The sequence below is a fragment of the Callorhinchus milii genome, unplaced genomic scaffold (assembly GCF_018977255.1).
Source record: "Callorhinchus milii isolate IMCB2004 unplaced genomic scaffold, IMCB_Cmil_1.0 Scaffold477, whole genome shotgun sequence".
Classification (NCBI taxonomy): domain Eukaryota; kingdom Metazoa; phylum Chordata; class Chondrichthyes; order Chimaeriformes; family Callorhinchidae; genus Callorhinchus; species Callorhinchus milii.
Window position 1 is genome coordinate 1 of NW_024705218.1, and position 61,676 is coordinate 61,676.

Below are 61,676 nucleotides of genomic sequence, written 5' to 3' on the forward strand. Positions count from 1 at the left end.
CTCAGTGCGATGGTTTCAATGGCTTCAGTTCTGTGTAGTTGAAGCTAACTCAAGCCTTTCCGTTTAAAGACTGTAAGTCTACTATGAATACATGTTCAACATTTCAGCCGCTCAATACCAACCGACAGATTTTACAATAAAGGTGTGCAGTGCATGTAGAAGAGCTCTCAGCCTTATCCAGACCACTTACTGAACAAAACTGAATGTGTGGCCACTTTGTCGTTGAACTACGAACTCAAAGAGTTGAAAAATTGTGGTCACCTCCGCCATAGGCAGTGACACAAAGAAACAACCCTAGCTGGTTTCATCCTCGTTATGACTCACCAGTACAGCACAGTCAGATAACTTAACACTTTGGGACCCCATTAACACTTACCTAAAAAGGCAACAATTCAAATCTGTAAATGAAAAAAAAAGACTCCATCCCAACTCTTTCAACTGCCATTTATGATTCTTTAAGAATGGATTATACCTTCACAGACAGCTTGTACATTGCCTAAAACTATGAAAAATGATACACGCAGAAAAGTTAAATGCACACGTTCAGCTTACTTTAATGTCAAACAGAGGAATGTAGATTAACGGCAATTACCATTTAAAAATCAAGACATATTTGGTATTTCTTTAGAAGAAACAAAGCATCTGAATGGTGACATCGGCTTAAGCGATGTATAAACCTTACGGCACGTGTGACGTTAATTCTAAAATAAAAGCTTCCACCAATAAGAACACATTGATAACCATCAAATCACATAAGAGTACTCACAATGACATGCTCCAGACATTGCCAATAGCACAATCGGCTACCAGGAGGTTTAAAATCAATTCAGACACATGAAGAGATTAACAACATATTTACTTTCCACGTACCTTTTCTACATTGTAGAGGCATAGTTGAATACAGACACTAATTGCATCCTTGAGAAAAGCATTCTGTACGGTACTTACAGTCAGTAGTGTGGAGTGCTTGGCTTGACCCCTGGTGCAAGGAATGAAACGGGGGGGGGCTGCCTGTCTTTCTTAACGTGGCCCTGTACCAGAGCCCCATCCAGCCCATGGGCCCCAGTGAACTTGCACCACCTGCACACTCGATAGCTATCCCACTGCAAACATTGTCAACCCCTAGGAGCCAAAAACATCTGCAGACCTCTCCACAAAGATCCAGTGTACGTAAGTCTTGCACCGCAAGCAGCTCCCTGGCACACACAATAGTTATCTGCGCAAGCGCTTATTATTAACACAGCAGTTCAGTCCGCAGTGGTACAATAGCGTGCGGAGACAGTAATTAGGAAGGTACCAACATTGCGAACACCTGATAGTGTTTTTAATAATCAAATCGTAAAATAATTTGTACATTTGATATGTGTGCCATTATTATAGCGCAAGGCTATCACGAAGGCGTTATCTTTCACAGTCCGCAGACATTTTGCAATACGAGGCGTTGTTGTTCTGCCTAATGCCAATTGAGTACTTTTGGGGTAAACTTTAGAAGCAGATCTTAGAAGCAGTTCCGTAATATCTGCTTCCGTGGGTCATTCTCTCGAATAACATTTAACGCTTTTGCTGAGATGCAAATGGATTCTTCACATCATGACGATGAATCTCATCACCGAAAGCATGATTGGGATGAAATTTGACGGGAAAAAAAACTTCATCGAATTCAGAAATGGCAGACCAATAAAAAAAATTGTTACAATCACCCTACATAGCATGCTCAACTGGCAGAACGTTGGTGGCAGGGTGCAGGAAAGCGTTCAATTGCAGCGGGCTGCCACTGCTGCCCTTGCCGAACTGGCACATCACAGTGGGTAGAACTGCGACGCCGCCTCAGACGACTGCATTTCCACCTGTGCCATCTTGAACTGCGTGCATCGGAGCCACTGTTGGAGGTGGGGAGGCCCGCGTTCGGCCGACATGCAACCAAATGCGTTGGAGAAGGGCGCGGAGGCCGGCTGGCAGGGCGACGGGCCGGCCAGCCCCACACCCGGAGAGCGTACACGGCTCTGGACGGCTTGCAGCCTCAGCCGGAGGCCTCCCGACAGGTGCTGCAGCGCAAACAGGACGAGTCGCGGTTATTATTATTATTGATACTCTTGTTTACCCAGAAAAGCCTTCAGTAGGGTCCTGCCTATCTGTTTGTGGTGATATTGCCGTGTCTAATCCTAATTTAGTCATTTGTACGTAATTTTTCAGCATTGGATGTTTGGCAAATATCAGTTACTGGAGAACATGGAGAACAAAAAATTCCATGCAAAAAGGTGCCCGAGCCGGGAATCAAACCCAGGCCCCTTCTTTCTGTGAAACACAAGTGTTACCACTGCGTCACCCTGCCGGTAAACGTTCATTTACGATACAATTTACCAAGTGATTTGGATTTATAGAGAATATCTAAATGTGACCGCATCTCCATCATACCGACAAACGAGCTGATGTCATGCATTCTATGATGAGCGCAGCCCAACATCAGATGTGTATAAAACTTCAACATATCTTGACCATACCTAATGCAAAAATACGGTTGATATTTTTTTTATTTTTTCTCATTACAAAATGTTGTTTGTAAAACCACATTGCATTCGTTTACATCGGAGCTGTTTCTCAGTAGCAGCCCCTGCCATCTGCCAACGCCATCAACTTCACATTTGCAGCAGCAGCAGCGCTCACTCTCCTCCAACTTTCAAGAGACACTTCAAGGCCCCACCTCTCTCGCCTGGGTTTCGATTGGCACAAAGCTTGGCTCGATGCCTCAGAATTACGGTGATGTATGTCTGTGACATATTGCGTGTGTTACAAATTGCATTATTAATGGAACGACAGTTCGTTTTTCGTGTCAAAAAGCATCAATTTGCTTTATAAACTTTTTTGAGGGTGAAAATAAATTATATTAGAATACTTTTTATGGTCGATTACACGGGCCCCTTTAAATTGGTGGCCACCAAGACATCCTGCTTGATGAAGGCTGGAAACCCCCGACGAACCTAACCGTAACCCATAATGTCTCAGCCAGAGGCACACCTGGCACAATGGTTACTTTTTCACAATAATTTTTGTGTTATCTAGTTAGTCGAGTAATGAAATCGATAATCTGTATAGTTTTAAATTATTTAAATAATCGGAGAGCCCAGCATGAGAAAATATATATTTAATGACACATTAGAGCACACACAATTCCTTACCTTAGAGTTGGAGTTGATCATCGGTAACCACATGGGCAGAAGCTGCATGTGGAAATGACGGGAGAGAAAAGGTGAAGTAATAAAGGTTTCGCGTTCATTTGTCTTATATTAAATGGTGCTGAAAATAAACGAATGACATGTCACGTAATCCATTTGTGAGCAAGTGTGCTGAACAACAACTGCCTGGTACTGGCAGAGTTTGACTGGCCCAGTGAGCAATGAGGCATTGGCCTGGAAATCCAGGCCTGGAGTTGAGTAATCATCTCAGCCCAACTTATATCTAATCTACAATGATCGGTCAAAAGAGGCCACTCTCTAACACATCCAGTTGTACTGCTCTCTGTGATTGTTCAGATAGGGAATGTCCTCATATTGTGACATAACACCAATGAGCACAATTGGAATATAATTAATTAATAAACAATTAGTAATACATACAAATACATGATAAATAAGAATGCATAGCACTCTAGATCCTGGCCCAGTTCGAGTCTAGTTAAAGGGTGAGTACCTTGACTAAAATGCTGGAGTTGCAGCCCTGCAAGGCCTCCATGAGGCTGATGACGTGCAGGCTTACCATCTCCACCAGCTGGAACAGACACAGTCATCACCATCGAGCACACAACGTGAGAACGTTATAAATCCTATAGAAGACAAATGCCGTTACACACCGTATTTATGGTCCTGTGCAGCTTCCATGGCTCTTACGACTGGTACGTGAAACCCATCAATATTTAACAAGTCTCCAAACTGGTCATTATCTGCAATGTGACATTTCCTTTGGGTCACGTTACATCACAGCTACATTTTCTCCATTCAATTCCCAATTGTTCTCTCCACTGTCTTTTCTATTCCTCACATTCTTGGCCGTAATCCCATTTGCTATTTGGCACATCCAGCAGTGATCGCGAGTGAAACGTGGCTGGGTGGCTCAGTGCTGAGCTTGCAGCGCTGAGATCCTGGGTTAGAATCAAGGCAACTGCCTGCGATTAAACCAGGTTTTCAAGCATCGTGGTTTTTTTGGTTTAAGCTTGGTCTCCAATGATCAAGCAAAAAGGCTCATCGCAGAGATAACGTACGAACACTTTTCCGCCATCATTGTAAAGCGCCAAGAAGGCGGGGGTTAATATGCGGCGGCACCATGCACCCGTACGGTACGGTTGTGCGCCATGAGCTGCAGGATGCCGGGAGTGACGCGGCTCCAGAACTCCATGGCAGTGAGCGCCGCAGCCGAGCCGGCCTCGTTGAGCGTGGGCGTCCCACCGCCGGGTCCACCGAGCTGCTCGCAGTACACTGTCCACAGTTGAGCGAACACGAACGCGTGGAACAGCGACGACATGTGGACCACCGAGGCCTGGGAACACGGGCACATTGGTCACACGCTGTCTTTCTGGAGCCTGCAGCAAGGCAGCAAGAAGGCGGACGGAGGAAGGGGAGGGAAAGCCATCGACTTTGTGAGGTTAAGCCTCACCTTGGAGTGCTCCGAAAAGCCCATGATGATGACGAGCAGGTGATCGGCCACGTGGGGCCCAGCGTCGAGCGGGATGGGGGTACAGGCCGGAGCCATCGGGGAGCTCACGCTCAGGTGGTTCAGCGAGCCAAGCAGCAGCCACGACAGCAGGCGAATATGCGACACGCACTCTATGAACTCCTTGGGTCTGCAGTGAACAACAACAACAACAAGAATAGAAAGGCCAGCGCTGCTGTAAATGCCTGGCAGCCCCGCCAACAATTACATAGCAATGGCAACTCACCCGCTAGCCTCCTCTAGTGAGTGGCCTCCTTGCTCTCTCTTACATTGACCCTGTCGACTACTGATAGGCCACCCTATTCCCCTACCAACTTCTCCATACTATTCAGGTAGCCCTACCCTTCCTGCCCTTTGCTGCACCCACTGCCCAAAAGGCCCCATCCTTTGTCTGTACCGTGAGCCTAGCACGAAGCCAGAATATTTTAAGCTGTAGAAAAATTCAGATTTTCAAAAATGCTTCGAGTCACAAGGATAGACTGACTCCTCACAGGACGCTGGTCACTGAAAAGCATCTATTTGACAAAATGTAATGCTAACCATTTTAATTGAAAATAATAGCCGATGGAGTTTGTGATATTGATTTTTTTAGCAAAGGTGATAAGTGCACATGCACACGTGCATGTCTATGTGTGACTGCTTTACATCTGCGGAACAGTTAACGTAAAATGCTGCGAACCAGGCGACCCGAGTTCGATTCCTGCTCACGGTCAACACCAGTGACAGTCCTGGGTCTCCTTAGAGACTCAGCCTCAAATGAGAACCTAGTGTGATGTGTAAACATCGTGACTATGGATACAAAGGCGGTTGGGCATAGTGCTGGCCACCTACCCCCTCGTGCGCCGTGCCAGCCTTCATAGGTGCACGTTAGCAGTATTTTCCCCATGAGTCTATCAAGACTATAAAGGGGAATTGTTGTCTTTGTGTTTGCTTGATCCTATCAAGACCAGTTGGTGCTCGCGTGCAAAGCTGACCCTTGCTGCATGGTGGAGGGTGGGTGGAAGAGCCAGGGCAGGCAGCGCATAACCGCCTTGTTATCACGGTGATTTCCCCGCGTTATCTCCATCGCCACCACCTGCGACAGCCCCACCTTGAGCTGGCCGCCAAATGTGTCCTCATGCAAGCTCTGGGCGCATGCCTTCATGTGCGTCTGTGGTGGAAACGCAGTCATATTCACAAACGTATGTTAGCAGTCTAAAATAAAAAATTACTACCTAATTGAGCATTGAGGTAATGTGCAACTCCTATTACAATCCGGTCGTGAAATTCCACATCCCTATCGCAGAAGGAAGTCTGTCCATAGGATAACCATTGTTGACTTTCCCGCAGAGTGGTACAAAAATGTGAGTAGCCCAATAATATTATTGGCGAGCATCGAGAATAAAAATGGTTGTAGAATGGTGTGCAGGGTGGGGGCGGGGTAGTGCACTGTGCTATAAACCCGGCGCCATAAGTTTGATCCCTGTACAGATACACGATAGCTACAGTGTCAACTCCTGGGCATGTCACGGCCGAGTTTTACAAAAACCCTTGCATCTAAAGTGCACATGTAACCATACCTGACTGTTCAATTAAAAGTCATACATGTATATAAAGTTGTGTTAACATTAGTAAAACACAATAAATGCAAATTTATATTAATAATGAGTGCTTCCTGTAAAAGACATACTCTGAGCTTGGTGAGTGTATGCAGATCGGCGATAAAGTCCAGAATGTCCATCAGGTACTGCCTGACGCACTCCATGGCAGCCGTCTGGCACTATAACAGAACAAGAGAGTCGGTATCTTGTCAGAGAAATTCAGCGACACGGATGTGCTCACTCACTGTGGCAGAACCGTGCGAGGACTCACTGTTGGTAAGTTGTTGATGATATTTTTCTGGAGGATCAAGGAGCTTGCCAACCTCGTGCCTACATCCGAGCAAATAAACTGGGAAACAAAATACAAAACACACCAAGCAGGTCAAAATGACGTGTGTGTGGGCGGCAGGGTAACACAGTGGCAACACTTGTGCCTCAGCAAAAAGGATCTGGGTGCATTCTATGTAGAGTTTGTATGTTCTCCCCATTTTGCAAAGTGTTGAGAGTGAGTGAGAGTGTACGAGTATGTGGAATGTGTATGTTCTCCCCCTCTGAATTATCTGGTTCCATCCCATAGCAATGTAACTGATATTGGCCAATCCTTCCAATGCTGAAAATACCTGCAAATTTCTCATTTCGGATTCTACATAGCAACATCGCCCCCATCTGTGAAAACTTTGCAATTGGGGGTTATGCTATCTAGGGATGTTATCTTCCAGATTCGACAAGATAAAACTGAAAAGGTGTCTTGAGATTCAGTAAGGCTTTCCTGGATATATAAGTTTAATACTATTATCTAGGTTACAACACCAATTGATAGGGCATTGTTTAATTGTCATCAGAGCTAAGAACCCACACCTGAACAAGGTAGAGAATGTTTGTGTCCTGCAAGGTGGACTTGAACTTCAGTGCTTGTAACAGCTCAAGAACGACACTCCGAGTCAGATAGAGCTTGTCTCTCTCCTGGGGGAGAGAAAGTAAGATCCTGCCTGAGAAAATGTACGGCACTTTTTCCGAGAATGCTTGACTTTATAAAATAATTACTTTATTCAGAAATTCCAATGTGCTGACAAATACATTAATCAATGAATGTATAACTTTCTCGTGCCATTACCTTTGTAAATCCCTTGTAGCAAAGGGCGCAGAGTTCCATGACATAAGCCAGATTAAAGTTGGAGTTTTGGATCACAAAGCCGAGCAGCTTAGAAAACTGTTCAAGCAGACTCTAAGATTCAACAAGATAAAACGGAAAGTTAAAAAATGACAACACCTCCTGCTGTGTAGACAATTTAAACAAGACAGTTAACTTACTACTGTGCATTGTTATTTCATGTCGAGATTGTACTTTTATTTGTTTTTTTACTGCAAAACAATTCCCTGGAGGTAGTGGCCCACGTACCCGTGTGGCGACGGTTGCAGGGATCTTGAGGAGACTGATCATGATCCGCAGGCAAGAGTCCAGGCAGCACTGGCACATACCACATACATCTCGTTACTTTGCATCAGCACCAAAATGGTTCAATGTGTGCACAGACTTCATGCTTTCACATTGGCTCCAGCCTATTCCCAGGACCTGGTGATGACACCCAACTATGGCCGGGCGGGATATTATTACATGTGATGTGTCAGCTGCCCTATTGTGAAAAAGAAAATGTAGTACAAGTAAAACCTTGGATTGCGAGTAACTTGATCTGCGAGTGTTTTGCAAGACGAGCACATTTTTAAAATACATATTCATTTGATAAACGAGCGAGGTCTACGCTTTGTCTGCCGAGCGTCACGTGATCACAACTGATACGAGTGCTTTGGATTACAAACACGTTTCCGGAACGAATTTGCTCGCAATCCAAGGTTTTACTGTACATGGAATAACCCAGGGTTATTCCCAATTCATTCATTCTCTATTTTTTTACAAAAAATTTAACTGACCAAGCTTATAGAATAAAAAATGCAAGGCTATGAAAGGGTTAACAAGTACAAAAACACAATTTATATAAGTATGCATTTTAAATGTGACTCTTGATAAACAAAAATGTAATGATCGACACTGGATTTTCTGCAGCTACTGCTCTCCCTCAGTGTGGGTCCTTAGTCTACCTTGACAGGCAGGACTGAGGATAACTTGGGCAAAAAGGTTTGGAAGTGGTTACAGATGCCAGCCCACAGGTTGCTGGGTGACTCCATGGGCAATGCCTCCATGAACGTGGCCAAGTTGTCGAGGCATCTGAGCATTGCTCCCCCATCGGCAGGTTTTTCTTGCCATTGAGGCCCTGGAGGAAGAAACTCAGTGGGCGTCACAGTGTCAGGCATGGCCCGCTTCAGAAACAAGGCACACTACGGAGAGTTTTGCGAGTTCACGTCACACGGCAACTGATTAAATCCGCTTACCTCGAGGAGAATGTTCAGGGCAGCAAGCGAGCTGAGTTCTGAAAAGTCAGACAGGGCTGACGACAGCGTTCTTAGGAAGTTTGTATCTAAAAAAAACAAGTAAACAAACGAATTGAAGTATTAAACATATAAAACATTATAGATTATGATGAGAGAATTATGGGGAGCTGCTGTGGTATGATGGTACATTGGATTTGCAATTCAGACCGGTATGAATCCACCTTCCGGCACAGCAGTTGAAACGACAGCGCAAATTTATAACATGCCCCCGCCTCCGTCCACCCCGTAGTATAGATGGCTACACCACAGAGTTCGTCCACCGGCAGGTCGCGTGTTGTGAGGGTAAAGTGTAGGAATACACACCTCTGTCAACACGTCTCGTCAGTGTGGAAGAGTTTCAAACACATGCACTGTGTGTACAAAGAGCTCATAGCATTGAGCATCATGCAGAATCTGTGAACTTTTTAATATTCATCTTGTTTTTTCTTGTCATTTAGAGAAATGGATTAAAGTAGAAAAATGGACCAAATAAACTCTACAGTGTTGATCTCGTAGAGCCCCTTCCACCAGTCGTGGCATGAGCAAGCAATTGCAGGGCAGCACCTTTATCCTTTTTTTCAACGTGAATATGTATCCGTGTGCTTATTTATAAAAGGTTGCATTAAGCATAAACCATTATTTTACATAGCAGGAGTGCACACTTCCTGTACACTCCCAGAAGGCCTTGGGGTTGATGGGTAGTGTAACATAAACTGTATACTTTTACGTGTAGATATATATGAAGAAAAAAAATATCTGCTTATTTATTTTATTTATATTCTGCACAACACAAAATGATCATTACGTGTTTATAGTGGATGTTGTGGCTGTAAAAACCAACGAATCATGACGAGTTGCACCGCATTTTGGTGTCTCTCTCCCCCCTCTTCTGGACATTTATAACACCCGCATCACCAGCAAAGCAATCAAGATTGCAGGTGATCCCACCCACCCATCTCACAGCCTCTTCAGTCTGCTGCCGTCAGGGAGGAGACTGCGGAGTCTTCCAGCCAGGACCAGCAGGCTCAAAGACAGTTTCTTTCACCAGGCTGTCAGGAGACTCAACTCCCTCCCTGCTCTACCATCACTCCCCCCTCTGCCCACCCACCCCCCTTTGCCCCCTGACCCCATCCCCCACACACACATTCACTCGTACATCCTGATCTCTGGACTGCACATTGCACTACATCGCACTACCACACTGGTTTAAATATCTTATTTCTTTAAATACTTTATTTAAATAATATTTTACATTTTAAAAATTCTTGACTGTTGTTTATTTTAAGTTTATTACATTTTTGATTATTTATCTTGTGTTGATCGCCGATTGTTTATTGTTTATTTATGTCTTTTAATTGTGATTAATTTTTTTAATTGCTTGGTTGCACCGTGGGACCAAGAGAGAGGACTGTAATTTCATCTATGTTGTATGTCATGCATGTAACACACTTGACAATAAAGTGACTTTAAGACTTTAAGACTAAAGACTTAAGATTTACAGCAGCCTTGTGTGTGCAGCACTTCCCTGTAAAATCCACTTAACATGGGAAGTGAACAACCATCACACACACACACACAGAACTGCATACAGTTTGAAGAAGGACCTTTGATGTTGCTTTGGAAGAGCTGTGGCAGGATGCCATTCGGAGCGAGCTGGTGGAAAACGCAGCGCAGAAACTGCTTGGCGACGCCAGGTGCATTACCCGGAATCACCACACTGGGGACACAGAACAGGAAAGTAATTATAAGCCACCATGTGACCGTTTCACCTCATCTATACGATGTTTAATCACAATACCGCAGGTCACAACACTTATCCGTATGCTTCTTCCCTTGAATTGCACTACTTTTGAATTCCTTCCCTTCATGTCCTTCCGTAAGCTGTTATAAGCTTGCTCAAATCAATAAAAGTGTTAACTCTATTTTTATTTTGATAGTGCTCTTTGTTGCTAGCTGCCCTGCCTGAAACGTTGAGCCTTTGGGCCTGAGCTCAGTAATGAGTTTAAAACGAACCCAAGAGTCATTCCAGCTGACTCACCCAGCCCAGCTCAACCTCATCACACTGGAAATAAAGCATAACAGCAATTCACCCAGCACAAGAGCCATTCACCCAGTCCAAGTCTTCATTATGGTTGTAAAAAGGTAGGGTCCACGGCTAACTTTGAGCTACAAAGACATTTCCGAACTGCAAGGCACAAACTACCATGATGATCGGAGCCCGTCATCATGACATGCAAGATGTTCAAGCACCCACTGTGCATATGGAGCTATTTCACGTAAAAGTCAATAATTAGAAAATAACAATCGACATCTTTCATCATACGTTACAACACACTGCAGCAAATTTCCACGGTACAGGGGAATTGACGCAATGAAGGCATGACTTCATCCTACAGTGATTGAAAGTTGAGGCTAAATCATCGTTAGAGGTCAAATATCCAGGTTTTGGTGCTCGTTTAGGATTGCCAAAGGTGAGGCACAAGAAGTAAAAACAGATACGTGGGAACACATTCCTGTGGAGGGAGCTGGTAGAAACGTTGGGTTGCTCGGTCAATGGCCAGGGTCAACGGCAGCGTGGTGTATTCCGCAAATATGGCCGACTGTGAGGGCGGGCACAAGCCGGCGTGAGTAGGTTAAACGTTGAGTTTTATAAGGGCACCACGGGGTGACCAGCCCCTCCTCACCCAGCCCCACCCATCCCACCCCCTCCCCACCCTCCCCACCCAGCCATTCCCACCCAGCCCCTCCCTCCCAACCCAGCCCCTCCCTGCACGATGGACGGACACAATAATCCTCTGTGGGCTGGTGTAACCAGGAGGTTCCTACCAGTATAAACTTACCTCTCTGTTTGCCATGGATACGTCGCACTGGATGCCAGTCTAAATGTCAACATGTAATAAAGAGCAAGAGTCATGCAATAGTCAGTTACGGATTAATATGAAAACTGATACCCATTTCATACGAAAGATTTGTAATTTTTGTCAATGAGGTGGTTTGGTGAACTGAAAAAAATGTGCCCATGACATGTAAATGTGCATGTAATCTGCTCAGCCACTTGATACAAATCTGCTCCAAATAATAAAAGAATACGAATTCAACTGCATAGGTCTTCAAGGTTGTGCTGTATAGCTCGGTGATGTGTTTCAGGTTGTACCGCACTGTGTAGTTTTTCACGATGTGAAAGTTTCGCTGCATGACCTAGGCGAGCCGAGAATCTCCCGGCACATGGAGCAAAACGTTGGACATCATCGTGCCGAACAGCACGCGGCACAACCCAAGACGCATCGGAGAGCCATATATATTCTACTATAGGTAAAAAGTAATTGGTACCAACGAATAAACTCCTATAAGAATAGGTTTTACCCTTTGCTGGCAATAAAACAGGTGTTAATATGTTAAAACACCAAACAGAAACCTTTTTCAAGGAATCCTGAGCTATAAATGCCCTGATAGTGCATTCTCTTTGTGTCGTTTGCTTTTTGGCGTTCTCTGGTCTAACACTGTGAGACGAGGCTCTAAAGAAAGCTGCCTCTGGTGTAGACCAATCAGTTTCAAAGACAATGCATATATTACACTATGTAACACAATTTTTGTTCCTGGGTAGTAAGTGTTATTTCGTAATTGCTTATGCCTAAAAAGTATAAAAATGGCTATTATTCCCCACAAACTTTGCTTTTGTGACCAGGACAGTGATATTTTGAAATTTACCTATTTTCAATGAGAAAACAGGACGAATTTGTGTCTTTTCGTTCACATAAAGTCAAAAAAACAACATTAATCAAAATTAACATGTATTTATACTAAAGTAATACAAAAATTACTACAAAAGATTTAGAAGTGAGTAGTTTTTCGAGATTTACGATTTACTGTAAATCACTTTCACGAATCAGCCCCAAATGTAGTCTCCCATCATGTTCTCGTTATACTGTCCTTGGTAGCGGCGTTCAAAGTCCAGTATATCCTGGTGGAAGCGCTCGCCTTGCTCCTCCGAGTAGCTCCCATGTTCTCCTTGAATTTATCAAGATGAGCATCAAGGATATGGACTTTGAGGGACATCCTACAGCCCATTGCGCCATAGTTCTTCACCAGAGTCTCAACCAGCTCCACATAGTTTTCGACCTTGTGATTGCCCAGGAAGCCACGAACCACTGCGACAAAGCTGTTCCAAGCCGCTTTTTCCTTACTAGTGAGCTTCTTGGGGAATTCATTGCACTCCAGGATCTTCTTTATCTGTGGTCCGACGAAGACACCGGCTTTGACCTTTGCCTCAGACAGCTTAGGGAAGAAGTCTTGAAGGTACTTGAAGGCTGCCGACTCCTTATCTACAGCTCTGACAAATTGTTTCATAAGGCCCAATTTGATGTGCAGTGGTGGCATCAGCACCTTCCGGGGGTCCACCAGTGGCTCCCACTTGACGTTGTTCCTCCCACAGAGAACTCGGTCCGCTGTGGCCAGTCCCACCTGTGGTAGTGCGCCTTGGTGTCCCTGCTGTCCCAAAGGCAAAGATAGCAGGGAAACTTGGTAAAACCGCCTTGGAGACCCATCAGGAATGCCACCATTTTGAAGTCTCCGATGACCTCCCAGCCGTACTCATCATACTTCAAGGCGTCCAGCAAGGTCTTGATGCTGTTGTAATCCTCTTTGAGGTGCACCGAGTGAGCCAGGAGAAGAGACGGGTACTTGTTACCATTATGGAGCAGCACGGCTTTGAGGCTCCTGGATGAGCTGTCAATGAAGAGGCGCCACTCATTCTGGTTACAGGCGATTCCGATTGCCTCGAACAGACTGGTCACATTGTGGCAGAAGCAGAGCCCATCTTGACGGGTGAAGAAGCTGCAAAAAGGTTGGTGACGCTTCCTCTGATCTGCGACTTGCACACTTTCATCCAACAAGTTCCACTGCTTGAGCCTCAACGTCAAAAGCTCGGCATTGGACTTGGTGAGATCAAGATCTCTGATCAAGTCGTTGAGGTCTTTTTGGTTGGGGTAGTATGGGTTTCTCTCCTCAATTCCACCTCTGAAATTGTCATCTGGATCTACAATGTCTTCCTAGCTCTCTGACTTACTGCTCTCTTCTAAAGAAGGCTGCTCTCTCTCCGGAGCAGTGGGTATGGGGAGCTTATGGCAATGTGACACCAGGGCGATGGATGAAGGAAGGTCCGGATACGTGAAAGGGTTGTCTTGATCCCCAACAAGCGTCACACATCTTAGCAGATGTTTCCACAGAGTACTTTTTCGCTCTTGTCTTGATAAATTGGCCACAAACATAGCAAAATGCGTCTGCCGGATGCTTGCAGCCTCTTGATGCCATCTCAAAAAAATGCACTTAGGCAGCTGGAACTAAAATTAACTGGTGGGTTTCAGGCCCCTGTATATATACTATATATATTACTGGAACGTTCTAGATTGTTCTAGAAGTTACTCCAAGTTTACTCAGCACTGAATCTATCTGGAATGTTCTGGAAAATTCTAAATATCACTGTCCTGGTCCCAAAAGCAAAGTTTGTGGGGAATAGCCATTTTCTGTACTTTTCAGGAATAAACAATTAGGAAATAACACTTACCACCCATGAACAAAAAGAAAATTGTTACACAGTGTTATCAGACCATGTTTTTCGTTTGCATGCTTGTGTTTGGTGTTTTTACATCTTAACTCCTGTTTTATTTCCAGAAAGGGTAAAACCTATTCTGATATTTTGATACTGGCAACAAATATCCCATATTGAATACACTCCTGCAAGTTAAAAGTTGTTCACATTGCAAAAAAAGCTAATGTTTGAGAAACGTAGTACTGTGTCGTGAACATGTGGCTCAGCGGTTTTGCAAGTGGCTAACAATTCAGAGAGGTGCCAGTTCAAATCCTGGAAGCAGGTTGAATCAGCCCATCAACCCTCCAGAATGAGTAAAGTAAGTACCACTTTGTTGGGAAGTCAACAGTAGTTGTCCTATGGATAAAACCCACCCCCGCCATAGCAATTTCCACCACCGGCTAAGGGCTGTAAAATTGGAGATTAACAACGATAAATGTTTGAGAAGTGAATTACAATGACTTTTGAGCAAATACAATACATTATTTGCAAGGTGAACAATGTGTCCGCAATTAAGATGGCGTTTCGTCTCTTTGGCTCTTCCAAATCATCGTTCCAGAGACACATTTCCATAACGTACCATAAGAGAAGCAATGCGCAATATGATTACCTGCAGATGGCTTGAAGGATGTCTTACAATAATTCACGTGAACATATGTATTGCCATTGTTCAATGCGACCACAACAAAGCGTTCAAGAGGTAAGGGACCATCCCCTACAAAGAATGGTACATTCCTGTTACAGAGACCATTGCTTCCTCCTACAAGCTCTGCAGCAGCAGACATTGTTATACTAGGCCTGCCTTTGCACAATACTTGGCTAAGGAATGTACCATGTTTTGTTGAAAGGGGGTGGTGACCCCTTCTTGTTGGACCCCTGCTGAAGAGAAGCGGCATCACACTGGATGTAGACTCAATATGGCATTGTAGGCTCAATATGGATTGGTGAAACAGTGAAAGTGGTAGGCACAACGACACCACCAGCATAGCCAGGTCTCAAGCCGGTGGAAGGCGAAGGGGGAGGAGAGTAAAGATACCTTTCATTCTGAGAGGGATAAAGTGCATCAGCTGCAATCCTGAGAGACAGAGGAACATGCAACAGGGCCGATAAATACTCACCTGCTCATGCAAAAATAAAATTCGAATCAAGGAAAGGAGGATACATTCAATTAAATCAATAGATAAGAAAAGACAATAAAGAGATATTTCAATTTAACGGTAATAAACCGTAGCTAAGGAGGGAGCGGTGGCGCAGTGGTTCACACGCTCTACTATGAACATGGTGACCTAAATTTCGATTTAAAGCTTTCGTGACTGCAGGGATTCATCTTCTTGGTTCTTTCGGTAAAGTCACGTAGGAAGACGGCTGCTTGCGTTGTAGCCGAAACGTCGTGAGAATTATTTTATTTTATTATGTTTTATTTTTATTATTTTATTACTTCCCTTCTACGTGACTTTACCGAAAGAACCAAGAAGATGGTGACCTAAGTTCGATTACCAGCCATTGCTAACATAAGTGGCAATACTGCAATATCTGAACAAGACCTGAGGCCCCATTTACCAATCCACACTCAGCAGTGTAGTGAAGTATGATCAAACCAACCTGTATCACTTAAAGCCCTGGGGAGGCCTTCATTCAGCAGTGGAGCTCAATGCCAATGTTGAGATCTGCTAGCCACGAAAGGGCTTCAGTCATTCATGTAGTTTTTCCATTCCCCTGTTGAAGGCACGCAGGCTACAGTGGATTCATATATAGTGCATAGTTGTGGTTGAATGGCCACAATTGTACCGTGACTTGTGTTTAATTGTCTATTTATGAAGATGTGCGCATTGGCCTCTTAATGCTATTGATGGTTACACCACCGGTGTGTTCGAGCAATGTGCGATGAAAGCCAGGACGTGCGATGATGATTGTGTCTCGAATGAGGTGTTTAGTCTTGAAGTCCACGTTGTTTCACTCTGCTTGCTAGCGTTCTTCCGGATCTGGGTGAAATTCTAGTAGTAACGTGATCCAGAAAGGGATGGGCACTTGAGTAGGTGGCGGTGAGGTACATGGTTGAGCTCATTGTTGAGGTGGTAGGTGGTTTTTGTTGGCAAGAAAGTGTGTAAATGCTCTTGCATTCTCTGCGGATATTGGTGGCGGAATGTCTACCAGAATATGAAGCCAGGAGGTTGGTGTTGGTTACAGTGGTCTGGCTATGATGCACATTCCGTTATTCCATTGTACATCAAGCAGTTTTATGTACGAGCTCCCGGACCAGGCTGAAGCACAATTTCCATTACAGGACTATCATGGAGGCATTTATTAGCATGCAGAAAAAAAACTAAATCACAATTTTCCTATGGGAGACTATATATATCAATCAGTGTAGTGTTCTGATGAACTTACAGAAATGTATCATTTGGGCAAAGCTTGGTGGGTAAAGTATATATATCTTTTTTATTTCAAAATAGTCCACTGGCATTAATGAGAAAGCACTCAGCAATATTCATTTAGGTGCCAGCAACGTTTGGTTAGGGAGCTGGGAAAGTTTAGTCCTAAAAACAATAACAACGTAAAAAGAAGCAAGTCAACTCAGATTTAGGTAAAAAAAAATCATAACATACTGAGGAGACCTCCTTAATAAAGATGCGCACCGTCAGGGTAGGAGCAAAATCGATCATTTTGTTCTCAAATTAAGTTTACTAAAACATTTAAATTCCTATATTTTAAGTTATTTAAAATCCATTGAGCGAGTGTTTCAAGGAACTCAGCAAGTTGCAGTCAATGGAAAGACATTGGTAGGCTCTGACTTGTGTGCTCTCCAATAAGAACATCTCACCAAAAGGAAGAGTAGAGAAAATATTATTAAGATTATTCACATGCATTTGTGGTTAATAATATATAAGTGAGAATCATATTAGTACAGATAGTAGCTTGAAAGGTGAACGTGGTTAAAGACTGACATACATGTGCCAAGTACAAACTATTAGCATGCCCTTGCAAACACAAGGCTAAATGCTGTAATTTGCAAATATGTTAGAAGTGGGAAAGTGTTCAAAGAATTGTAATGCATAGCAGGGATTTGAGATGAATTCCAACCAATGTAAACATTAAGTGTCATAAGAGATGGAAGCATCATAGATTTGGTTTAAGTTCTTGAATTCGCCACTTTAAATTGTAAACACAAACCACACATGAGTTTAAGTTAGATTATTTTATTTCATGAAAACAACAATATTCTCTAGAGAACATTGTTCTTTGAAGCATACTCGAGTAACAAGACAATGTGGCTTGCACCCATGACAAATGTATTAACATTTACAAACCGCATGACTTTTACAATAAGCTTCTGCATTCCAAGCCTACATCCATTTTCCTTGTAATATTCACCTCCCGGAGGTGAGCGGAGAAATAAGTACCTGCCGACAGACTGCAGCATATCGAGCAGCAGGGGTGCGGCGACCTCAGGGCTGAGGTGGATGAAGGTGGACAGTGTAACGATGGACAAACTCAGCGTGTCCTCATCGTACTCCTCCAGAATGGCGCCGCAGTCGTGGCACCTGGGAAAGAAAAACCATTGTACGCACATCTCACCGGTACAAACGCCACGACTTCATAGGCACGGCCCGTTTGTCAGTCCACTGCTGGATGAGGGCCTCCCTGCGCCATATGGATCTTGGGGGCTATTCGAATATTTTTTTAAACTTGCTCAATACGGGTTTGTGAAGGTGGGGAGCATATCTATTGAAGCTGAGAATGAAAGTACAACAATTAATTCTGTGCACTTCTTTCTGCTCACAGCATAGCCCCGCAGCAGCATATGACAACCTGTTTTATGCATGGTGGTGGGCGCGCCAAAATCCTGCTTAGCTTCTGGAATATGACGAGATGGCACACATTCTGGGTGACTCGGTCATAGGCCACCACCAGTTAACTGGGACACAAGAACAAATGCACTGTTTCACAATGGTGGCAACTGCTGCTGCTGTATATGCTGGTGCCTGGAAAAGTCGAGACACAGATACTAAGTCTTCTCTGTTCTCCCGTGTTTTTCCCACCTCCGTTTTTCTTTTACTGTGAGTCATCTCTTTCCCTACCAATGCTATGATAGCACTGTTATTTGCATATGCTCTGTACAGTGCGAAAAGATGCAGTGTTATTTAATTGCGAAGGAATGCAAATCTTTCTTATTATCTATTTCGGACATCTTAATTTAAAATTTGAGGCACTATAAAGTAATTACACTGCTCACCAATCTACACAAACACATGTACAGTGGTCGCAGTGCCACACAGTCATTGAATAATGTCCGAGGCTTCAAGACCTAGGTGTGGACAATTCATGGATACATTCTCAAGAAATAAAATGAAGGGAAAAAGTGTTTCCTCTCTTCCTCTGCCTTTAACGGACTTTATCTCTTATAAAATAAGTCCACCTGCTGTTTATGTGCGGCTTCTTCCGATCCAACCTAATTTAAATGCTCCCGAAAACCAAATTGCATTGCATAACCGTGGACAGGTCTGCAACCAGAGGTACAACTCGTTTCGGCCTGCACAAAGTGAATAATTCGGCAGCGAATGCACGGTGCCTCTAATGGCCAAGGCAAGCTCAACTGTGAACCTACGGGATCGTGGCTGCAGTACGGGGTTGACGACAGGCGGCTTGAGAATTCATGACGATTTACAGGGAGCTGCTCTTTGTGGACAATCTGACCTGTCCGTTGCCAGGGTCGGTTGCTCGTCCGTGAACTCCTCTGGCACCGGCACAAACATGCTGGGGATGCTGGCAGCTGACACCAGGCTGTACTTGGTGCCTGTGGCAGCACAGCAGAGGGTCAAGTCACTACATCTTCCTCGTCACATGAGCCATACGGCAGCACTCATTCACATTTGCGGTCTCGAGTTGAAATTTGACTTTCGAATGATGATGGGGATGAGCAGTCTATCCAAATTACGACAATGGTTTGTTTCAACCGAGTGGTACTTATTTCATCGACAACATGAGGATTTTTACTGGTGATCATCCGATTGTGCCATAGATACCACACAGAATTGAACTCTGGATGCTCACGCTAATTTGAGCTGCAATAAAATGGTATGAGACATACAAAACTAATACGACTGCATAGGGTTTCGCAGTTGTGCAGAGTACCTCTCCAATGTGTGTTTCAAGGGTTGTCCTGCGTGTTGTTCAGCATGATGATGACCATGTCCAATCTTTGTTGTCCATGTGCTGGAAGTTACTTAATAATTTAGTTCCTAAAGAAGTTCCCAATACATGGAGCAACATGTGGACAACATGCCAAACACGTGGTGCAACCCAAAAACACATCGATCAGACAGCTGCAACTTGTTCCAGTCCAACTCTGCAAGCGGCGATGCCGGACGCAGGTGAGGTCATGCCTCGTGTACTTGCCTGCCTCCCAGGCTCCGAGGGGCTGCGGACTGTTTCCCTGCTGCTCCAGCTGCTGCCTTAGCGGCTGCTGCAGTGTCAGGACGCCCAGAGAAGCACGCTTCATTGGCTTGTAATGAGCTGTCCAGAAAGAGCCCCAATAAATAGTGCAATTAGATTTAAAAAAAACGTAATTTTTTCGGCACATTTGGATATTGCTTTTCATGATATAGCCTGGCATGGCATACAAATGGAGAGGTACAGGCTTGGAATTACACAGACAGATAGAGGAACACATGGATCAGAGAACATGTGCAAGTTAGAGACATCATCTTGCTTGTTAAGAAAGTGACGCATCTAATCTCATGAGTACCGATCGTGGGCCTGGGCAGGACACGTTGCTCAAGGAAAGATGGCTGGTGGTCAAGACTATTGACAGTGGCAGCCAAAGGAGAGAACACGCCTGATAAGTCATCCACTGCGGAGACAGATCATTGTTGATGATGAATCACATAAGCAACTCTTACACAATCATACATGTCAACCCAAAGGGTTCAAATCAGTGAGACCCCCTCCTGATAAATATTGGGGAAAATAAATAAAAATATCGATATATGCACGCAAACCAAAATAAAAAAAGTACATGCTTATAAGCATGAAATGCAAACCCTTTACTCAAATAACTTGCTCCTTCCAGCACAGCCAATGCTCTCACTGTGAAATTTGTCCTCAAGTGCTGCACTGTCATATTTTCGTATGCCCCTCACACCGCTGCCACTTAATATCATATCTACACAGTGCAGAAAGTATTTTGTTTTCCGCATGTGGATGCTATGAAGCATCTGGTCAGAGGGGGGGGGGGGGGGCTCGGGTTACTCTGGACATCAAACATACAGTACAACCTGAAAAAAGGTAAAAACGTCTATACATCAGGAAGATGTGCAGAGAAAAACAGGGAAACGTGGCAATTCATTACATTGACTGCTTTCAGCTGATGCAGCCGTTCCAAATGACTGCGCAGAGGTACTTTCCCGAGGCAAATCCAGCGTTGGGGACCACCTACAGCAGGGCCCGGAACATCTGAAAAGAGTCAAAAATAAGCCACAATGGGTATTTTTACTTTCGTAAATTTTCCCCAGTTGTATACCGATTGCGCTATCGACATCACCTTATCAGATGCATGAACCATTCGGATCTCTCACAGAGCAGCATATTTCGTGTTAGAGAACAGCCCAAAGCAGAAAACTTCCTGGCATCCCTTCAAGTAACCTCTGATCCACACAGTAGAGGGCAATACCTTCCCTTGACTTCGCATATGAGAGTAACATTCATTGCATTAAGTCAAACCGATATTTAAATTCTCAGAGCTGAAATTTTGCCAAATTAAGGATGTTGAAGTAAATTTAATGGAATGGATTTGTTGTGCGGTCATTGGTGACAGGGCTGGGACCATCATCTAAACTACACTTGAGAACAACCTACTGACGCACAAAGTATTGACACGCTAAACAAATACAAGCGCTCCCACGCAGTCCACGAAGCGTACCTCCATCGTCGATGTCTATGGACTGCTGCGGCATGCTGAAGGGCATGTCCAGGTATTCCCTCTGAATGGCGCTGACTGCGATTTTCCGCTCCTTCTTCTGCCGGGGAACAATTTGAATGCGGAATTCTCCCTCTTCCCCCTCCTCTTCCTCACCCTCCTTGAGGTCACCTTCTTCTATGGTTGCCTCGGTCGTTTCGGCCTCTCGATCATCTTCTGCGACAGCGCAGGACGGCGTGCGCTCCCTCTCACCGTCGATGCCGTTGGAGGGGCTCTCATCAGGGGGAGTCTCCTGCACCGCCATGTGCTTCTCGAGCGGGCCCCTTTTGGTTTTCTGCTTCGCGCTGGCACCGCTGTCTCTGTCCGAAGTGCTCGTCGAAGCCGGGCTGTCTGCGCCGCAGCTGAAGATTTCGAGGCACTCTGACGTCGCGCTTGGGATCGCGGGAAAGTCTGCCGCGCTCGGAGGCTGCAGCCAAGCGGTGCTGTCGGGCACCCGGATGGAAACCTCCCCGGTGCAGTCCTCGATGTTGACCATCACCACAGGTGTCACCTTGGGGCCATGACCTTGGGTGTCCATACCCTTCAAAGGCTTCCCTTCTCCCGGCTCGTTCTCATCGTCGCTCTCTATGATTTGCAACGGCGGGAGAAGATCAAATGTTAGCGAATCACTGTCGGAGCTTGTGATCATCGACAGCTTTTCCAAAGCGGCCGTGACCGCCTTGTCAGGCGAGATACTCATCAGATCGCCATCCTTTCTGTTCTCCGCTTCAAACTCCTCAATGTCCTCGAGTTTCACCTCCGGCACATCCAAAAAACTGAGCCTGATGTCGGGCGTGATGCTTTTCGTCATCTGCTTCGCCTTGGCCGCCGCTGCCACGTGCTCGTCGCCTCCCCTGTGGTGAGACACAAATATCTGGCTGTCGGGCGAGGAGTTCTGGCTGGCGTCATGGTGTTTGGACGATGGCAAGAAGCGTCTTTCAATATCTGGACTGGCGGAGAAGGACCTCCTGTGGCACTCCACCAGGGCTGGGTGGAGTGGCTCCGAGTATGTGCTCCTGTGCTCCATGGACCTGTGCTTGGGCCGCAAGAGCCTCTTGCTGGATGAACTGATGGATGGCACTGAGATGGACACTGAAAGCAGCTCCTCCTGGGTTTTTGGCGAGGGGCTTGACTGAGACTTTAGGATGTCGTGCAGGGCACATTTATCTTTGTATTGTGATAGCTCTATGTCTGAATCTAAACACACAAACACAAACACACAACAGTTAAGTTGATGATACATTTTAACTCACAAGATTGGTTGCAAAGCTAGTATTTACTCAAATTTGTTTAAGAAAGCTCTGAACTCACTCCGTTGAGGTAGCATATCAACTTGCTGATATTTGGTATTCTTCAATCCTCCCATCTTCTTGAGTTTTGCCAGGAATGTTTGGGACTCTTTTCCTCGTGTGGGTGTTTCGTGACCATCAGACTCATCAAAAACGCTGTCTTCTTCTGGGAGAAAAAACACATCAATAAAATAAATAAGGGATTACACCACCACTTTTGAGCATTTCTCCTTCATATGGAATGGAATGGAGGTGCAGTGGTTAGCACATTGCGCTAAGAATCCAGCGGCCTCAGTTAATTTCTTGGTTATGGCGAACATTAGTGGTGATATCTGACCTGGTCCTGGGCCTGCTAAACTTCACCAACCTGGACTGATCAGCATGTGATGTGATCAGCATGGTTAAGTATGGTCAACCTTCGTCAGTGGGAGATCGCTCGTTCTCTTCTCTTGCTTTCATCTTCTGCAAGTGACCTTTCGCCAGTCATCCATATTGTCAACTCCCGAGTTAAAAACCTTCCCCTCTCCTCTGTCAACGACGTACCATACCTTTTTATAATCTAAACATTGATACCGTTTAAGTGTGGCATCTTGAGATGTGGTTGCATTTCGACGATTGGGTCTCAAAATTGTGATATGGCGGCCCCCTCGTCAAACCCCCGCTCGCTCCACCCCAGGTTACTAAAGCCAAAATATAGAGATCACATGCCCACATCTCTAGTCAATGCAGTGTAAGGCATTTGTTTCATGTTGTATATAAAAAAATTGTTGTCAAGTACATTTTACATTTATCCTGGTCAGTATCCATGCCTGCACCCCCATTGAATCACCAACTAGACGTTATACAAATCAACTTTTTGTTGTTTTGTGTTGTCAATCAACCACCAAGACCAACATAAGAGAGGAAGGCCTTCATCCAGCAATGGATTGACATAGCGGCTGGAAATGTTCTATGTTTGTCATTTAAAATGTTATGCATTTTTCAGTCAGGATATCTGGTGATGATAATTATTAATGACTATGCTTGTTTAGCCAGGAAAGCCTAACCGAGTCTCAAGTCTTTTCAGGAGGGTCCTGCCAAGTCTTCGCAGGAGGGGGTCCAATGGGTAATCCAAATTGAGTCAGATGCAGACACTTTTTAAGGATTGGTATTTTGGCCAATATCAGTTACATTAAGGGTTTTTTTTATGGGAGGAAGCTGCAGAATCTGGAAGCAACCCATGTGGAACAGGAGCTCTTACACTGAAAGGCACCCAAGTCAAAAATTGGAACCCAGACCATATTTAGCTGCGAAGCACAAGTGTTACCACTGCACCACCCTGCCGCCTTGTGTGAAACAAGAAGCCCCACTCACCCATCTTCTCCTTGTCGCTGTACTTGCTCGTGTTGCTGTTGTCACTGTAGAGGGGGCCTGCAGTGGGGTGCGGCTTGCAGCTGTGGTACTGGGCGTCCAGCGTGTTCACCACCACATAGATCAGCTGCAGCACCACCTTGCATGTGTCCGGCTCCTTGTAGGGGTACTAAAAAGGTAATGGTACAGATGCGGCCCGATAATAGCTCGCTCTCACCACTGCTAGCGGAAGGGAGCAAAATATATAGAGGATATTTCATCTCCTCTTCTATGGTAACCCACACTTTACTTTACCACACATGGCCTGCCGAACAACTGTGTATTAATTTACAATGCTGAGTGGACAGAGGCGGTAAGGGGGATTTTATCAACTTGCATACAAGAGGGAACAATACAACCAGAATAAGATGAGCAGAGTGTACCATGTTAAGAAATTTCTGCTGGGTTCCCTGCCTGAGTTATGGCAATAGTTCTCCATGAGTGACATTTTCGACAGAGTACAATATAAACAAGTGGTGTAGTTTTAGTTAGCACGGGCCCTGGTGTAAGGAATCAAATCGGGGCCCATTCCCCAATTTCCACCCCCACTTCTACGTTGCCTGGAACCTGGGTCCCAACGGCTCGTCGGCCCCGGTGCAGTTGCACCGCCTATACCTGACATAGCTACGCAAACGTCCATCAAGCGAACAGGCAGATCGGGAGAACCGGGAGAGCGCACCTTGTAGAGGATGACTATGAGAGTACGGAGCCAGAGCTGCCGCGTGTGCGGATGCAGGGACCAGAGCGAGCAGCGCGGCGGCTGCTGGAAGTAGTGGCGCAGCTGAGGGCAGGCACCATACTTCAGCACTTGCAGCACGAGTGGCAGCAGCTGCCGGCCCAGGCTGATGTTACAGTCGAGCACCTGTGCAAGCACACAGGGCCGGCGTTTAAGTACACGGAGAACAGTTAGCTCCGTCATCATCCATGCTTAATCCACTGCTGGATGTAGTGCACCGCGATGCCATGTCGGTCAGAGAGGTTGCTTGACAGCACTTCACCACACTGGGCAGTGCAGGTTGGTGAGGGTGAGTGTGCCCTGGAAGTAGGTAGACAAACAAAGAAGAGTGTCCCACGTAGATTTCGCTGCGCGGCTCAAGAAACGTCTGTGCCACCCTGATTAAACCCTGCACCCCAAAAACGTCGTAAATCTCCATAAAATCTCCATCCAGGGTACCTGCGCAATGCCGGTCATGAAGGCATTAAAGCAGGTGCTGCTGCGCATCTTATTGGGAGCCACCATGAAGCAGCCCTCCTGCTGGTCGTAGCCCAGCAGTACGTGCAGGTGTCTCTTGACGGTGTTGAAGGCCTTGGCGGATGACACGTCGGTCTCCGAGGTGCTGCGTTCCTTGGCCATGAACTTGGTAAGCACTGTGATGAGGTGGTGCACGGTCTGATGGTCGATGCGTGCGTCCTCCGGGAGGGGGTCCAAGATGGTGATGTCGTCTCCCACTGCCAGGTTGCCACCTGGAGTTTTGTTTAAAAAAAAAAATTACAACTGGAGCTGCCGTGCCACCGGTACATACCCCAGACACAGGGCACGTGTACCAAAAACAGGGCATGTAGACTAGAAATAGGGCACTTGCACCAGATGCAGGCAGAATTTTTTATATCATATATAAATAAAGCCATTGCAATGCAACTCTCCACTACGAAACTCTACCCAAAAGTAATTTATTTTGAGAAACATAAAAAAAACATCCAGTGGGGTAGTTGACATGTGAGAATAATTGCAATGCAAATGAGTGTGACAATGTGGAACATAACATCCATGTTTTTTATGGATACTAAAAAAACACAATCTTTAGACGATTTGTTACCTGATGTATACTTTGGTAGAATGAAAACTTTTGAATAAAATAAAATGTCGTTTCTTCCAGCTCTGGGAGCTGTGATTGTTCCCATACCCCTGTGTGGACCCAATATTAACCGAATGCTCTGCTCAGTGCTCTGCTAATCAATTGGCTTTAAACAATTATATTCTCATATCAATTAAGTCACTGACCAAATGCACACACCTGATGATTGGTTAATCACTAAAATCTGCATCATAGCCCGTCAGAAGGACTAGAATTGTGAAACACTGTGCAAATTGGTTGCTCGACTGAAATTCAGTACTTGGATTAATTTAGTTTGAGGATTAATACTTGGTGTGTTCTGGCAGCCATATATTTGTCATCATCATCCAGCAGCAGCAGCAGCAGCTTCACATGTCATGGTTGATGTCAGGATGACTGTTGTTAGGTCTTTGTGAGTGATGGTGTGACTCATACCAGGTAAAACATGCTTAATCATCTCCCCAAGTGATGGAGCAGACTGCTGATGGCGAGTGATCCGTAAAGCTGCGATGATAAAAAATATATGAAAAAAAAGTAAAATGAAATATAAACATCGCAGTTCACTCTATAAATCACATCATGTAGATGTACTGTAGAATAATTTAAAACTGAAATGTGAACCAGAACCTGAAAGAAAAAAACAAAGTTTCGAATTTCATGTTTCCAACAAATCATGTTAATAACACAATATAATGGTACAATCGGTCTTCTTCTGCATACATATAACGTGTCCGAATATCTTAATGTTAAATATATTTTTCTATCACGAAATAGCTCATGTACCAGTTTTCTCTTTCATCGTTGTTTTGTGTGAAATATGATGCAGCTATTGCGAATGACAACGGCTGAGTAGCCGACGAGACGGTGAGCGAACGATACTCAACGGAGCCTGTGTGTCAGAGTTTCCGGCAGCGAGTGTGTCCTCTTGGACTCCGCCGGCTTCTTCACGCTGTCGCGGAGCGAGCGCACACTTTTCTGACGATTGCGGCGAAGCGTGCACGCTTGATTTTCCACATAGCCGCGTCGCTCATGTTCACCACGTTCGTTCGCACCGTCGAGATGGCTGTCGTTCAAAGATGACGCATTCAAAAATAATAATCGTCATAATCATGCCGAATATGTAACGTGCAGTTTCCCGTCATTCTCAAAGAGAATAAAACAGGGGCACAGGAAAACACAGACAAGCAGGAAGGCAAAACAAACTGGCACCACAAATTTCTCAATCTCTTTGATCCTAAAAGAGTAAGTTTGGTCAACTTCATTAATGAGCATTTATAAAACACAAAAAAACATTTCTAGACGGCAAAATGCACAATTTTGAACATTTCTTCAGTACTCCCATCACACCTTACATGTTACGTGACATCACGACACTGCATGTGTAATGCACACAGCACAAGGTGGACTGACGCAATCGAAAGCCTAAGTCTCAAGACTCTTTTTCAGGAGGGTCCTGCCAATTTTTTACAGTCGGGGGTAATGTTTAGACGTGTAATCCCAACTGAGTAATTTGCAGGTAATATTTTTTAATTGCAATATTTGTCCAATCGCAATTACACTGTGTTTTTTTGCTTTCGGAGGAAACCAGAGAATCGGGAGACAACCCATGCAAATCCCACATAGAAAGGCATCTGTGCCAAAGTTCAAACCCGGGCCTTTCTTGCTGTGAGACACAAGTGTACTCCTGTGCAACCAACTCTACCACCCAAAATGCTTCTTCTGCTTCTTCCCTTGCACTGCTCCACTTTGGAATTCCCTCCTATCATCTCTTTGCCCAAGCTCCAGCTCGATTCAAGACATGTGTTAACTCTACGAAAATTTTGGTTGTGCTATTTGTTGCCGACCGCATGACGTTTTGGGCCTGGTGGCACTCACTGGTGGGAAAGGGGAACTCCTTGTTGCAGTCCAGGTGGAGCTGAGCCTCGAGTGACAACGTGTCGAAGCGATTGACAAAAAACTCCCAGCTGAGTGCGGGGATGTCCGGCCGTACGTTATGCAGGAGCAGCAGCTTGCTGAGGATGGTGGGCCGGTCCTTCACCACCGTGTCAAACTGGAAGTCCATGCATGCGCACAGGCACTGTGCAACAACCAAACCAAACAGATATTACAGTGCAGAATAGGCCAGTGAGTCCAGGTCGACCGCGAGCATCTTCAGCAGATAGATAAATCCTTCTATGAAGAGCCCAGGCAACCTTCTCTCAGTGGAAGGTTACTCGTTCTCCTCTCCTGCTCCCATAGCTTGGAATTCCTTTCTATATGCTATCTGTGCTGTTTAAGACCAGGCTCAAGACTGTGCTCTTCCCCTTTGCCTATAACTGTCGGACACTCTCGAAACTAAATATGACCACTGTTTCTCTACAGCATCTTGAGATGCGCTTGCATTTAGATACCATATAGATCCGCATTCAGTTTAACACGTAGGCTTTCGCGACCAATATTATTCATAATATAGGTTTTTGGGTCAGATCGCGTTATTTATAAATGTGTCGTAACCCTCCACCACCCGACACGGCCAAACAGTAAAAAATGTGTCACGTTTTTCAAAGGACAAAATAATTCACTTCTTTAGCCCACCGGTGTGTTGAAGAGAGAATCAACAGCATTTTAAATTTGAGTACGACGTTTCGCTGATAATTACAATCAGCTTCATCGGGCAAGAATGGTGAAGCTCTCCTGTTGCTTCCGGTCTTAAATAGAGCAGCAGCAGGGTGACGTCATCATTTAATTCAATCTGGTGCAGTGATTCGAGGCAAAGAGGGGGAGGGTATTGTAATTATATAGATTGGTAATCATTCAATTGTTATTCATTGGTATTTGTTTCCCTTATAAGGAATTGTAATTGTATTTATTTAATAATACGCTTCCAGGCCGCACTAAGCCTGTAGCTGTCAGAGCGATTGAAGTTATTTCTGTTTCTCTCAATTTCAATGGATTCTCTAATTAGTCTTGGCCAGTAATAATTAGTTTTACCTGTCCCCCCGGGTTTGACCAGGGAGTCTGGGAATGGTCACCTGTATTTAGGTGGCCGACATTGATTTCTACCTCCTAAGAGTTAGTGCCATTACGTTGAACTTCATCAGAGTGCACTGCAGTTTTCGTAGACCTGGATGACTTAAGAAAACGAGTCGAGGTTTGATCTGGGAGCACTCAGCCGTACAGCTGTTGGGCTGTGGCATGTGGCTTGTAAATTGAATGTTTAGCTCATCTCACGAGGCGCTGTGAAACATGACATTTTGCACGCGCTTCTGTTGTACGTGTAACGCACATCTTTGTATGGTGCTAATTGCCTTGCTTGTTGTAGAGTTGAACAAAACCGACGGCAAGGACTTATTTGTGTCGTGCGCGATCATGCGAGCCCTGGCGTTATTTGTACAGGACATGAATGCCTTTTTACTGGAGTTGCTGTGCCACTATCATTAGTACGTGCGTGGGTTGCGAGCGAATGATGATGAATCTAGGGCGACAGTTTGGCCCGGGCCTGACTGCGTTAGTATCCTTACGTGTCTCAGCCATAATCCACAGCTTCCATGCGAAAAACCTTCCATGCATATTGTGTGGGTTACCATGTGGGAGTGTGATCTCACTGAAGTGTGTGTGTGTCTGATTGTGATGTCCCAAATGTGACGGGGTCAGGGGCCTTAACATTTATTGGTTGGCTGGATAAAACAAAGTAATGTATTATTACGAGCAGAAAACTTGCTCTGCAGAAGAAAACGAGAGCCGTCATTTTCACTCTTCTCACAATCTCGGAGAACTAAAAGTAATCTGCTTTATTAAATGCAAGAATTGCCAACAATAGGTATTGAGTTTTTTTTTATGCTGTCAAGGATTTAAAGAATATTCCACCGAAGTCATTGCGTTAATAGGAGCACAAACATTAGAGCAATATTCAATGAACCGTGCCAGTTTTCTGCATTCGTTACTCCCACCTCTTTAGTGTCTCTATCTATGATCTCGTCTTATGAACTTTCTTTCGCCGTTTCAATGTGATGTTTGTTACACGGAATATCCCGTTTTGGCCAGTTACCCAGCTAGTTTCGGTGGCAACGGCGCGCAACAGCCACCAACGACATAGTTATTCATGATACAGGTTTTTTTTTTGGTTAGATCGTGTAAATATATGTGTCGTTAAACCGCCACCACAGCCAGTTAGTGAGGTTTGTCACGTAAACAGAACATGCCAATTCGTTACTAGTACACATTTATATATTTACGCGATCTAACCCAAAAAAGCTGTACTCTGGATGATATTGATCGCCAGCAGCCAGCCAGGAAACTTGAGGCATACATTATTTTAATAGTACAGTAAAACCCCTCTTAATAACAACCCTTGTTAACGATTAATCGCTTAACGACGGCCTCCTGAGAGCCCAATATGTTCACTTACCGACCACTCCCCTGTTAACGATGGGCTTACGATCAGCACGCGACCATCAATTTCGGCCAATCGGCGAGCTCCAAAGTGGTCTCACCAGGCCTCGGCCAATCAGCGACGTCCATTCGTGAGTGTCGGGCATTGTTTACATTCGGTGTCTGCTGCGCTTTGAAGTGGAAACATCTCTTTTTGAATTCTTGGTGTACCGTATTGTCTATACTCGCTTAACGACCGGTTTCGTGGAACCAAATACCGTCGTTAAGAGGGGATCTACTATGCTATAGTGTACATTATCACAGCCACATTAGTTTTGTTGATGTCGCTGATGTTCAACATCGGTGTGTGTGTGTGTCTGATTAATTGCGTTGATGTCACCGGTGTGATTTTTGCGATTGTCCGCAGTGCGGATGGCGACTTTGCCGTTGTGCACATGACCAAGTTGCTGGTGCAGCACACTGGCAAGGTCGTCTGGATGCCACCGGTTATCTTCAAGAGCTACTGCGAAATCGTCGTCTCCCACTTCCCGTTCGACGAGCAGAACTGCAGCATGAAGCTCGGCACCTGGACCTACGACGGCAGCAAGGTCACCATCAAGCAGGTGTGTGGGTGCAATCCTGTAGATCGTCGTCGTCACGAGGGCACATCGACCGATTAAACCAGGGACTGATGGCAACGTGCTCCGGGTGTCGACGCAGATCCTTCGCGCGGTTCACACAGATGCGTGGCGAGTAATTGAGCAAGCGATGAATGGTTGGAACCATTGATCTCTTTGTGCGCGGTGGTCACCCATCACGACGGTTTGCCAGTGGGCTTGCGGGGAGCTAACACGGCAGACAATGCAGCAAAATGCATTGTTGTACTGCACGTCTGTGCTCCCGTGTCTTAATTCCCCCCCCGTATTCACTAACCCACGACTCATGACGAGACCCTCATCCAGTCGTGGAGTGATTAAGATGACGGGTACGTGCACAGTATGTGCAAGACACGTGCCCATACCGGGGAACGCTGGGGCGAGGTGGGTACAGGAGGCTCCATCGCAATGGGCCCCATGCCGTGCACGAGCACTGCCCTGCGAGGCACCCCAGGGCTTCACTTCGAGCCAAGTTTGTCCTGGTCAGCAACCTGGAAAGTTTTCCCCGCAGCCGGCACACCACGTGCAGTATACCGTACCTCTCACCACGGGCTGTGTCAACGATTCGCGTGCCTACAGCCAGTCTGCTTGTGACCCAGAAGATTCGTCGGTGATAAGTGTAAGTTATAGATTGTACCTGGTGTGCCGAGACCTGTCCTCCCCCGCCCGCCAAACCTCTGCCCAGGAGAGCGTCCACCAGGACATGAGCAACTTCATGGAGAACGGAGAGTGGGTGATGAAGGAATACCGCGGCTGGACCCACTGGGTGAACTACACCTGCTGCCCGGGGAAGCCCTACCTCGATATCACGTACCACTTTGTGATGCAGCGACTGCCCCTCTACTTCATCGTCAACGTCATCATCCCCTGCCTGCTCTTCTCCTTCCTCACCGGACTCGTGTTCTACCTGCCCACGGACTCAGGTGTGCAGTGATAGCACCACCAGACGCATCATGATCCCGCTGGGTGATGATGATGATGATGATAGATTTGGTGGTAATGTATTGATGATGATGGTGGATGTGGTCTTGATGTAGTATTGAAGATAGTGGTGATGTTTCGATTTAAAGCTTTCGTGACTGCAGGGATTCATCTTCTTGTTCTTTCGGTAAAGTCACGTAGAAGGGAAGTAATAAAATAATAAAATAAAACATAATAAAATCAAATAATTCTCACGACGTTTCGGCTACAACGCAAGCAGCCTTCACCTGAAGACGGCTGCTTGCGTTGTAGCCGAAACGTCGTGAGAATTATTTGATTTTATTATGTTTATTTTATTATTTTATTACTTCCCTTCTACGTGACTTTACCAAAAGAACAAGAAGATAGTGGTGATGGTTTTGGTTGTGTTGGTGATTTATTGATGGTCGTAGTATTGATAGTGATGATTATGATGGTCATTCTTCGGTGGTGATGTAATGCTTACGATGATGATGATGGTGATCGTGATGGTGCGTGGTTGTGGTGGTGATGTATTCTTCATGATGATGATAAGGGTGGTTTCCGTGGATTTAGTCGTGTTTCTTCTGAGAATCTATTAACAGTGGTTGCAGTGGTGATATATTGATCATGTATGATGATGATGGTAGTAATAGTAGTGGTGGTTGCGGTTGGTTGTGGTAATACACTGTAAACATTGATCACAATGACGATGGTAGTAGTAGTAGTGGTGGTTGTGGTTGGTGGTGGTGATACACTGTAAACATTGATCATGATGAAGATGGTAGTAGTGGTGGTGGTGGTGGTTGCGGTTGGTGGTGGTAATACACTGTAAACATTGATCACGATGACGATGGTAGTAGTGGTGGTGGTGGTGGTTGCGGTTGGTGGTGGTAATACACTGTAAACATTGATCACGATGACGATGTGCAGGCGAGAAGATGACGCTGAGCATCTCCGTGTTGCTGTCCCTCACCGTGTTCCTGCTCGTCATTGTGGAGCTCATCCCGTCCACGTCCACGGACGTGCCCCTCATCGGGAAGTACATGCTCTTCACCATGATCTTCGTCATCATGGCCATCATCATCACCGTCGCGGTCATCAACATCCACCACCGCTCACCCAGCACCCACACCATGCAGCCCTGGGTCCGCAAGGTGAGCACATCGCGCTTGGTTCGTCATCGTCATCCATGGTCTGTCCACTGCTGAATGAAAGCATCATCGTTCCATGGTTTACCGCTACTGATGAAGGCATCATCATCATCTTTCATGGTCTATCCACTGCTGAATGAAAGCATCGTCGTTCCATGGTTTACCGCTACTGGATGAAGGCATCATCATCATCACCATCATATTTCATGGTCTATCCACTGCGGTGTATGTGCTGCACATTGAACTTCATTCGCACCGTACGTAGCCAACCGTGCTAATCGGAGTTGAGGTGAAAGCATAATCATCATCATCGTAAGCCATGATCTATCCACGGCAAAGTGAAGGGTTGCCCGCACCATCATCATCCTTCACAGTCCCGTGATGCCACATCCAGCTCGTCGTGCACATGAACTGATCCCGGTGCTCCATCTCCGTGGTCGTCGTCCTTCACATCAGCCATCCTCCTTTCGAGTCGTGGATGTTTCCTGCCCAAGCCCACTTACGTTTCTCAACAACCAACACGAGTGCGCCGGTTCTGTATGCAGGAGAGTATTGACCTTGAGCTTGACATTGACCGTCGTCTCGGCCAGAGATGATGAATTCATTACCGCATACGATTGATTAGATGATTCAGTTACGTTGTCGTTATGCCTTACAGACAAATCCCCCCCACCCTCCCTAAAGTGCTCCAATATCATGGATCTCGTAAGCGAAGCAGGGTCGACCCTGCTTCATTCGACGAGGTTTTGCCTCTGTAATGAGAATACCGCGGCGCTGTGGACACCCACGGTGGTGGAGTCTGGGCCAGAGGGCGACAGCGCCAGGTTGTTTCCAGCCAATCAGCTCGTCCCTGAGGGCAGACTGATTGGTGGCACGTGATGAGGTTGGCTTTTGAGTGTCCCTAATGGGGCCTACTTCAAAGAAATGTCAACACTGAACCATAGAGGCATCCGTCGGGTATTCGTGTAAGTATACAGCAGTAAAGTGTCACATGGTAGAGAACGACAACAGTTACAACAGCTACAGAGTTGGATGCAGAGTTGCTACGGTACCGTTTGTATTGTATAACTACTGACCAATGGCAAAATTAGACTTGACAATAACAAAGACAAAGATCCCCTGTATAGCCTTAACAGACTGTTGGGGCAAGTGCTGTTAGCGAGATCCTATTAAGGCCGGCACGGCACACGAGGGGGTGGGTGACCAACATCACACCCGGTCACCTTTGTCTCCCTTTTGGAAATACACCACACCAGGTACTTATTTGAGGCTGAGTCGACCTAGGGGAGACCAAGGCCAGTTCAGATAATTGTCACTGGTGTTGGCCGTGAGCAGGAATCGAACTCAGGTCACCGGGTTCAAAGCGCAGCGCGCTAACCGATACACTACCGCTCTGGACAATGACCACTTTGTCACTCGCCGTTGAATGTGGCGTCGGTCTTCATGACTTCCACTCCTTGTGAGGCGCCCTTCCTTCAGTGACGCTCAGACAAACGCCTTCCACGTTACGGGCGAACTTTCGAACTTTCGACGATCGCACCCACGTGGAGCCGCACGGCGCTCGTCCATGACGCACCCTTTTCCTTTTCCCCGTGCACTCTGACAGCTCTTCATCGAGACCATCCCCGGCATGATGTTCTTCTCCACCATGAAGCGTCCCTCCAAGGAGCGCCAGGACAAGCGCATCATGGGCGAGGGGCTGGACATCTCGGAGATCTCGGGGAACCAGGAGCCGCCGGGTCAGGTGTACCACTCCGCGATCACGCGCAACGCCGACGTGCGGGCCGCCATCGAGGGCATCAAGTACATTGCGGAGCACATGAAGGGCGACCAGGAGTCGAGCAACGTGAGTGTGTATGGGTGTATGTTGAACTTTTTAAACACCACACGGAGCCAGCAAGCGCTCATTGAAGGTGCAGGGGAAGGACAACAAACTTAATACAAAAAGCAGTTCTAAAGAAGTGAGTTTTCAATCGAGATTTAAAAGTGCAAAGCACCGGTGGCTTCCTAACATCGGAAGGAAGAGCGTTCCAGAGGGCCACAGAAGCGCATCTGAATGCGCGCGATGCGATGACCGTCTCTGTTCGACGGCTAGCCAAAAGCCGCTGCCGCGAGGATGACCGGAGTTTGCGTGATGGTTTATGTTCCGTGATGAGATCAGCGAGGTATCGTGGTTCGTCTGTGGCAAGTGTGACGAGCGTGACCGTACAGCGATGTCACAGCGCACCGTCCCACGCAGGCACCACCAGCCCCGTCCCCCGTTGCCAAAGCCCGCTTCTCTCACTGGGTTGTTGATAGGGCTGGGCACTCCGATTGACTTACGTGATCGATTCCTCTACCGATCATTGGTTCCATTCATCAGTTTGATTATTCAACTAATCGGATACCCTCGAACATAGTCGTGGGAGGCGAAATGAAAGTCGCATTCTGTTCCGGTACGTGTCGCTGGACGGGAGGTGATACCGTCGGTATCATCAGCCGCGTCACCCTGGGCGTGGCTTGCAAGGGTTTCCTGCCTACGGGAGGCAGGGGATGTTTGGGGCACCGCAGTATTTAAAGGGTTCTGAGTAATTGACGATAAAGCTGTCGATTTTATCATTTATAATTAATTAATCAAGGAATTGCCCCAGCTCTGGTTATGAACATGTGTTTTAATCGGTAAACTTGACGCTGATAAACTTGTGATGGAATTTGTTTAGAAAATCCCACCATGGGACACTTTCATGGCCTACGTTTTCTATTTAGTAATAATCACAACAATGACCCTAACGTGCATAGCAATCGAGTCCAGACCACCCTTAAAAAAAGTGGATGGTTCTGATACAGGGGCTGAGGAGGCTCTAAAAGAGATACGAGTTGTTCAGAGGGTGAGATCATTCGCAGCAGCAGCAGCAGACAGTGTGGCAATGTATGGCTCAATGGGGGGTCAATGAAGCTGCGATCAGGAGAGAAATTTCAGCAACGGAGAAGTGAAAGAGCCAGATGTCGAGTGCGGAGGAAGGAGATTTGGGATCCAGAGGAAGTTGGTAGCAGAGAGGCAAATGTAGACGTATGAGTATACGGTGGTCGCTTAAGTGATGGGCAAAACGGTGGTAAGAGCGACGGAACTCAATGTCAGGAATTACGACGTCAAATGTTTGGCCATGGGATTATGTGGGACGCGAGATTAGTTGGGAGAGATCCATAGATTCCAGCAATTACTCAACTCCTTATCTCACTGAAACACAATGGGGCACTGAAACACCTGTGATCACGGCTTAATTTCTCACCGAATTAGTTCTGAGTCACCTTTAGAATGAAGTAGACACGTGACCAATAGCCACAGCCGTAACGAGAAGTGTAATGCGGTGCAGTGTCCTGGATGCATAAATACCTGCTGGGCCGTGTCCTGGACAGACCGGGTTAAAATGAAGCCCTGCGTGTAAACGCCTGACCAGGGCACGCGTAGCGTGTCTTCACGAACAGCGGCTGTCGAAACGCCTTGGTGCCACCACTCACGTTGGCGACCCTCTGCCCCGCGTTTTCCCCTTTCCGTGCCCCCCCCCCTTCCCCCGCCACCCGCCACAGGCAGCGGAGGAGTGGAAGTTCGTGGCTATGGTTCTGGACCACATCCTGCTGGGCTTCTTCAGCCTCGTGTGCGTCATCGGCACCATCGCCGTGTTTGCGGGACGCCTCATCGAGCTCAACATGAACAAATAGAGCCCCGGCCCTGCAGGGCGCCAGCAGCAGCGGCAGGGGTGGCGGTGGCAGCAAAAAAATCCGTGTACGCCCCATGCGGCGACGAGTCGGCTTGGTTCCGAGCACAGCCGTGGCTAATGTGGACTGTTGAGCTGATTTCGAAACGAGAGTCTTGATCTAAATGCACTGGTGTGGTGTGTGTGTGTAGTGGTTGTTGTGCGTCCTCCGGTGAAACACCTGGATTTCCACGGTGTTGGGTGGCTTGTCGATGTAGATTATTACCTGGGTTGATGAACAATCAGCGTGAAGACCCTCCGAGCGATGAACTGCTCACTGGGATCATGTCCTGTAACTGTGCAGGGGACCTCACAGATGAGTAGCAATAGCCCGTTGCTCCTGTACGCTCAGCTGTGCTGTGTGAATGGTGCGTCCGGGCGTTTGTGCCATTGTCTCAGTGTCCACAGTTGTCGTTGAGGATTGACATTATGAGCCTAACATTACCCTGTAAATTCACCTCTTTATCCTATGGTTCATTTCAAAACCAAAAAAATGTGTTAATGTGTTTTCCCAAGAAATAAACAGATACTGTAAATGTGTTTACGCAATCCGTGTGGAAATTACTTTTGCTAAGTCGTGTAGGGTCACGCAGTGTCACCCACATTTAACAAGAATTCTTGTAAATCCAGTAATTGAGGACACCAGCTTAAACGGAACGCGTGTTGCAAGGCAGAACCGGATGGTGTGGGGACAGTCATGAGATAAACGTGTGAGGAAATAATCACGCGGTGAAGAAAGCCACCTGCAGTTGCTCACTTCCCCACGCGTGTCTGCGTGATGTTGTTGCGTCTCCTATGACGAGCAGGGATAAAGCAATTCCAGCACTTTCTGCCGATGAAGAGAAACTCACCAAAACAGAAGAGGGATTCATCTTCTTGGTTCTTTCGGTAAAGTCACGTAGAAGGGAAATAATAAAATAATAAAAATAAAACATAATAAAATAATTCTCACGACGTTTCGGCCCTTCTATGCAGTCACGAAAGCTTCAAATCGAGAAGAGGGCTTGTTGGAGGCTGGAAACAAATTCGCGTGATGATGGTGATAATAATATTAATAAACGTAAACATTGTGACCATAGGATTGGCCCCTCCATCGTGCTTTGCATGTTGTCACTTGACATCACCACACTTTGTGTGCAACGCACACAGCTTTCGTTTAGCATTTGCAGTGTTTATTGGGTTCTTAAATTCTGCACCGTCGCAAAGTGCATACATCACCCGTTAATCATTCCGATACCTAAATGTAGGTTTTATCTTTTTTTCTTCTAGTCGATGAGATCCCGTTTTGACAGCTGTAAAACATGCATCTAATCATCATTCTTGACATTATAGTTGACATCCTCACCATAAACTAAACTATTTTATTCACCGGGTAAAGCCCACTGAGCTCTTTAGCTCTTTTTTTCAGAAGTGACTTGGCCACAAATGATCACTCAACGAGAGGTGGCTTAAATTTCGATTTAAAGCTTTCGTGACTGCAGGGATTCATCTTCTTGGTTCTTTCGGTAAAGTCACGTAGAAGGGAAATAATAAAATAATGATTATGTTTTATTTTTATTATTTTATTATTTCCCTTCTACGTGACTTTACCGAAAGAACCAAGAAGAGATGTGGCTTATTCAGTCGAAATGTACAGCAGCCAAATGATCCAAACGCATGTTTCTAAATGTGGAGGGAAACACCGGAGAACCCAGAGCTAATTCCACGCGATCACGAGGAGAACATTCAAACTCCACATACATAGGCGCCAGTGTCGGGGTCGAATCCACGACCTCCTGTATACCAGGCGAGGGAGAAAACATGTCAACGCACCTCCGATTAGCACGGTGCGACAGAAATACAAGATACACATACACACTTTTTGGTTCTTTCGGTAAAGTCACGTAGGTAGAAATAAAAGTCACCTACGTGACTTTACCGAAAGAACCCAAGAGTACGGATTCCTGCAGTCACGAAAGCTTCAAATCAACACACACACACATGTGTTTATTTATTAATCCATAAGTCGCCGGGCCTGCGTGTGTGTGTTTGCGTCACTCGATACGTGTCCTGTACACCATTGTCCTTCATTCGTCGTGCACATCGCTCGTGCGAGTCCCGTTGTAATAAGAGGTGCGCCTGTGCCGAGTGTGTGACTGGGTGTGAGTGCGCTCTTCCTGCTGCGTGCTGAGTGTGCACCTGATGAAGCCACACGCAGTGCCGTGCCAGTTTATTGCTCCTCTGTCTGGCGATGCGACTCGGCTGACGGGCTTCGTTGTGACGCTCTCGTGGTGTCGTTCCGAGAGAAACGGACTCCGACGATGAACACATGACCCGGACCCGCGGCGCAAGCCATAAATAAGCGTTGCGTTACAACCCCCAAATCAAACAACTAATATCGACCCATCCGCCCACTCGCCGATCACCCGCGGGTAACCGAGCAGATGCAGGACTCTGACCCCCCCCCCCTGTTGTGCTCGTGTTTAGACTCCCTGAATATCAACGACCAAGGGTCAGCACCCCCACCCCCCACGCACAGACGCACACAAGAACTCCGCCGTTGAGCACACGCAACGCTGTGATTAACACGTTGCCATCGGACTGCCGCGGTTCGAGAGCCGATCGGTGATTTGACCACATGTATCGTAATCAGAGTGACATACAGAGTCAGTATCTTTATCCGGGAGAAATCCGATCAGCTGTAAAGCTCTTTTTCGCAGTAGGGGCAGGTCAGAAATTTCCAACAAAACAAACAATACAACAACAAAAACGATAGGAGTGCAAAGTATAGGAAAGATAAGCAAATCACTAAAAATAAATACATTTCAACTAAACAATTCGCAATTTGTTTAATTTGACCAGGTACAGCCCACCGAGCTATTAGTTATTTTTTAGAAGCGACCTGGCCATAAATGATAGCCCAACAGAGTGGATTACCATGTGGAAATGAAAACCAACCCATGATGAATCTGAATACGATAGTGCGCGCACTCACAAACAAAACAAGAGATGGCTTTTGTTTACCCATCCTGGGTGCTGGTAGTTGGGATTAACTCGGAGGGTACTCAAGCGAGGCACTGAGACATGTCCAACTCCCAAGGGAGTAGGGAGGGGATGTTGCAGAAACGCCCGGAGGCGGTTATCGGCCACCCCACAAAGCTGCCTCGAAACAAAGATGTTCCAGGATTTCAGGTGCTGTGTCACCGAGGAAGCCTTACATCATATTCTTAGGGTTTTTTCGGTAAAGTCACGTAGGTAAAAAATTAACTGTATCAAGTACAGCAATCGTGCTGTGACGGTTCCACCTGAAGACGGAAGCTTGTGTTGCCTCCGAAACGTCGTGATTTTTATTTTATTTTTATTTTACTTTTGATTAATTTTAATTTTTTACCTACGTGACTTTACCGAAAAAAAAATCTAAGAATATGAATCCTTGCAGTCACGAAAGCTTCAAATCTAGCCTTACATCATCCCTGCCACTCTCAAAATGAAGAAACGGGAGCTATTAAACGATGAAGCTACTTTGATTCTAAGTGGATTTTTGTTCTTTTCCAGTTATGAACTACGACGTTTCTGTTGAAGGTGCTGACATTTTTTTCAAGGGTGGGGGGGGGCGTAAAGGATCTAACATGTGGACAACACCAATTTAGGAATCGGTTCATGTTTAATATTGTGATTAATATAGCAGCCTCTGGAGGCTGGAGAGATCACGCGAAGCCATTAACTTACACCATATTCGATTTGCATCGAACGCGAATTTAAAAATCGGTATTGATCGATGCATTGGCATATCGTCACAGCATTCCAATGCACTGTCCGGCACCGCTATATCCAGTTAAAAAAAAAACAACAAGAGTAACTTGGACACATGTCAAAGCAGGTATTGTACACTGATTAAAATGTTGCTTCTTTAGGGACACTGGTCTGTTGGTTTTCATTAGGCTCATCCCCTTTATCTCATGCACCTTAATCTCATGCACCTTTATCTCATGCACCTTTATCTCATGTACCTTTATCTCATGCACCTTTATCTCATCCACCTTTAGCTCATCCACCTTAATATCGTCCACCTTTTCCCGTCATCATTTTGATCCCGGTTCCCCTTCAATGACCGCCCTTAGTGGTATACAGATTATTTTGTTTTCCAATTGTGTTCCTCTGACAGATATCTTCAATATGTTTACAAACTATATAAACTGAGTTTAACACGTAGGCTTTCGCGACCAATATTATTCATAATAAAAGTTTTTGGGTTAGATCACGTAAGTATAAATGTTTCTATTATGGCAAATCACCCGATGATGCTGGATGTAATTACCAGCGAAACGTCGTACTCAAATTGTAAATGTGGATTTACAACACACCGGTGGGCTGAAGTAGTAACTAATTGGCGTTTTGTTTACTGACAAATCCTCTACTAATTGCTGTGTCGGGTGGTGGAGGGTTACGACACATGTATACATGCGATATAACCCAAAAACTTTATTATGAACTATATTTAAAAAATGTGCCACTTCGTTGAGCTATCATTTGTGGCCAGGTCGCATAACTCAGTGGGCCTTACCTTGTAAAATTAAAAAGGAGTTAATATATTACTTTAGTTTGACTGTTAATAAATGGGCTTGGGCAGGACGCGTCGCTAGAAGCGAGGATTGTCGGCGGTCAAGACTAACAACGGAGTGGCTGCCAGGGTAGTAGTAGGTACACGCCCGGGGAAATGAACCACCGCGGAGACGGAACGATAAATCAAATAATGTGCAGGAGCCAGATGGCGAGTGAAAGCCTCTATCTAGCAGTGGATAGATCGTGAATGACACGTCTCCTGCCAATGATCTGAAGGCAACGATGCATGCTCATTTGGCCCAGGTGTTCAGACGTCTTCGCTTTGGTGTAAAATAGCAGAATTTCGCAAATTATTAACGCGGGTTTCCCCGCTCACGCGTTTATTTTGCTCACTACGTTTTCCGGGCTGTGGTCAGCCCACAGTTCCAGTGGTCTGCGTGTGTGATTAGCACGATATGATAAATAATGATGGAAATTCTAATAAAGAATATGTGTTTACTGTTAGTGTTTTTTTCGAGAGAGAAAGAGTCGCAAAAATAATCGAGTCGAAGCTTTAACCACAGGAATGAGGAAACTCACACTCAGCTACCAGGGTTAGAGTCCAGCAGCTTTGCACTCGGACTCCGTGCTGGCGAGACGACGCGAGCCATGGAGAACTTCACCTGCAGCGACCCATCCATCGAGAATTATCGCTACTTTGGAGCCGCGCTCGGCGTGCTGGTCACGGTGGTGGGTACCCTGGGCAACTGCATGACCATGCTGGCGTTCGGCATCGAGAAGAAGCTGCAGACCAAGCTGAACGCGCTCATCGTCAACCTCTCGCTGTCTGACCTCCTCTACTGCGCCTTTCTGCAACCGATCACTGTGGACTCGTACATCCACTTGAGATGGAGGATGGGAGCGGACGGCTGCAGGTGTTCGGCCTGCTTCTCTTCATGTCCAACGCCGTGTCCATACTCAACCTGGGCTCCATTTCGGTCAATCGCTACTTTCTCATCAGGGACAAGCGCCTCTTTGACCGGATCTACACCAGGTACACGATGCCCGCGTTCCTGGGCACCCCGTGGCTGATGGGTCTCGCTTCGTTTGCGCCTCTCTGGACGAGCTTCGACTTCTTGAAGCAGGTGTGCACGTGCAGCTTCCATCGCGAGAGAGGACGCCCGTACACCACCGTCCTGCTCGTGTTCTACTTCGTGGCGGGCATCGCCTCCATCACCGTCTTCTACTGCCTCATCCACAGGAGGGTGACCGTGTCCGCCAAGGCGCTCCACAAGTACCGAGTGCGGATGAGCGCGCATGGGCCGCCCGGAGCGCAGGGGAGGGAGACGGCGGTGGTGGCGGCGCCGCAGAAGCGAGCACCTCGTGCAGCCTGGACGCAGCGAACAGCGCCACCAACACCACCGCGGCCACGTGGACGGAGGCGCTGCGGGACGAGCCCAGCGCGAGCAGAAGTCACGACGAGGCGTCGGCGAACTCGAGCGACCTCGACGCGGGTGAGAATGTCACCAAAAAGAGGAGGGATAAGAAGAAGAAGAAGGAGAAGTCGGCGGCTTCTGCGGTGAAAAAAAATCTGGACGGCGAGTTTAAGAAAGTCACCAAGATGTGTTACGTGATTTTTTTGGTCTTTGTGGTTTGCTATTTGCCGTTCTGCGTGCTCAACGTCATCGATCGAAAGGGAACATATCCACCGATTTGGCACATGATGGCTGCCAACTGCACGTGGCTCAACAGCGGCATTAACCCCATCCTCTACGCGCTGATGAACCGGCAGTTCAAGGACGCCTACAAGGCGATCGTTCTCTCTCCGCTGCGTTTAATGCGGAAAACTCGGCACTGAGACCCGCGTGTCCCCCTGCGAGGTGTTCACAAGAAGTGTCAAGATGACAGACAGCCGCGCACGTGTGTGTGTGTGTGCGGTGTTGCGAGCCAAGAGCGTCAGGGCACGCGTCTCGTGGTTTTGTACAGACTTGTATTCACAATTTAGAAGCAATGTGTGGTTTTTAGAAGCAAAGTAGTGCGTGTGAAAGCTTAACCAACGTTGGTTTTTTTTTCTCTCATTAGTTTAGAAATGTAGTCGTGGTGATGTCTCAGCAAAGTTGTCGCCATAACTAGATAAAGACTACGATGCAGGGAATAAGTAAAGCATAATAATAATGCCTGCGTTATTATATTGTTCACGTGTGCTCTGCATTGCTATGCAATCACACGTGGTGAGTAAGTTGCTCTCACGTGCACGATGTTTTCGACATCTCAAATCTCACGCGTTTCACGTGCGCGTTACGCAGCACCGAGCCAACACGCACAACAAAATAACTCAACACGTTTCGTCAATAGCAATACATTTGTATATGTACAATAGGCAACGTTTCGGGCAATGGCCCTTCTTCATTAGCACATCAATGCAGAGTGCTATGAAGAAGGACCATTTGCCTTGAACGTTGCGTATTTTATATATATAGTTTCCTATTAAGGTCAGAGTGTTGTTGACGAATGTTTTGATTTATGTTATCAATTGTGCGTGTTCACCATGTGCCAACACAGCAGTAGCAAGCACCACCAAATAATAATTAGTTTTAAGTTGAACACAATTGAACAGAGGTGGGACAAAGTCATTGTTATGCAAGTCCAAGTCGAGTCTGAAGTCATCAAATTCATGACTCGAGTCTGACTCGAGTCCAAGTCACATGACTCGAGTCCACACAATTAAACGATTTCTCTCTCCCCCTCTCCCCACGGCGCGTCTCACGCCATCACGAGTCAATCTCACGGATTCTGATGGGCACTCGCACGCACCCCCATCTTGAGAGGTCCGGTGGTCAATGAAGGTTTTTAAACCACTTATGTGTAGCGTTTACATTCGTGGGTTACAGTAGTACTATTAAAGTAATTAGCTCAGATCTTTTTAAAATTCCCCAATAAAAATATTTCTCTCACCAGCACGAGACTCTACACCGTGGTTGGCTACTAACATACGTGGTTATTGGTTATGATCGTGAACCATGAACGGGCTCTAACGGGGAAAGTCACATAGCCATTAATAGGTACATATGGTCATTCAAAACGTAAATCTTGCACGCGCGACACGTTTGGAAATGGTGTTAGTTACGTTATTTCAAGATATGTATTTATACGGAATGGCATTACTCTTACACTTGAAACGGAATTGTGTTTTTTTTTCTTCCTCCAGGGACACGTGGGCCCCCGTTGTAAACCAGACACGTTGTACGTGCAGCGTCAACGAAACATAGCGGCTGTTATTGCGCCAGGCACGAAATTAGATCCTTTTTCTCGGTTATTCAAACTGCGTCTGGTTGCTGTGGCCGTCGCTGTAACACTGTGACAGTCCTCACTGTCGTTTGGAATCATAACAGGAATAAATAACTCAACAAATGTGTTAAATAACATTACCTTAAAAAAGGAAAAACGCATCATAGGCAATGGTCATTTTTCCTATACATTATATATTTGTTTTTCTATTCAGACCACAATGTTGTTGACAAGTGTGTTGAGTTGCGTTGTTATCTGTGCACCGCTGCCAACGCAGCGACATGCTCACCGTAATGTTTTGTGCGTGGTATCGTTTTTTTAAAAACACTTTTTGTAATGAAAAACACTGCACGTGATCTGTATAGCTCGGAGCTGATATCTACACGTGTGTGTGTGTGTGTGCTGGGTCAGCAATGCTGTGGTCGTTGGTTTGAGGTCTGGCTTTCCAGGTTGTGCGTGTACGCGGATACGAGAGTCTCATTTTGCCGAGGGCCGAATTACGAAATAAATACACAGATAAAGCGGGCAAGAGCAACAGCGCGCCGCGTCTGAATGTCAAGCAAACCAGGAACATCTTTGAATGGATACATTAACAATTCAGTTTACAATTCATCTCTAGACTGATTTTAAGTAACGTATTTGATTGTATTCTTGCGTATGACAATACAATGTAAAACACTCTTGATTTGAAGCTTTCGTGACTGCAGGAATCCATACTCTTTGGTTCTTTCGGTAAAGTCACGTAGGTATAAAATAAAATAGATCACGACGTTCGGGCGCAACACAAGCGTCCGTCATCAGGTGGGAAAGCATGGCCTGCTGCTGACTGCATCAGCAGCAGAAACCTTTTTAAAGAAGTCTGCATCAGCAGCAGACCAAGCTTTCCCTCCTGATGACGGACGCTTGTGTTGCGCCCGAAACGTCGTGATCTATTTTATTTTATACCTACGTGACTTTACCGAAAGAACCAAAGAGTAATGTAGAACACGTGTATACTCCCTTGCAGTTTGCGTGTATCTGCGGACATTTCGTGGCAGACTGTTTGCCAGAATAGGTTACCAGAGGAAGAAGGGTGTCAGTTCCAGTGTTCCAGTTACGAGGCGCATTGCGTTATTGAATTGTGGATCTACCAGTTGTGTATAAGAGCTCCTGGGCCAGGCTGGAGCGCACTGAGTAGATAAGTGATAAGGTGGCGGTTCGCAGCACATCAACTAAAACTGAATAATTTTTTATTTTACCAGGTATGGCCCACTGAGGTATAGATGAGCTGTTGAAGTCATTGGTAGAGCTCGTGGGAGGGGTGGGGGGTTGCACGTGCCCCCCCCAATGATCCGATCGAAATCCCTAATTTCAATCGGATCATTGGGGTTTATTAGTAATAAATCGGCATTTTGCGACCCCCACTGCCAGGGACTCTATGAGATGATAGGACAATAGTCTGAGTCCACAATTGGCAATAAGTAACGGCAAAGCGGTTATAAGTGACTCACAGAATTGTGCGCCGTTGCGTATACAGCACACGACTTCCTGAAGGCATTCACCTTCAGCGAGCGCGATGTCGATCACACAACGCGGTTCGAATTCGACCCTCGATCGATGGCTGCGCCATCGCCGCACACGCGTCGAATAAAAAGCAAGGGACAAGTCCTTACTTACTAACAACTCCTCTATCATTTTTCATTGCTGGAGGGCTTGCCTGAAAATCCTGGCTCTGCTATTGGTTGAAGCCACCCACTTATATCAGAATCTTTGTCGGAATCTGTCTGTTCCCTGGAGTAATCTGGTGAGTTATGGAGCTCCTTTCGACAGACATTCAATGGGAGTCGGGCCATCAAATTGCAACAACAGCGGCTGCTGCTGGCAGCGGTCGAGATGTTCATTCCTCATTTGGGGACTTACGCTGTGTACACTGATGACTATGAGCGCGATCCAACTGTGACGGTCAACGACGTTGAGGCGTCACTCGTGGTGGTGGTGGCCTTCAAAAGCATGGTCCTTTAGGCCTTCCCTGATGAACGTGGCGAGGCCACGTTTAGGCGGATAGAATGCACACAACAAGGATAAATATATCAATTCATCCCGTGGCGTGGCATCGGCGTGCACTCCTCAACGCGCGTCTGGTGTGAGTCAACGAGGTCAACGTTGGTCAGCGCCACGAGACCCCCACAAAGCAAACACGTGGTAAATTTCACCAGCAGGGGGCGACAAAGCTACTAGAATTTCCCACGAGGGGAATTCCAGTTGTTACCATCAGAGGGCGCCCACAACTCACCAATAGAAACTCCAGAGTGACAGTTCCCATCACCATGGGACATCCAAATCTCACCTCCAGGGACATGACACCTCGTCGTCAGGAGGGGGCCCAGACCTCACCACCAGAGACTTCAGATCTCACCGCTCGGGGGTTCCAGAACTCACCACTTTGGTGCACCCAGACCTCACCATCAGAGTTTCAGTTTCAGTTTTTCATTTATTTCGTATAGCCCTGTGAGCCATTCGGCTCTTGAATCGGGTGCAACCGCAACAAACAAAAAACAAAACATGAACAAGAAAACATCTTAAAGTGACTATGCGCAAACAGAAAAATCCAGGAAAAAACTGCAAAGTCTTCCAGAAAAAAGCACCGTACACCAACGCTGTGCAAAAATCCCAGTGGGATGCAAGTCAAACAACAACAACAACCACAAGAGAACTTAGATTAAAGCCATCATTTTAACTCCGTACTACAACAAACATGGCCAAACCAAAACACTTTTCAAAATCACCAAAATAAATCCATAAGCAATGTAAGAGACCTCAGATCTCACCACTAGGAGGGGTCCCCAGAACTCACCACTAAGGTGAAGTAACCCAGACCTCACCCCATGGGCCTCAGATCTCACCACTAGGAGGCTCCAGAACTCACCACTAAGGTGAAGTAACCCAGACCTCACCCCATGGGCCTCAGATCTCACCACTAGGAGGCTCCAGAACTCACCACTAAGGTGAAGTGACCCGGACCTCACACCCATGGGCCTCAGATCTCACCACTAGGAGGCTCCAGAACTCACCACTAAGGGCTACTTGGACCTCACTACCAGAGACCTCAGATCTCACCACTAGGAGGGGGCTCCAGAACTCAACACTAAGGGGAAGTGACCCGGACCTCACCACCAGAGACCTCAGATCTCACCACTAGGGGGGGGGGCTCCAGAACTCACCACTCAGGGGTAGTAACCCAGACCTCACCCCCATGGGCCTCAGATCTCACCACTAGGAGGCTCCAGAACTCACCACTCAGGGATACTTGGACCTCACTGCCAGAGGCCTCAGATCTCACCACTAGGAGGCTCCAGGACTCACCACTAAGGGGTAGTAACCCAGACATCACCACTAGGGGGCTCCTGAACTCACCACTAAGTGGTACCCAGACGGCCAGACCTCACCCCCAGAGACCTCAGATCTCACCACTAGGAGGCTCCAGACCTCACCACTAAGGTGCAGTAATCCAGATCTCACCACTAGGGGGGTAAGCTCCAGACATCACCACCAGGGGGCCCCAGACGTCACCCTTCATGCCGTCCCCCCCACACTAGAGGGCAGTACGCGTGCCGGTGGCCACGCTAAAGTGCCGCTCAAAGCAGTGACGGAGCGCAGAAAGGAACAGGAGGAGGAGGAGGTGGTGGTGGTTAGCAGTGAGTGTGGAGGCGAGCGAGCGAGCGAGCTGTGACCGGCTGCAAGAGCCCCGAGGCGAGGTAAGAGACCCGGGGCGGAGGGAGCGAGGGAGGGAGGTGGGACCCCGGCCACAGGCCACAGAGGGCCCCGCAGACCCGAGGCGGCCCGGGGCGGCCCGGGGCGGTCGCTGTCGGCCGGGTCGGGGCCGGGCAGCCGCGGCCGCGCAAGGCGGACAGGGCCGGGCAGGGCCGCCGTGGGTGGGGGGGGGTCTGGTTATTTGCTGGTTATTTGCTGGTGATTTGCTGATTATTTGCTGGTTATTTGCTGGTTATTTGCTAGTTATTTACTGGTTATTTACTGGTTGCTTGCTGGTCAAGTATGGGGGGCACACACACACACATACCCAGTCTGGGTAACCCGAGTACAAGTGTCGTTTGCGTGGAGGTGGTGATCGGTGCGGGTCTCGGGGTTCTGTTTTGATCTTAAAAGTGTCTCTCATTCCTCGCTTTCGGTTCCCTAATATGCCGTTGCGTGGAGTGTGCTGTTGCACGCCTGATGTGTGTGGGGTCACTGTGCAGTATGTGTGTGGAGTCACTGTGCAGTATGTGTGTGGGGTCACTGTGCAGTATGTGTGTGGGGTCACTGTGCAGTATGTGTGTGGGGTCACTGTGCAGTATGTGTGTGGGGTCACTGTGCGGTATGGAGGCTTCCAGGTTATCTGGGTGTGTGTACCCTGAACCCCTCCAACCTCATCCTTCACTGGGGCGAAGGAGGCCACATTGCTTGTCAATTGGGCCATCATCATGCTCCTTCCTGCCTCCCAACCCACCCACCCATCCATATCCCCTGTCAAAAAGAGCGAGCGCCTTTTCTCGTGAGATCTGCAGGAATGTTAAGTGGTGTGTTTATCCGGGAAACCTCGCCGAGCCTCAATGATGATTGTGCAGGAGGGTCATGCCTCGGGATGCTTGGACGGTGACGTTTGTAGGTTGTTTCGTGTGTTTGGCGAGGCAGAAAAACCGGAGCACCTGGAGGAAACCTCACGCTAAACGTTGGGCTAACACTAAAATATGCTCATGAACCTACTTGTTGTACTGCCATGTCTTGGTCACTACGCGGTTCATGCGGTCGGTGGGGCTGATAGGGATGGGTCGTTTAATAAATCTCGATATTGTACCACCAAGCTCAGCCTCCAGAAGCCGAGGGTCACAGGCGTATGCCACCCACACCTGATTGGGTCACCAACTCCATCCCAAACTGAGGCATTGAGGTCCATGACCTTTGGGGTTGAGGGAGGAGAAATCCCATTTCTAAGCTCCACCTACCTGGACGTGTTCGTGCTCCGTTGGAGCTGTGTTCGTGTCAGATTTGAAATGCGACATTCGAACCCTGTTGGTGATGCGGTCTCCTCAATATTCACCCGTGGCTATTTTTTTCAGTGACAGTTGCACCCTTATAGAAGTCTGCTCAATGTGATGTTCTGCAACATTGAAATCATTGGCTGCAATAAGCGCCTGTATCTACAAACAGAACGTGTGCTGAACCAGAGAGTGTACCCTCTCCCGAGACTTGGAGTAAACATAGGTCCGGGTGTTTGTTGGGATTTGCGCTCAAGTGAAGGAGAGACATGGCCATGCTTGAAGGCCCCAGTGTGCGTGGGTGATCCAGCATCTGGACATCAGACGTACGCCACGTTTATATAAATGATAGGCATGTGGGGGCACCAATAGCACAAGCTATGTTTTTGCACAACACACACAAACTGCTTAGTAACATTTGAAAACTAACAGTGAAGCCGTCTGTTCGGGTTAAACCAATCATACAAATTATTAAGTTTCCATTGGCAATTCACATGCTGCTGCGTTCACGTCTACGGTGTTTATTGGTTCATGGATGCGTGTGTCTGAACGTGTTTGTGTCGTGTTGGCCGGCATAGGTGCTCGCTAACAGCACTTGCCTTGACCGCCTGAAAAAATAATACACGGAGATATATATTGTTTTTTTTATTGCGCACACACACACAGCCGTTTCATGGCAATATGCCTCGCAATCTTGTCTAGTATTTGTTCCGGACACCATTGGGTTGTGCGCACAGCTTCCATATTGATCCGACCTGGAGCACATTTGTTGAGGAATCTTGTCAGATCAGAATAATATGAAACACGTGCCACTCCTTCATGAGCCATGTCGTAGGCAGGAGGATAGTATGAAGGATCTCTGCAATGGGAAGTGAGCTTGGGCACCCTGCAAGCACATGTTACTTATCAGGCGCGGTGCGGGAAGCCCGTCACGGGAACCGCACCTGCTCGCTTCTGTGCCGACCTCGACAGAACGCTGGAGTAGGTCCCAACAATGACTCGATTATTAATAATACCAAGGTAGTTGGAAAAAATATAAGCTAACCTCTGCGCTCGGCATGGCTTGTAGGAGTTTCCCCACCTTCATGGGACAGGATTTGGGGATGGCCAACAATTTTTACAGGGGTCCAAGTATAATGGACCAACAAAACCAAATCTATTCCACTTTTAGTCCATTGATTGACTTAAGCGTATGATCGTCCCGGCTCTCCGTTCGTGTTGGTGATGCTTGGATGACTTGCAACAGTCCAATGATGTTGTGTCAGCTGCGGTGTCGTCGCTGCCCAAAGAACTGCGTTGACAAGATTTGTCAAAAACTTGGTCACAGGAGTCGACAGGAGCCGTTCGCAACATGTTTATGCGAATGTGGTACGCAAGAAAAGTGCCACTACTCTCATTAATTTCCTGCACTTTTGAGGAAGTGGAATAAATGTAGTCACTTTACGATGTGTCACTTCTGTGTTTATGGCGAGGATTTATGGTTCTCGGACAACGCGAACACTCATTTTTAGACTTCATTCAGTAATCTTAGGACGTTTTCTCTCGATTTCAGAGAATCCTCCCCCACTCTGCGTCGGTGACCATGTGTGTACTCGTTTCCTGTCACCCCTACCCAGAGAGAATTACTGCTTTTTGACCACAACCACTCATATTTTCTCTCCTCCAACACAAGTGATCACATTTTTCTCATGGTTTTATATATTTTATTTTGTAATGCTTCCGGAACATGTGAGGTGGCTGGGCTCAGATAAAAAACTGGTCAACCGGAAGTCAGTATAGTAATAGGGTTTTACCCAGTTAAAATGCAAACAAAAAGAAAGAAACAACTCTGATAATGATATGCACTGTCCTTGAAGTTGATTGGTCCACACCCGAGACAGCTTTTCTTAGAGCCTAGTCTCCATTGGTGTTGGACCAGATGACGCCAAAAGGCGTACAACTTTTTTTGGCATTTTGACTTCTTGTGTTGTGGTTATTGCAAACATGATGCCTTGTATAAAGGTGTCAGTTTTTGTACCAGTTGAAAGGGTAAAGACCTATTACTATATTTTGCCACTGGTAAAGGAGGTGTTTCATAGCGGAAATCAGTAGTCACATGCACTGTCACTACGACTGGCCCATTTCGGCATACCAACTGTAGTTGTGTACTACACTGAGAAGCACTTTAAGATTTTCAATGTTTTTCGGTGAATAACTGATCTTAATAATTACTGTACCGGACTGAGAGTATTTGCCAAATCTCACAATGTTAGTTGAGTAACCAGACCGGACATGATGCTGGTAATTTGTGAAGTTGAGTGCTAGAAAAGGAAACGTATCTCTTATTTTCTTTAAAGATAAGGAAGGCACAATGTTTATGTTAAATGGTGTTAACACTGCAAGTTATTGCACACTTGCGGTCGTGGTGTTTGTGGGTGAATGTAGCCAGTATATTGAGCACGGGTTCTCACTGACAGCATTGCGATGTGACCGTGTATGGTTGGGCAGCATAGCTGATTGGTGGTGGCGTCGGCCCTGAAATCTCTGCCACGTATTTGCTTGCGTCCGCTCTGGTCAACATGTTTGATTGAGGTGCCACAGCGATTAAACATACGCTATGTTTATTCTAAGTCGCTTGAAATGTGTGTGCGCGTTGCACGGTTGGCTACATGCGTTGCGAAAGAAGTTCGGCATGCATACATGCGTACAAATATTTATCAAGAATATTTCAGTACGTTTGGTATTCAAGCCCTATTATCATCACCCAAGGCTATCAGTAATATAATCACGTATTCGAATACTTCCTGCGCGTAAACAACGTTGAGCGTTTCGGTATGTACCGACGCATGGGTGTGGACGGCTATTGACGTGGGGTGGGCCCCTTTTGGTCACTCTGATGAGAGAGGCCTCTGTGGCCGGTCGGGCGTCTTTCTACCCGTGGAGAGCGAGTTACATCAACTACTTAGGGAGGAGGTCTCCTGGGTGAGGTGACGACGTGGAGGTGGCAGGCCAGGCATCGTCTGGGGGCACGAAGGGCCTGCGTCGCTGGCAAGCAGCTTGTGGAAGGTGATGTTTGCGTGAGTGGCGGTCGTCTCTGGCATTGTCTGCGTGGCTGCTCGAGGAGGGGTTGGTATTGTTTACTGGGAGTTTGGAGGGTGGCTAAATGCGAGAGCGAGCTATATATATCGTGGGGTGTTGCTTCCTTGCACGCGTGCCTGTGACCTGGTTGAGAATCTGGCCGATCGTTTTTATTCATTCCAATTGCATGTGTTTCGTTTAGAGAGAAAAAAACATTGCAGTTTGTAACAAGCAGGGAATGAGGATGAATAATGTCGTGAATTTTTCACATTTTTCTCAACGCGTGTTTAAAAATGTATGAGACTGCATGCTGGTGAGTGTGGGTTGCTGATGGCATGAGAGCATAGTAGTACTGTACAACAACGGATACTGCCGCGTTGCTTTACGGTGCCCACGGCAGAATCAACCTTGCTTGACCTTCGGAGATCTGACAAATTCGAGCACGTTCCAAGCGATTTGCTCATAGATGGGGGGTTTCGCATATACAGTGCACGCGAATTTGTCATTCACCCCGGCTAGAATAAATGCGGTAACAGCCCAACCATTAAACACGCTTTTATTTTCACTGGCAACAGCCAAACAAGTGTTTAAATGAAAATCTACTGAAGTGGCAAAACAGTATAAGGAAACAGGAAACTGTTTAAGGATGTGGAAACCTTAAAGGAAGGCACGGAGAGTGGATTTTGTACATGGCTGCCACTCCGCCTGCAACACCGCTGCTGTGATCATTGGCCCCTCGTTGGCGAGAGAGATCTCCGGTTTGACGTGCAACCCGTGGAGATCGTCGTGATTAACGAGCACGGGAGGACACCTCGCTTGAGATCACGGTGGCGTAAGCCCCCCCACCACCCTACCTTCTATCAGGTAATACAAAATATGATGATGATGATCACGATGTAAATGGTGGCATTTACCGAATGCCCTTTGCGGTGGGAAATATTGACCTGTCACGACGAGAACATGTCAAATTAAAACCAAATGTTTTTTTTATCGTACAGTATTTTTAAATGCAACAATGTCTCGGCGTTATTGGCGGTACATTCATTGTCATGATCATCATTTTTTGAGCCGTGCTCTATCCACCGCTGAATGTGAACCTGCCAAAGCTGCCGCCTATACCTGACGGTCCCGCGGTGCAACAGTCGATCGAGCCGCTGCGCACGATCCGATTGAATCGCTCCATCTCCACAGTGACAAACAAACCTGACGGACGCGTCCTCTCATTTTGGCTTCCCACTCCTTCATTTGTCTGAACCAGCAGCAGCAGCCATTCACTCCAGTGACACGTTCACCCAAGGACCACTCGTCGTAACAGTCGCGTGAACGCGTTTGACTTGCCTATGTTTTTCTCACGCAGTCATAATTTAACGTCTATGGCGCTTTTCAGTGCATGCCGTTTTATGATATATGCGATGACTGTAAAACGTGTAGGAGCAGCTACGCCCAGCGAGTAGTGAAGCACCCACCACGTACTGCTGTTACTATAAATCTGCGATGCGGTGAACGACTGTGGCTTCAGAGCCCATGTTGATCATGAATTCTGTTCAGAATTTAGTAGATCCATGTGTCCTGCTGTGGACCACCGTGTTCTGTGCGGCTGGGAGATGGGATCGTGAAGTGTTCACAAACACACTTTCAAATGTCTCCCTAATCCACCAACCTCGCGCGGTGATCATCCCTTTGGGCGGCTCTAAGCTAGCAGCGAAAATTCCACATTCCTATGCAGAGGATAGTCATCACCGGACGTGTAGCAGCGCTGACTTCTGAAATGTGGTGCTGCTTGTATCGATCCTGGAGGCTATGATACGCACTAATACAGCAGGAGTGCATTATTACATACTTTGTCGTTTTTAATTTCTCGCATTGTTTGCTATCGCTGTGTGTAATTGGATTGAGCAGAGTGGACGTGGTTGATATTCATAAATGAGATTTTTTCCAGGAGCGAATTCATTTGGCGTGTGTGTATATACCAGAGGCGACCGGTGTAAATTCAGTCTCGTTGTATCGGTCTTCTGCTCGGGGCGATATTTTTTTTTGTCCTTCCGTGCAAATTGCTCACGAATCAATGCGATGATCACGTTGGCCGGCGTGTCACCGATGCCACTGGTCGATATTGTTCGGCAGGCCCCCCCTCCTGACTGTGCTCGCCGCGTGTGTCGATACCACACGCTCGTGTGTCGTGCGATAACATGGTCCGTCGCGATAGTCGTACATTTACGACGAAGGCACACAAGTATATTGATGCAGGTTTTCGCATCTCGTAACTGCCTGAAGATGCCTCTAACGCGGGAGGCGAAACGTCGCGAAGGAGACGATCAGCCGCAATCCCAAAAGATTCGCTTTTCACAGCATATCTCACAACTTGCTCAGCAAAAATGTTTTATAATGTAGAGATGTTTTACCTGTTAGGCATGCTTGTTTTCCCGCATGAAAAGCTGCAGTAAGCCTAGATTATTGTGCAGTAGAAGTTACGTCGATTATTTCTTGTGAAACTAAAGCTTGCGCGCTGTGGAGCGTTATAGATTGTAAAGTCGCAGCGATTAAGAAGACTTGAGAGACATGATTTGCGTTGAGTAATCTGCAGTTGAAGAACGCTTAAGTCATCCTTACCCGTACTTGAAGTCCAGCAAGCCACAAACAAAAATCAGTAGACCCGTGACGTACAATCACAAAAGTTATGGTGAAATCGATATCGCCAAAATCATTATCGTGTCGTGACAAAGCGATATCACAACGCTACTCGTGGGGGGGTGTGTAGTGGAGGTGTGTGGTCCACGTGTACAACACAACGAAGTTGTTTCGTTGCCACTGCTGATGAGCTCAGCAGAGTGCAGATGTCGCTGGTGGGATGGGACGTAGCAGCACAGGGAGCGCGCGTCCGTGCGGGTGCCGTACGACAGCCGTCAACCACGGACGACCCCCCCCCCCTGCTGCCCCTGCTGATGATGCTGCTTCTGCTGCTGCTGCCCCTGCTGCTGCTGCCCCTGCTGCTGCTGATGCTGCTTCTGCTGCTCCTGCTGCTGCCCCTGCTGCTGATGCTGCTTCTGATGCTGCTTCTGCTGCTCCTGCTGTTGATGCTGCTTCTGCTGCTTCTGCCGTTGTTGCTGCTGCTGCCCCTGCTGCTGCCCCTGCTGCTGATGCTGCTTCTGCTGCTCCTGCTGCTGCCCCTGCTGCTGATGCTGCTTCTGCTGCTCCTGCTGTTGATGCTGCTTCTGCTGCTCCTGCTGCTGCTGCCCCTGCTGCTGCTGCTTCTGATGCTGCTGCTGCTGCCCCTGCTGCTGCTGCCCTTGCTGCTGATGCTGCTTCTGCTGCTCCTGCTGTTGATGCTGCTTCTGCTGCTTCTGCTGCTCCTGCTGCTGCTGCCCCTGCTGCTACTGCCTCTGCTGCCCCTGCTGCTCCTGCTGCTGCCCTTGCTGTTGATGCTGCTGCTGCTGCCCCTGCTGCTGATGCTGCTGCTGCTGCCCCTGCTGCTGATGCTGCTCCGCGTGCGATCGCGCTCGAGGCTGGGGGTCGTGCACCGCCCCGTGCCCTGCCGCGGGGCGCACTGTTGTCCATCAAGGAGCTCCCGCGCCTCTTGGCGGCGTCTTCCTGCCGAGGAATTCCCACGTGGCGCCGCTCCCGGGAGCGGCGCTCGCCCAGGCTCGTCGCATAGCAACACGCACTGTCAGGAGGGGGGGGGGGCGCACTGTCTAGAGGGGGGGCGCACTGTCAGGAGGGCGGGGGGGGGCCGCACTGTCAAGAGGGGAGGGCCCGCACTGTCTAGAGGGGGGGGCGCACTGTCTAGAGGGGGGGCGCACTGTCAAGAGGGGAGGGCCCGCACTGTCTAGAGGGGGGGCGCACTGTCTAGAGGGGGGGCCCGCACTGTCTAGAGGGGGGGCCCGCACTGTCTAGAGGGGGGGCCGCACTGTCTAGAGGGGGGCGCACTGTAGAGGGGGGCCCGCACTGTCTAGAGGGGGGGCCGCACTGTCTAGAGGGGGGCGCACTGTAGAGGGGGGCCCGCACTGTCTAGAGGGGGGGGGCCGCACTGTCTAGAGAGGGGGCCGCACTGTAGAGGCGGGGGGGCAGTGTTTCTACAGAATCTGCGCTGCTGCCTCTTTCTTGGTGCTGACGAGTTCGGGGCAGGAGGCTGTGTGTGGATCGCCGTCTGCTGCTGCTGCTGTTGTTGTTGACTCCACTGCTGGAGGGGCTACCTATCCGGCGAGCCTCGTTCGATTCCCGGTCGCGACCAACATCAGTGACGATTATCTGAACCCGTCCTGGGCTTCCCCTAGGTCGACTCAGCCTCAAATGAGTACCTCGCGTGGCGTGTCAACATCGCCACTGGGGAGACAAAGGCGGCCGGGCGTGGAGCTTTCCACCCACCCCCCTATCGTGTGCCGTGCCGGCCTTCATAAGTGCTCGCGAACAGCTCTTGCCCCAGCAATCTGTTAAGGCTGTACAGGGGGGAATCTTTGTCTTTGTGCTCTACATCACAGCGCTCTGTGTGTGTCCTCTCGTGTTGTCGGGTGAGAAGAGCTTCATAGCTCATCGGATTCCTCCTCCAGTGTGAATGGTGCTTCTGATCCTGCGCCCCTTGGGGAAGAGGAATTGGAGGGCCTTTGCCCCCCCCGCCTCTCCTGCATATCCGTGAACCCGTCCGGTTTGTCCGTATTCGTGTACAGGGGAATTGAGTTTCAAAAAAAATTGTGTGTCTGTGTTTCTCCCTTGTGCTGGGGCTTTGTAGGGTGAACGTTGAGATTTATAAGGCTACGGTGTGATCAATAAGGTCTGAATTGGTCTAATAAGGTAGGCACTGGTAAGGGGTTGACAGGTGTGTAGTGTAAAGTGTAGTGTATAGTGTAGAGTGTAGTGTAGAGTGTAGTGTATAGTGTAGTGTATAGTGTAGAGTATTGTGTAGTGTATAGTGTAGTGTATAGTGTAGTGTATAGTGTAGAGTATAGTGTAGTGTAGAGTGTAGTGTAGTGTATAGTGTAGTGTATAGTGTAGTGTATAGTGTCGAGTGTAAAGTGTAGTGTAGTGTATAGAGTATAGTGTGGTGTATAGTGTAGAGTATAGTGTAGTGTATAGTGTAGTGTGTAGTAGTGTAGTGTATAGTGTAAAGTATAGTGTAGTGTATAGTGTAGTGTGTAGTGTATAGCGTAGTGTATAGCGTAGTGTGTAGTGTATAGTGTAGTGTATAGTGTAAAGTATAGTGTAGTGTATAGTGTAGTGTGTAGTGTATAGCGTAGTGTATAGTGTAGTAGTGTAGTGTATAGTGTAGTGTATAGTGTAGTGTATAGTGTAGTGTATAGCGTAGTGTGTAGTAGTGTAGTGTATAGTGTAGTGTGTAGTGTATAGTGTAGTGTGTAGTGTAGTAGTGTAGTGTATAGTGTAGTGTATAGTGTAGTGTGTAGTGTATAGTGTAGTGTATAGTGTAGTGTATAGTGCAGAGTATAGTAGCATACCCGTCAACCCATACGGTTTTCCCGTATTCTCGTACAGGGAAATTGAGTTTTAAAAAATGTCCCTATTTGTTTGTTTCTCCCTTGTGATGGGACTTTGACCATTAATGTTTGAATTGGTCTTAATAAGTTAGGGCACTCATAAGGTGTTGACAGGTAAACGCCGTTGTGTCATGCCGATACCAAACCCCCCGCTCTTAGCTTCGGCACTGCGAGTGGCTGTGTGAGTGTTTGTTTTAAAGTTGTCGCTGGTCTTAGTGTGTGCCGTATCGTCAGAGGCTAGGGTGCTGTGTGTGTGTCTTAAATCAAAAGTTTATATTACAGTATTTACATGAATACAATTTGCATGCGTGACTCCGTGTGTCTTGTATTGCCTTCAGGGGGGGTAGTTCATTTTTCTTTTAAGCCACGTGTCCCGTTTTAGCATCAGGGCGGATTGCCATTAGCTGTTAAACGTGTAATTCTGCCCTATGTATATGTCATTGCAGTACAGTAGCAGCCAAGCTATACAAAAGTGCATTGGGTATGTATACATATTATTAGTAATTAATAACTTCCATAATAGAGGCTTTTTGGGTTAGATCGCGTAAATAAATGTGTCGTTAAATCCGCCACCACCCGACACAGCCAAGTAGTAAGGGTTGTCACGTAAGCAGAACGTGGCCAAATTTCGATTTAAAGCTTTCGTGACTGCAGGGATTCATCTTCTTGGTTTTTTCGGTAAAGTCACGTAGAAGGGTGGCCAATTCGTCACTAGTACAGCACACCGGTGTGTGTGTGTTGGAGAGCCAAGCCACACCATTTACAATCTGAGTTCAATAACTTAGCGTGCTCATCCGATGGAGTTTGGAAATCGGAGGGATTATGAGTGGCGGTGGGGCGACACTCCACTTTTAAAACATAACGCTGTTATTTATCATTTAAAGAGAGAGAGAAAAACAATCCCCATCTCGTGGAATTGTTTTTATTATCTTCGTTGCATCCTTTAGTGCGAGTACTGCCCAGCACCCCCATTTTGTCAATCCGCTGCTGGATTAAGGCCTCCCATACCGTGTCAACCCATGCGGTTTACCCTGTATTCTTGTACAGGGAAGTTGAGTTTTCAGGTCCATACGGCGTTCAGCCGTTTCAATACGGACAAACATAAAATTGTCTCTTTGTTTGTGTATCTCCCTTGTGATTGGACTTGTAGGATGAACGTTGAGGTTGATAAGGGGTTGACAGGTATGGCTATCCGTGCGGTTATCACAGCCGCTCATTTGCGGGCTTCATTAAGAGACGCAGGAGCATAGCTGTTGGGAGCACAGTGCAGTACAACAACAACGGAGAGTTTGCTGCAACTTGCCCTCTGCTGGCAGTGTTGCCCCACCAGAGGCAGCCTATGACAACAACCTGCTTGTGCGTGATGGTCACCACCCGTCAAAGCACAGTCCAGGCTCTGCCTTGCTCTTAGCATAGGCTGTCCCCGTAGGAACCAATTCATTTGTTTTCTCTCTTCCATACAGCACTATAACGTGGCCGCACTACAGGCTGAGTGAGTACATCCCCAGGGCGCGTTACCAAAAACAAACCCCCAAATACAATAAAAAAAACATGCGTTTAAAGTCTGATGTAATAAATGCCATTTGTGCCAGCAGAGGTACACCTCATATTCTTGCTGCCCCCCACCCCACCGCCGCACCTCCTGTAAGCCACGGGTTGGTTACTAAGTACGGTGGTGCGAAAGACGTTCAACACCGATACCTCTGGCAGGAGGGTTCAAGAGGCGCGGGGAGTGTAGCGGTTGCGTGTACTGTCGAGGCCCTTTGCCCTCCCTTACCGATGTGACGAGGGCTGCACACTTCAGACATGCTTCTGTCCTTGTGTTTCACGGTGACTTTCCGACCAAATCGATGCCTCCCGTGTGGTGCTGTTGCCCAATGCGTTTACCTGCTGCTGCTGCTGCCGCCGCCGCCAGAGCAGACAGAGAGGGAGGGCTTCGGGGCTCGCTTCCTGTGTGATTTTTTTGTCTCCAGTGCCCTGTGAGTGTGGCCACGGGGAGCAGTGCGCCAAGACTGACTCTGACAACATCGCCAGTGTGAGACATCGCTCGAGTCTGACTGTGTGAGACATCACTCGAGTCTGACTGTTCTGTCTGACTGTGTGACACCACTTGAGTCTGACTGTTCTGTCTGTGTGTGACATCGCTCGAGTCTGACTGTTCTGTCTGACTGGTCTGTCTGACTGTGTGTGACATCACTCGAGTCTGACTGTTCTGTCTGACTGTGTGTGACATCACTCGAGTCTGACTGTTCTGTCTGTCTGTGCGATACATCACTCGAGTCTGACTGTTCTGTCTGACTGTGTGTGACATCACTCGAGTCTGACTGTGTGATACATCACTCGAGTCTGACTGTGTGTGACATCACTCGAGTCTGACTGTGTGATACATCACTCGAGTCTGACTGTGTGTGACATCACTCGAGTCTGGCTGTGTGAACATCACTCGAGTCTGACTGTGTGATACATCACTCGAGTCTGGCTGTGATACATCACTAGAGTCTGACTGTGTGTGACATCACTCGAGCATGACCGTTCTCCCTGCGACTGTGCCTGACGGCCACCCTGTCAGGTCGCGTGTGGCTGGTGTCGACTGCTGCACGTGTGCGACGCCTCAAGGCCCTCCCTGCTGAGTTGCGACCTCGGGCGCTCTCCCCAGTGCTGGTTTCCTGTGGCGGGTGCGCTACCGCCACCACCACCTCTGGGTTTTTCCACGCACTCGACAGCAGCTGAGTCGGCAGTCACCGCATTGATTCGTGCGTCCTGCAGCCACCATCTACCCGGGGCTGGAGGGAGGCCTCCCTACGTTGTGGTCGTCGTCGTCGTGACCTCGCGATTGCGACAATTCGTCCAGCTGCCGCGCGCACACGAGCTCTTTTACCGCTCCGTCTCCACGGATGTCGTCCTGCCGGGCCGTGTTTCCCCACCTTTTGGCTGCGACTCCATCGTTAGTCTCGACCACCGACCGTAGAGACAGACTTGCTCTTGCGCATGTTTGTGTCCTCGTTCGTAAAAGAGCAGCGCTTAACGTGCGTGTGTTCTGTTCCACGTGTTGCTGTGTGTGCACTGTACCTTTAATTGTGCGGAGCGGTAGTGTAGAGGTTCGCATGCAAACGCGGCGACCTGAGTTTGAATGCCCTCACGGTCAACAGCAGTGAGAATATCTGAACTGGCCCTGGGCCTCCCCTAGGTCGACTCAGCTCCAGTGAGTGTCTGTGCGGTGTGTAAACATCGCCACTGGGAGACAAAGGCGGCCGGGCTTGGTGCTGGCCACCCACCCCTCGTGTGCCGTGCCAGCCTTCATAGGTGCTCGCGAACAGCACTTTCCCAAAAAGTATTTTCAGGCTATTACGAGGTATCTTTGTTTTTTTACTTGAATTCAGTTCTAAGTCATTATGAATGTAAGGTGAAACCGATGGAGGCTTACTCTCACTCCTACTGTTGCAACAGAGGCAAGGTAATGGCCCTTTATCACTTTTATATTTCATTATTTGTGGGTTCAAACTAGATTGGAAGCTTTCGTGACTGCAGGAATCACTCTTTGGTTCTTTCGGTAAAGTCACGGAGAAAATCAAAATCAAATAATAATCGAATACGACGTTTCGATTGCAACACAAGCAACCATCAGCAGCTAAGAATGAATGAAAAAAACATAGTAAACTCAGAAACGCAATGCAACACAACACATAGAGCCGGCCAACACAACAGCCAATAATGTC

General features: G+C 47.2%; 2 protein-coding genes and 1 pseudogene across 2 annotated transcripts; 2 read left to right on the forward strand and 1 right to left on the reverse strand.

Moving 5' to 3' along the window:
- Positions 1-1,799: 1,799 nt before the first annotated feature.
- Positions 1,800-27,828, reverse strand: LOC121852145 (protein unc-79 homolog). The gene is given in 28 exon segments (XM_042346238.1): positions 1,800-2,045; positions 3,177-3,218; positions 3,688-3,765; positions 4,330-4,530; positions 4,648-4,834; positions 5,679-5,854; positions 6,374-6,463; positions 6,556-6,633; positions 7,143-7,247; positions 7,399-7,509; positions 7,684-7,752; positions 8,382-8,527; positions 8,530-8,554; positions 8,673-8,758; positions 10,316-10,428; positions 11,552-11,590; positions 17,700-17,840; positions 18,994-19,093; positions 19,696-19,812; positions 21,218-22,450; positions 22,565-22,705; positions 23,896-24,061; positions 24,611-24,793; positions 25,106-25,395; positions 26,202-26,270; positions 26,651-26,755; positions 26,758-26,829; positions 27,642-27,828. Coding segments are annotated over 28 exon segments (4,596 nt in total).
- A 2,719-nt stretch (positions 27,829-30,547) lies between these two features.
- LOC121852146 (acetylcholine receptor subunit alpha-like) lies at positions 30,548-36,564 on the forward strand. The gene is made up of 5 exons (XM_042346239.1): positions 30,548-30,739; positions 31,458-31,695; positions 32,645-32,868; positions 34,472-34,711; positions 36,433-36,564. Exons 1-5 carry the CDS (start codon positions 30,572-30,574, stop codon positions 36,562-36,564), a joined length of 1,002 nt encoding a protein of 333 aa, XP_042202173.1. The 5' UTR covers positions 30,548-30,571.
- Positions 36,565-41,789: 5,225 nt separating this feature from the next.
- LOC121852147 lies at positions 41,790-46,409 on the forward strand (annotated as a pseudogene).
- The last annotated feature ends 15,267 nt before the right edge of the window (positions 46,410-61,676 follow it).

Coding starts and splice junctions, on each gene's coding strand:
- LOC121852146 (XM_042346239.1), top strand. CDS start 30,572: ATGACCAAGTTGCTGGTGCAGCACACTGGCAAGGTCGTCTGGATGCCA. Junction 30,740..31,457: donor GCAAGGTCACCATCAAGCAG/GTGTGTGGGTGC, acceptor ACCTCTGCCCAG/GAGAGCGTCCACCAGGACAT. Junction 31,696..32,644: donor CTACCTGCCCACGGACTCAG/GTGTGCAGTGAT, acceptor GACGATGTGCAG/GCGAGAAGATGACGCTGAGC.